This window comes from Ammospiza caudacuta, chromosome 2 (genome assembly GCF_027887145.1).
Source record: "Ammospiza caudacuta isolate bAmmCau1 chromosome 2, bAmmCau1.pri, whole genome shotgun sequence".
NCBI classification, from domain to species: Eukaryota; Metazoa; Chordata; class Aves; order Passeriformes; family Passerellidae; genus Ammospiza; species Ammospiza caudacuta.
The window spans coordinates 37,476,195-37,548,283 of NC_080594.1; the positions used below are offsets into that span (position 1 = coordinate 37,476,195).

General features: G+C 40.7%; 2 protein-coding genes across 5 annotated transcripts; one reads left to right on the forward strand and one right to left on the reverse strand.

Moving 5' to 3' along the window:
- Positions 1 to 24,824: 24,824 nt before the first annotated feature.
- HIKESHI (heat shock protein nuclear import factor hikeshi) lies at positions 24,825 to 34,811 on the forward strand. 4 transcript variants are annotated; one of them, XM_058800018.1, is made up of 6 exons: positions 24,857 to 24,961; positions 25,335 to 25,443; positions 25,699 to 25,936; positions 29,591 to 29,742; positions 32,253 to 32,371; positions 34,128 to 34,811. In XM_058800018.1, exons 3-6 carry the CDS (start codon positions 25,786 to 25,788, stop codon positions 34,180 to 34,182), a joined length of 477 nt encoding a protein of 158 aa, XP_058656001.1. In that variant the 5' UTR covers positions 24,857 to 24,961; positions 25,335 to 25,443; positions 25,699 to 25,785; the 3' UTR covers positions 34,183 to 34,811. The 4 variants fall into 4 exon arrangements, with proteins under 4 accessions (XP_058656003.1, XP_058656001.1, XP_058656000.1 ...); XM_058800019.1 differs by lacking the exon at positions 24,857 to 24,961 and adding an exon at positions 25,191 to 25,244; XM_058800020.1 differs by lacking the exons at positions 24,857 to 24,961; positions 25,335 to 25,443 and adding an exon at positions 24,825 to 24,842.
- A 5,674-nt stretch (positions 34,812 to 40,485) lies between these two features.
- Positions 40,486 to 58,065, reverse strand: EED (embryonic ectoderm development). The gene is made up of 12 exons (XM_058825635.1): positions 57,935 to 58,065; positions 55,037 to 55,189; positions 49,715 to 49,807; positions 48,748 to 48,813; positions 47,937 to 48,062; positions 47,737 to 47,818; positions 46,075 to 46,166; positions 45,074 to 45,207; positions 43,867 to 43,972; positions 42,921 to 43,079; positions 42,307 to 42,380; positions 40,486 to 41,268 (listed from the first exon to the last, which is right to left on the reverse strand). The coding sequence occupies exons 1-12, from the start codon at positions 58,052 to 58,054 to the stop codon at positions 41,142 to 41,144; spliced, it is 1,332 nt and encodes a 443-aa protein (XP_058681618.1). The 5' UTR covers positions 58,055 to 58,065; the 3' UTR covers positions 40,486 to 41,141.
- Between the last annotated feature and the right edge of the window lie 14,024 nt (positions 58,066 to 72,089).

Consider the following 72,089-nt stretch of genomic DNA (forward strand, 5'->3'; position numbering starts at 1 on the left):
TCCCCTAAATCCCCAGAACTATTTCTGTGCCAAAATCTAGGACTTGCAATTATTTGGAGTGAGAGAAAATATTATTTAGAATAACAAATAAGAAACTAGCTAATAGGCAGACCTTAGATTTCCATCAGCTCTAAAGCACAACCAAGCTATGCTCTGCTTTCCTCAGTGGTCACAGTCCAAAGGATCTCTCTGTTACAACTAGAGCTGAAGTCCTTCAAAGAAGGTTTTTGTTTTTGCAGGCATAATGTGAGGTTGCATTTTCACACCTATTAAATATAGGTGTCACTCTGACTGCACCCTTTCCAGCCTGCTAGTAACAAGACCAAAGTAAGCAGCTATAAATTGAGATGGCTCCTTTTCCCTTATACTTAGGGTCTTTTCAGCTTTGGTGACGTTAGAGTAAAACAAATTATTAGATTGTTCAACATTAAATCAGCTCTCTGTATCTTCCCTGAGGTAACTCAGTATTTACCATTCTGTTTGATATCAGACAGAAATACAGCCTTTTTGGACCCCAAAATAAACGTATAATAAGCTTCTAATCATGAAACTGAACTTTAGCTGTGATAATCAAAGTTATTACTTGAAGGAATTCTCCTATGTTTCCTTTAGAGAAAAATTATCTGTACAGAAAAATTACCTTGACTTCTTTTAAAAACATCCCTGGAGTAAATTCTTCTATTCCTGAGGAATACTTCTGGTCCACCACCATGTTCTGGCTTGAAGAACAGATTTTTGAGGCAAGAGACTGTCCTGTCAAAACAAAACAGACCAAAATATTTTTCTCTAGATTATTTCCCTTCTGCTTAAAAACAAATAAAACCTCCAGATCTGAACAGCACAATGCCACCCCCTTGACTTTGCAGAAAATCAAAATTAATCATTTCTACTGCAGCAGAATTCTTTCTGCTACCTGTGTGACAAGAATCCTGATTCCTTCAAGAAAACTTGTGTCTTTTTAAAGGAGTACCCACAAAAACATCAACCTCCCGACATTCCACTCAAAAGAAGATGCTCACTGAAAGGCTGTTATCTATATGCAATATTATGTTAAGAAGGAAGCGTGTTTTGAAATGTCTTGTTGATGATCTCCTCCAAGATCCCTACCTCAGCATGAGAATGAATTCAGATGTGATCTGCAAATGCCTGCCACTTGCTCATACAATATTTACTTCAATAAGAGAAACATTTATGTAGCAGACACCTATTTGGTGTTGCTGTCTGCCCCACGCGTTCACCTGGACTCGAAAATGCCCAAAGCAAAATCCCACTTTAACTTAGTTCTGAAGTCAGGGTTGTAAGGAGAAGCACTGGGTTTCCTTGAACTTCTGCTTTACAGTGTGGACATTCTGGGTGTGCAGCTTTTGCGCAGACACACACCCACAGCCTTCTCTCCATGCCAGTGGGACTAAGCAAGCTGCCTCCAGGCTAAACCAGGGAGCCTAAAAACAAGGGACTGAAGCAAAGGTGAAATGAGTGCAGAGCTCCAGGAGCACCAACCATGTCAGCTCCAAACCTGAGTAACAGAGTAGGAAGTCAACCTGCTTTGAGTTTTGCTGCCATTTCCTTGGTTGCTGTTGGACTCCAAATCAAGCTGGACACACCAGCTCCTATTCAAAAATCTTACATTCATCATAGTCCTTGTCATGTCAAACTAATCACCTAGCTGGTGAATCCATGTTTGTTTACATCTTTCTGGCTTGGCATTCCAGTTGGATGGATACAGGCAGGGCAGAGCCCAGGCCTGTAGGCTGGGGGCAGGTCTGTGTGCCCCCTTCCCACAGCCCTCCACATCCCAAGCTCCCCAGAGAAGCTGCATTCACACAAACAAAAACAGACCAAAAACCCCCATCCACTGTAGCAAGACTAAAGAAAAATTACTCATCTGCCATCGCTATTTTCAGAATCAAAGACATGTCAGATAGTCCTGCATTAAATAGTCTGAGCTGGAACAATTGATGTTTAGTGTCACTGAGTAGTGTTTTTGTTTTCTTCATATATCTCCTTTCATAGACGACCTGTTAATCCACTCTTCTGCAATTAAATTAATGCTCTTCATTTTAATTGTTTTCAATTGTTTTAAATCTGTGTGTTACTAAAGAAGATAAAATGTGGTTATTATTTAAATTATATTTTCTTCACGGACACCTGCTTTGCCTTAAAATAAGCCATTTGAAATTATGAATATATGTACTGAGGTCTAAACCACTATAATCATATTCATTGAAATTAAATGTACTCAGCACTGGTGAGTACACCTCAAATCCTGTGTTCAGTTTTGGGCCCCTCACTAGAAGAATGACACTGAGATGCTGGAGCATGTCCAGAGAAGGGCAGTGGAGCTGAGGAAGGGTCTGGAGCACAAATCTGATGAGGAGCAGCTGAGGGAGCTGAGGGTGTTCAGCCCAGAGCAAAGGAGGCTCAGGAAAAACCTCACTGCTCTCTACAACACCTGTAAGGAGACTGCAATCAGTTAGGGGTTGAGCTTTTCCCTCAGGTAACAAGAACCAGGACAAGAGGAAATAGCCCCAGATTGCACCAGAGGAGATTTAGATTGGATATCAGTAAAACTGTCTTCACATAAAGGTTTGTCAAGCACTGGAACAGGCTGCCCAGGGAAGAGGTTCAGTCTCCATCCCTGGAGGCATTTAAAAGATGTGCAGTTGTGGCACTTGGGGACATGGTTTAGTGATGGGCTTGGCAGTGCTGAGTTAATGGCTGGACTAACTGATCTTAAACATCTTTTCCAATAAAAATTATTCTGATTTTATGACTGTGAAATACATCTTTACTGGTTAAATTTTTATAGAAATGCAAACTATTGAATTGGTTGAAGCTACGGATATCTGACCTGTAACAAGAATTTGCTGAAGTTATAAAACTGGTTTTGGCATTTGGACTCTCTTTTCCAGGTTCAAATATTAATTTTCCAAAGGAAAAAAAAAATCATTTAATCAACTGTCAGTTCAATAACTTTTTTTCTTTTCAAAAAGTAGCATGCTTTTTCTTCTTCTTGTTTAGGAAAATGATACATTCAGAGCAGATTAGATCCAGTTTTAAAATCTTAAAGGGCATGATGACAAGAAATAGCAAGGTTTGCTAAGTAATTAATGGTAATATTTCAAATGTTTATTAAATAATGTTTTGAATGAGATGCTTTTCATTAACTTTTTTCTCTGATATATGTACCACACTGAAGGTAGCTTTATGAAATTAATCATTAAAATGTTTCTGTGCATTTAATTGAATTTTATTGCCATTTAAATATAATTTGACACAAATTACACATAAAACATTAATCATCTAGCAGAAAGGAAATGTATCATTCATCATATTACATAGTGAAAATGTGAGACATAAAGGTCAGAGTAAGAATATGTTAAGCTAGTTATTACTTACTGACACATACCAAACCCTATATATATAAATATACACATATTTTTATAGGTATAGCTGTATGTATTTGTGTCCAAACACATATGGTTTAACAAATGTTGTCTTGGTTAGCAGAAAGATGCCAAATTTATTCTACAAACATATTCTTTCCCAAATCAAGAAGTTTTAATGGTTCTTTGCCAGTAAAGGACTAAGCTATCTTTGGTAAAACAATTATGATCATAAATTGAAAACAAGGTTATAATAGATTATATAAATCAAAGCTTCCCACTTACTGATTTAAATTATTATTAGAACTGACAATTTACATCATTTTTAATTAAACTAATTCAGTCATGCAAGGATATTTTTTGTTCTTAAAGTATTCCAAAAGATTTACAGAAAACTGAATTAGAAGCCTGTCCGCTCAGAAAGTCACAACAAAATAACACAAGTTATTTATAAATAAATATATTTGTAACAAATATTTTCTGTAGAAAAAAAACCACATTTTGCTTCCAGTTAGCATATTCCAGAGCCAGGGTTTGGGGTGCTCCTGAAGACCCCATTTTCTGAGTCCTCCTTTGCCCCATGATGTTTTTGCCTATATGATATTTTCTACTTGACACATTATTTAATGTATATTTTCTGTTAATAGGTGATCTAAGTCAAAATATGGTAATTTAGAAACACATTATAACTTGACTCTTCCCAGACTGCTGTAGAATACAAATATTCAAAATGATTAATTGTGCCTGTACCCAAGATCAGATCTGGGACAATCAGCTGGGACTTCAACATTTAATGACCTTCATTTTCCTATCTTGTTTCAGGAACTTCTCTGGGCAAAATTAAATTCCATGACCAACATGTGACTGCGCTTGGCACAGAGTTGTACAAGAAAGATTTTTCTCTAGGTCTCTACGGGAACAGGAAGGCCTTGGCTCAGCAGCAACTACTTCCTAGGGTAACAAAACTGATCTTGGATGCTGGCCTTCCCCTGCCCCCACAACTGCCATCCCCACCACATCTGGGTTTTCAGCCTCTGTACAATACTATGAGCAAAGAAAACGGCTTGTGGACAATAAGTAGGACATGTTCCATGCTGTTCAGCAAAGGTTGGCCTTTTAGGTCTTGTGGGACTCACCACTGCTAAAGAGCTCAATGAAGGATGGTATTTTCCAATGACACTGTGACACTATGCTGGAAGGAACTGCCAATCCACTGGACAACAGGATTAGTACTGGAAATCACCTTGAAAATTGGTTAAATGTGCTGGGATGGGGAAGTGGGGGAAATTCTGCTGTCAGCAGGGTGAAGCACAGCACTTGGGAAGGAATAATTAACAACATCCACACTAAAGGGCAGCAACCCCTCACAGTGCAGTTTTGGAGAAACAATTTATACATTGTAGTGGACCAGTCAGAAAATAAGCCAGATGTGAGCAAGGGAAAGAGGAGAAGGAGACACAGCAGCAAAATATTCCCTGAAAATACATCCCATGGCAATAGCTCTGGCTGGGCTGTTCTCTCCAGTTTTCACCCTGCACTTCATTTGAACAAAGTGCAGAGAATAGCAATAAAAAGAATCCAAGTTCAGAAAGAGAAAAAGAGTTGAGGGATATTCAGCCTGAAGATAAAGCAGGATGATAACCCATCCACTTCTAAGCCCATTCTGTACTCAGCAGCCAGGAGGTATAGATATGTTGTCTCATCAGTGACACCATTCATTCTGTAACATTTTTCAATTCTAAGCAAACTAGCAAGGTAAGCTTTACCTGATCAAACAGACAATAGAGGGCAAGCACATTGCAGACTCTTGATAAGCAAAGGGAAATTCATTCCAGCCTAAGCAGAGCCCATGTTCGTTCATGAGAAGCATGGACTACACAAGTATTTCAGTAACTATAAGGGCAACCCAGGGTGATGAGCTTGGGTGTAGATATTTATTCAGTAGAGATGAATTCCACTCCAAATTATTTTGGAGAACTACAAAAGATATTCTCTTTAAAACTATAGATTATACAGAATTAAGAGATCATGTCTGTCAAAGAAACTGTTTCTCTGCAATATCTGAAAAGTGCATGTGCAGCTGTGTCTTCACATAAAATATTTCCCCTTTTCAATACAATTAATATGAGCGTCAATTAGCTAAATACAATTAATAAAGAAGAAAGAAATGAGGACTTACTGGGGCTCAGAAAAATACAAGGATGGAGTATGTCATTCACTTTTTATTAAAGAAATATCAGCCAAGTAATATGAGATGTGCTAGAATGAATGTTAGTTTATGAATCTTCCAAGTTAATAAGCTCCAGTGCTTCAGAGCAGAAAAGCCTGGTCTGCAGGGAGTTAAAATGCCAGTGCTTCTTATCTAGGAGACTTATTACTAACTGGAACAAATAAGAAAGAACACAAAAATTCAAAAAGTATTTGAAGACATTGTGGCAATAGCTTGCTACTAAAGAAAATAAAGCATACTATCCTTCAAATCAATAAAATACTGCAGATAGTTTAGTCTTTGGGACCAAAATGTAACTTGCAGAATTCATTTCATCTGGAATATACAAGTCAGCATTCCTTTCAGTCTCTCTTCTTTCTGAGTGACTAATGCAGCCAGATGCACACATGAAAATGTCATGCAAGAACACTTCAGTGAAAATCTGCCTCTGGAGACATCTTTTGAGCATCCCTACTCTCTGAACACAACACAGCCTCACCAGGCTACCACCCAAAAGCAGAGGTTCAGCTAATACTGCTGAACCACCATGGCAGCTCTCCTTCAGACAGCTTTGCAAACATACCCAGTGCTACACACCAGGTGAGCTTTGCAATACAAATTACACTGAGTTATGTTCCTCCAGCAGATGACTATAAAATTATATAGGGCACTCTCCAAAAGGGGCTTAACTTGCCTTCTGCAATGAACACAAGAGTGTGGCATGAATTAGGAGGATGAATATGAAACTGATTGTTAATAGCCTATTGCTTCACGGGGGAGAGATCACATTTGCAGGGGAAAAGGGGCCTGTAAATTTAACACAAAGCTAATGCCTCATAAAGCCTTCACGTAGAACTGAGGAGAGGCTTACTTTCTTCAAACATTATTCCACGTCTTTTGTTCCTAATTTCTGGCCTTTAAGCCAGCCAACTGTTTTCCAAACTCAGAATATATCCAACAGCATTCAAGTTTCTTTCAGGACACAGTTTTATTCTTTGATACAATTTAAAGACAAACCGCTCCAAAATGCAATGTTTCTTCAGCACTACTACTTTTTCTGGATGTCCTCTCAGCCATTTTAGGGAAAACATGGGTACTTCCTTGTCAAGTTTGATTGTGATTCATGGTTACCACCATTTTTTCTGGCCATGGACAGAGCATGACCTCCAGGATTGTGATCATCATTTGAGACCTCTGTTGCCCCTCTCCACAGAGGGCAGGACTGGCCACAGATCAGGAGTGAGGTCACAGCACTGGAGAAGAGTCCACCATCTATCTAGACTGAGGCCTCTCTCTGAAGGTGGCAGCTTCCTGTCTAATCAGGACAAACTACAATGGTTTTCCACATCTTTCTAAGAGTAACTACTACTAAAACCCACAGTATTTTCCCAGAAGGTCAATGGGAGCCAATGTACTGGAACCATTTCCTTGTGTTCCTCTCCCAGTACTGCAACATTAAACATGTTCAGCTTCAGCTTTGCTTTTTCTGTCCACTAAAGGAAATGGTGAGGATCGAGCTTTCCTCCCTTTCAACTACTTCTATTACATACACCTGCACAAATACAAATGCTTGACCTGGTCATCCAGATCATACCCAAACACATCACCCACACAAGCTGGTGCAGAGGAAGAACATAGGAGGCAGGAGAGCCTCCATCTTGTCTCAGCTTCAGCCACCATTGACACATGAAGAGCTGATAGTTCTTTTAAAAGAACTACAGCAGCTTTCTTTCTCTGGAAGCTCTCTTTCTCTGCTTTTGCCAAAGATTTTCACATTTGATGTCCCTGAGTTAAGGGACAGGGACTATGACACCTTGGGAATGAGCAGAACTTTCTACATTGGTGGAAGTGTTTCAGCAATAGCAATAAAAACTTTTCAAAACTTCTTGGAGGAAACTGGCACTGAACACAAATTTTACCTTCGTTCATCTCTTTTTCAACTGCAATTGCTGCAGTTCCAGTTTTCCAAATGGCACAAGGGTGAATATGTTGGCATGAATTTGGCAAATCACAGAAAATTTCCATGTAATCAAGACACATGAGGCACTGTTTCAGATGGTTGAGCGCATAACAGAGTGGGATTTTATGGGAAACATCTGCTGATGATTAAACTACACAACTTCCTTTGTAACTGGAGAGGGGCTGGAGCTTTTCAAAGATTTTTACTACTTGCCACCTCCAACTCGTTTCTTGGTTTCCCAGCTGATTATCTTCTTTGAAGATTCCTGATGATTTAAATTCATGCTCCTCCTTTTTACTTTCACATTCCAGGAGGAACATAAGCATTCTCACAGTATGAGCCCACCATATGGAGAATATTCTCTTTTGCATATTGTGAATGGACTTTATTTTCCATTCATTTCATTTTCTTAAGGTTGTTTCTTCCTGCTTTTGGATTCAGCATGAAAAATCATTTGATCTGCCACTCTGATTTCATTCAGTTGTGTGAAAAGGACACACTTTCCTAAAAGTAAAATTGGTCTTTGCTTATGCACCAGCTCAGGAAGCTCAGAATTAACCCATAAGCTATTTAATCATATTTAAAGAGTCTTTTCTCTCTGTTATAATGTAATAAAAGCCACCACAGCTTTTTTCTGCTACTCTAATTTCTCCGTATACTGGTGGCAAATATATACATTATTGCAATCACTAGAGCTATTGCCTTTGACTGGAGATGGACATAATGGAATTGCACCAGGACTTGATAACGGTCTCAAGAAATGTTCTGGTGAAGCAGCAGCCCTACTTAATCTTTGCCCTGAAGTAAAAAAAAAAAACCCAACTTCAGTTAATTTGCATGTGTACACACCATCACATTTTAGCAGTATCTTTAATTAAATGTAGAAGCCCATAAAAATATGTATAATCCATACTACATCTGGATACAAAGCCTGCATACAAAGGTGACCTCTTCCTTCATTTCAATCATTTCTCCATTAGCTGTATACAGTGATATCTTTCACAATTTTGCTCTATTTCATTGCCTGTGACTAGCAGGTAAGACCTCAGGAAAAACACTGAATTGACTGGAGAATAATCAGATCTACATTCTGTAAAAGAAATGAATACTTAACCATTGCTATTTCCTCAAGGAGATTGTATTCTTTGTAGAGGGAAAATGTTGCAATACACAACTGTAGAGCTTGTAACTCTTGCAAAGTATTATCTTACAAAGGAAACACTCTAGCAGCATTCACAGAGGCAAAGCTTCATTTTTAGGAAGGTCAGTTTGCTCAGGGCAAAGTCACAAAGCACTCCTTTCCAGCTTTTGTGGGATGATCTATCACCATATCAGTCACGCATACAAAATGTACATTTAGGGTTTATGTGATGAGCGGAGATAATCTAGCCAAATCCCCATCAGCAAAACAAAACAAACTAGATAATAACTCCAAATGCTACACAAAGCCTACAAACCTCTCTGCTTTGAAAAGCTTCATAAAATAGATCACAAGATCCTGAGACCAAACACAGAACAAAAATGGGGTATGCATGTATTCCTCTGCCAGAGAAGACCAAGACAAGTATCTGCTGATGCAGCATTTCAATAAGTACTTTCTGGGTGCTGAGGTGGGGGCAGGGGGGACCAACTACAGGAGTTTAAAGACAAAGAAGTACCCGGGTTTTTCTGTATATCAGCCAGAGCTCTGGATGCTGAGATGAGGACACAGGTCCAAAACAAATGGTTTGCATTTTCTTTTTAGCATTATCACTGTCTAGAAGCAATAGGTTTTTCATTTAACCCAAATCTCTCCATCCATAAATTAGGTGCAAACAAATACGTTACTCATGTAGAAAACAATCCCCATCCCTCAAATGGAGACATTAAGCTCACCACAAGATCCTTCAGTAGCTGGGGATCCCCTGCTTCTTGAGGTCCCCAGGAATACCGAGCTCAAATGGCAGACAGCACACAGCGTGTTGCTCTCTCAGCATCGCTGCATTTTGGACAGTAAAGTTAAGAACCACTGACATAAATACTCAGAAAATGGAAAAAAATAAAATAAATAAAATAAAAACTTTGGAAGGCGCCTGAAATACTAGATAAAAGTCAATATTTGCCATGATGTGCATCTAGGCCAGGTTGGGTGTGGCTTTGAGGAGGCTGGTTTGGTGGAAGGTGTGGGTGGAAACAACATGGTCTTTAAGGTCTGTTCCAACCTAAACCATTCTGTGTTCTATGATTATTCCTATATTTTCTGACCAGTTCCCTATTTTTCTGTGGACTCCCATGGCGAGTACAGTGATTAAATTATATGTGTCTATTTGGAGACAGACTTCACATTACTTTGAGGTTTCTTGGAGACAACACTTAATCCTCAGAGCTTTCAAGCCTACCCATGAGAATGCATGTAGTAGTCTTGACATCCTTGATAATGCACTGTGAATATAGTAGGGATGAAATTCAATGGTATCAGTGCCCCTACAGCAAGAAGCTACTCTTAAAAATCTTTTTAGAAATAGACATGAGCATCATGTAAGTCCAACACATTGGTTCTACATATGAAAAGTCCAGGAAAAGGCTTTCCAAAATTGAAATACATAGCCAAGGCACAAACCTCTCCTGAGGCCGTCAGTTTTTGAAACAGACTTTGAGGACTGATAGATACTGAGGCACAGAGACTGTGCTGTGGTTTTCTTAAAGTGTATGTCCTGTCAGTACCCCTGTGTGAGCAGATAGGTTTCCCAGGTAATGTTCCAAGGAGAAGCTGAGATATTTGCTCTCCAAGCCAAGAACATCAAAACCTGTGGTAATGTTCAATTACAGTAGCTTTATTTCCATTATGTCTAAAGTAGATAAATCAATTATATCTTCTGGATATTTATGCATCCAATGGCACAGTTATTGAATAGTTTTATTCTGCTTGGCTCAGAAACTATACCTTGGACATTAAATAGCACCTTTAAAATTCAAAAATTTAAGAAATATTATTCCTACAAGTGCTTCCTAGAATCAGGTACTCCAGATGCCCTTGTAGCACCAGCTCAGATCATGCTACATCTTCCACAGAAAATAATCCTCAGAAGATAACAAATTTCTCCAGATATTTCAGAGATACAATTTACAGCTTGTCAGAAATGCCTCAACAGAGTGGTTTTGTCAGAAAAAGATGAAGCATCAAAATTGAAACTTTTCACAACCACTGACCTGTTTCCAAAAAACTTTTGATCAGAAGAGGTTCCTCAGCTGCATGACTGAAGTTTTAGATAAAGAAAAATCAAAACAACATGTTCTGTCTGCTAAGGAATGTTTTTTTAACTCCGTCAAGAGCTAGGATTTGACCCTGGCTCATGTAAATGCCAATCACAAATATTAGAATGCAGCACAAAACAGGACCAATGCATATTTAGTCACTCACATAGCATTAAGAAACTACTGCTGAAAATACTGAAGAGTAGGTCAGAAGCCAAGAATTCTAAACAACACTTGTTCATTTGTTTCTGAAATGGCAGCCTTAAACCATCAGAGAAGGAATCATTACTATCTTTGTAAGCAGGCAAGGAGTTGAGATAACAAGAATGCCCTGACCTTGTTCTTCACCACTGAGCACATTTTTGCCGAGTTCTTTGCCCCAAAACAGATTCCTTATTTGCACCCAGGCTACAACATGGACTGGAATATCTAATGGGCTCCAGGTTAAATTAATCACCCAAGCACACTGCTTCTCATGAAATGCCTTTTCTTAAGCAACTGAGCAGTCATTCCTGGTAAAGGGACTCAAGAGATGCCAGAGCATCTTGAAACATGATAGGAGTGGCCCTAGGTCTGCCCTGTCCTATCCACCCTTGGTAATGTACTATCAGGCAGAAGAGGTGCCAGAATCTCTTCTAGGAGGCCTTAGGCTACCTATTATAAAGGCAAACAAATATTTACAGCCACTCAGAAATCAGGCAAGCTGCCACCGCAGAAAGCAATACCGGTTTAGGAATCAGGGAGCACAACAGATATTGCATGCAGAAGGAACAGCACAAGTAAAACACAGATGCTCAGTATCACATTTGATGAGGATTGGCTGCAGAAACTCAGTGAAATCCAGCAGGGATGCCACTGATCCCAGCCAACATATTCCATAGTTGTGGACTTCTCCACACTCCTGCTCACACAATGACTTTTTAAGCCTCACTTGCATCCCATACTTTCCAAGTGGTATTCCCACATTCGTACTTCCTCCAGGGGGCAAACACAAGGACAGCACTAAAACTGCACTTGACTGAAAAGAAAAGCTGGTTTTCCTAGACTGGGCAAAATCTGTAAATGTGGTATTCACCACTTCCCCCGCAAAGAGCTGGGATTTGAAAGAGGCAGTCAGAAACTAAACAGGCAGCAGATCTTTCCAATGACACCAGCTATTCTTTCTGAAGTGTTCTCTGCTATTTCTTAGCCATGCTCCAACTGCAGCACTGGGAAGAATGTTGTGTACAGATAAAGTGTTCGAAATTACTCAGAACGAATGTTCGTATTTAAATACATGTTTTCCTTGAATTTAGCCATCCTGAACAGCTTCCAGTCACTTGAAGATGTTGAAAAGCACCACAAATGTAAAGAATTACAGCACTTACTTTAACCATAGAAGCAATTAAGTCTCCAGCAGTGTGGAAAACCGCTTTTGAGCTGTATTTATTGATGCATAGATTTCACTGTAGTGTGATATTTGAAGACAAATTGCTGTGCCCATAATTAAGACTGTTGAGGAATTGGCAAGTGAAATATAATGATGAAAGACCAGCTCAAAGGGCAAGTGAGTTAGATTGGTCAGGATGATACAATCTATATGACCTCAGTGCCCTATTCCTGCTCATTGATTTCCCAATTAAATATAACTTTTTATTCAATCAGTTAGAATATACTGCAAGTTATTGATGCACTGCTGGTAAGAAAAAGCAATGAAGTAAAGATAAAACAGAGAGTGAGCACTGCCTCATTTTAACATTTTATTAACCTTAATGGGGTCATGATGAAGATGATATTATTCACTTGGGTCTTTTGTCCTTATTTTTATTTTAGATTAAAGTGAACTTTTTCAGACCAAACTAGGGCAGCAGCAGCCCAGTCCTGGAAACCATAAGGCCCTTTTGCTTTCCTTTATTTTAACAGAGCTAAATTCCACTGTCAGTACACCTTCATCATCTCAGCTAGATGAGAGACAAACAAGAAAATGCACAGTGGCAATGAGAAATAGGTAGAATAATTTCTGTACACAGAGAAATTGAATAGACTAAGACTTCTGCTTGTAAAAAAATGCCAAATGAATGACAATAGTAATGATAATATTGGTCTATGAAATGAAAAATCACATGTAAAAGGTGAACAATACTGTTTAGGTCTGCTCAGCTTCAGACATCAACAGCAGCAAGGAGCTGAAAGGACTGGAGAAAAAGATTTCCAGAAAGACTGCACCTGCATTTGGGCAAATTTGGCTGTACCTTAATATAAAACCCTCCAAGATGTGTCAGCCAAAGAAAACTCTCTGCCTGGAAAACTGAACAAACTGAAAGGGGTTGTTGCCTTAAGCTGTGTACAACTTATTATGGGAGACATGGGAATAGAGCAGAGACTGCTTGAAGACTGTATAGAATTTATTACAGGACATTTTAAATGAACTGTGGAAAGATACAAAACATACTGTGGGATGTTTAGAGGAAAGATCAAAGGTGGGGAAAGGGAGAGAACAAGTTGCATCTGGGAGGAGCAATTGTGTACAGAGGCAAAGGGGGACAGAAAAGGCCACCTGCATGTTGCTGGTCAGTATTTTCATCCAGCCTCCGCCACAACATCACACTGAACTCTCTCCTTAGTAAGCTGCATAAGCATGATCCCTGTTCCCTCTGTGTGCACAATCCACAGTGAACTTCAATTTTACTGGCCCTAGCTGATGTCTAGAAGCCACAAGAGGCTCTTAGATCTGGATGCCAGCAACTGGAGGAGGTCATGCCCAAAGGGACAGCTACCATGCAGACGGAATGCCTGTACTCAGTGTGTTGTCACTAACCAGGCACTCACTGTCACTGGATTTCAGGACACAGCCTGTCTCTAACAGACCAGAAAGGCAACTCCTGTGAATCCCAACATCCAGATGATCTCTGCCAGCATCATTTCTATACTAGCTTCTCCTTCTGCTCACACTATCACAAATGCCCTGCAGAACAGCCCCTACATGTCAAATCCTTTTGCAGTTGCAGTAGGTTGGCACCAAAGGCATTCAGAAAACCACTGGCTGGGCAACAGGCAGACATGGGGAACCCAGAGGGTGAGAAGACTGCCTGGTTCATGTCCCTGTGCTCTATGAAACTGGATTGCAATTGTATTTGGGATGTTACTACAGCCAGAGACACAAGCAAAAGCACACCAGCTGAAACGAATGCATGTCTCAATATTTTAGCCTGTAGTACAGCTGCATAGAGAACACTGGTGATCTAAACCAGAAGGCAAGGCCTACACAAGTCTGAGTGCAATCTGCCATCTTAATTCACCCTCATGATCTGTGTTACCTTCTGTATGCATTCAGTGAGATTTAGATTTCCTGCACTATTTTCCCAAATATGCCACAGAGTTTATGACATCTTGAGTGGAACATTTGCAGCCTGATACAAAGCTCAGTGCTGCCAATTTTGTGTCTTGCTTTTCCATTTGTAAAATAAAGCTAACAACTTGGATTTATCTGCTCACAGAACTAATTATAGTAATTCTTCACAGAAGAGAATCACATGACAGCATTCTACCAATGCCTTTATTAAACCAATGGGTCTAACCAAGTTATTTTATTGCAAAAAAGCACCCAGCATTGCAGATCCACAAGGACACTAAAGTGAAGCACTGAAGTTAAAATGAATAGCTTAATTACTCCCCATAATTTATTGGACATACACAACTGATTCCATGGCTCTCCAAAATTAATTCATTATGACCTTGAAACAAAGAAATTGTGTGAAGGACTTTCAGGCTCTTTCTTTTCCTCCCCCACACATAAATCTACCAAACTTCCCAGGTTTTGTTAAACATTTTTTGTGATAGAAGAGGACATAATTCTTCTCAGAGCCTCTCAACATCCTGATCTAAAGCACATTTAAGAGGGCATATGGTCCATGATCACACCCTTTTATCCCTCTTTGAGGATTACAATTAAAGGCACATTTATATAAGATGTATTTAAAGACAAGAGAGCTTCAGCCTAATTCACTTAACTGCACATCTCTACAGTTTAGATCTCTATACCTGGGGTAGTCATCCTCAGCTACCTTTGTAACAGGTGGAAACAAACAGGCACTTTATCTTTGTGGGGCATTGCATCCTGTAGCAAGTATCTGGAATAGCTCAGATGAAAGCACACATTTCCTTCCATTAGCTGTAAAGGCAGCCCAGAGTACTGAATCCAGTGACTCAGCAGCTGTCTACATTTGATAGGCAGGATGGAGCCCATGAATTTGCTCCGGGATTCACAGATGTCTCTGTCAGACCTGATAACATACTCAAACCTCCCAGGATCCATTTGGGTAATGCTATCTCATTCCTAACTTCAGAAGAGAAAATGATGCTGACTCCTGTGACACTTGAAGATATCATAACTTCCCTGTTGTAAGAGCTGGGAAATCCAACAGGCAGCAAAATCCCCAGAAGCAACACTATGACAAAGAGAAACCTTATGGTAAGACATTACAGAGATACTTATCTGAAAAATGGGTTCTGGAGTAGACCTAGTCCTTCTGAAAACTTCCTCTGTTTTTCCTATAGTCTGATATCAAAGAGGAATTTTAACTAGCTACTCCTTATTTCAGAGACTGGCAGTATGAGAAAATGATCCAGGAATGTTTTTCTGGACAGGGCAGCCACATAACTAAGGAGGTGGAAAGAAGCAGTGCCACTCCAGCATTTTGTTTCAGAGTTTTCTGATACTCTGTAAATACAGGCTAGCCAAAATACACAGGTGGATAACCGCTCTTCTGCAGTATCTTCCCTTGTGGACTCCTTATTCCAAAATAAAAGTTCCTATTCCTGAAAATTAGCTCTGTCCTGGAAGCAAGCTAAGTGTCTGCAATGAAACAACATTCAGTCTGAAACCAAAGAGATCACCATAGTGATCTAGCTCTTGATTGCCTTAGCAGGAAAACTGCTCTGCTCATGCTCCCCATTCAGCCATTTCCCAATGCATATGTGCTAAAAACCCTCCCCTCTTGAAAGAAAGCTGAACAACGTTCTGTGGTTCCTGTCTAAATCCACTACGATTCTGACAGCAAGGAAAGTGGTCCGTGTTTACATTGGTCACACTTTTCACACTACTGTATTGTCCTCATTGCTTGTGGAGAATGCTGCAAAGGAAACATCTTTCTCAGAGATGCAGCAATCTTCTGATCTGTTAAAGATTTTTTGATAGAGCTTTTCTGATTTCCATCCTTTAAGGATCTTCCTATTTTTATTTTGCATGGACCACTATGCATATGTATTTTGCATAGTGAGGGAATAAGTCTGAAATGAATCAGGATTTTTGCTGTGCTCCAGTGAGATACTTTGAAAATTCCCCTGGCTGTGGGTTCAGAGAGATCTGAGCAGTTTCCCTTGCAGTGGATAAACACTTTTTCAAGGCATCATCTCTCTGAGGACATTCGCTCTTAAATTATTAAAATATCTGGTGGTTCTTGTAGCTTGAATTCATCACAGCTTTTGCATAATAAGCATTCTCTAATTTGAGAGTGTCACATCCATACAGGGACCAGCATGACCATCCATCCTGGACTCCTGCATAATGATCATCTGCTGGAGAAATTTCTTTACTAAGTCCAGCATTCACAGCTCAGCTGCAGCATTGCCTGCAGAGAAGTATAAAATCTTGCTTTAAAGACTTCCATACAAATGATCTATCACAGTCTCTAGCAAGGAACTCCAGTAACTGAACATTAAAAACATGAGCCGTACTTTTAAAAAATGCTTCTTATGTAATGTTTGGCTGCACTGCGTACAGACCATGATCAAGGCACAAATAAATGAGCTCTACACCACTACATGGTGTTCTGATTTTCCCTACAGAAGCTTCCTCATATGAATATCAATTTTTCCCTGAATCCCCTGTATCAGCATTCCTAGAATTGGCTTCGCTTTACATTTCTCTCCCAACCCCTTGCTATAAATAGCTGTGTCTCATATATCATTTAAAGAGAATAAAACATTACTCTTTGCATTCATTTATTTGATTTCACAGCCTTGCTTGTATGTTAATCAAACGCATAAAGTGCTGAGGTGCATAGGTGCCAAGTAAAAGTCAATATTTTACCATGAACCTCATTTATCTGCATTAGCCTGAAACAAGGTAGATCTGTAAATTTGGACATTATTGAATTTAATGACAAAGATCAATTACAGCATCTTTGACAGGACAGGGATTTGTCAGATGAGGGTGAAAAAGCATCACTTCTTCCTAAGGGAGCTTATAAATGCTGGCTGGGTGACACTGCCCATCTCCTCCAGTGGATTGATGCATGCAAATTCTTAAATAACATTGGTTGTATTTGAAATACAGACCCACAGCTTAAAACAGAGCTAAGTTATAGTGAGCTCTGAGGGACTGTTCAGCAGAATTGGCTGGAATACAAGAAAAAAAGAACTACAAAGTAATCAAAGTGTCTTCATGGGAGATATGCACAATTTGGCTGCAAAACTGAAAGCAATACTGAACTCAGGCTGATTCTTTCTGTGTCCAGTGCACAAATACCAGCCAGTTTAATGATCACTGTGGTAGTGCAGATTTTTAATTTACAAAGCTCCCCAGAAGCACAAGCACCAGTTTTTCAAAGGAAACTTGGGAAAACATGGATAATAACCTCCCCTAATGGAAACCACTACATTTCATTGAAGCCAATGCCTACAAATGTGTAATACTTCCTACCCATCCTTCAGCACCATGACCTTTGTCCATCACTGTGTAGGAAGCATTAGTCTGTCCTGTTTGGCTTGTCTGAAATGTAGATAAGGTTTCACAAAGGGAAAACCATTTGAACTATTTCTTGTTTTCCTTGGTGTTTTTCCAGACTCCCATCCAAGGGCTGCTGGGTACCATAATAGCCTTCAAACTTACTAGGAATTGAAGAATTTCAGGGTCTCAGGATTCATCATGTATCTCAGAATGTTTTCCCAAATCCTAGAAGCCAAGGCAAACCACATCTCTAATGCATATTTTTAATTAGCAGATAGGCAGAGATTAGTTACTACAGATCAAGTCTTTAAACATAGAAATCCTGTAACCCTGACAGAACTTCATTAGACTGCTTTCACAAAGAAGGGCTACAGGGTTATATTCTGTATTTTCACTGTTAAGTTCTATGTAATTCAAGAAAGCAAGCTCTCTTAAAAAAAGTTATTTTGGGTTGAATAAAACCCACTACTCATGCTGCATTTCTGCTTACAAAGACTGGAGTACACGTATTGTATAAAGCTGGTTTATTAGCATGATAATGAGAGTAGGTAGCGCTTTTAGTCACATCTGTCCTTCATGGTAGTATTCCAGCCCAGACAAACAGCAAACACAGATCCTGAATCCAAGTGCACTTCAGCTTAAACTGGCACTAATCTCACCCCTATTGTATCTAGTGAGATGTGACTGAACAAAAAGCACTTGGACAGCTCTGAAATGCAATAGGACCTTTCTGGACATGCAGGTTAGCCCCACCAAGAGAGCAGCTGTCTGCAGTCATGAGTGAGAACCAGAAAAACAGTAGTGGGAGGCATGCCAGCAAAGCTGAGGACTCAAAGCACAGCCAAATGACCATGCAGAGAGGTTCTCCATTCTGAACAGGAAAGCAAATAGTCAGCTACGATGCAGAGTTACCCCACTTTCTGAGAGCAGGAGTCAACAATTCATGCAATTAACTACTGCCAAAGCTCAGTCCATTCCACACACAGCAAGCCAGAATGTTAGTATGTGTTAAAGAAGGTTAGTATGTGTTATTTGAGACGTGTAGCTGTCATGGTCTGCCTGACTGCATGCTGCCAAGTGAAACACAAGGAGGTCACCTTCACCTGGGACAGAATGAGTTCAGAAATGCTCAGCTATGATGTCTCAATGTCAAGTTGGAACAGACCAAGACAAGCAGTCAACCACCTGCAGTCCTGTGAATATTCCCCAAGATTAGTTCACACCTCACCTTCCAGTAGCCTTCTTCCAACACCAGCAGTGAACTCAGTCATCGTGGTGTAGAATTTCCTACTTACTTCTTCCAGACTTGAAGAAAAACAGTGCAATTTCGCCCTCAGAATAGCAACACACAAGGTAGAAAGCCCCTTCTACCTAGAGAAACAGATTTTTTCACTGGGAGTGAGCCATGCCTTGCCCATTCTTGATGTATCAGAGGATCTCAGGCACCTAAGATCTTGGGGCTCTTGTGAACACTCTTATGATGGGAATATCATGGATTGGCCATCATCAAAAGCTGAGAAACAGAGTTCAATGAGCAGTAGATGACAGGACAGTGCAAGCAAGAACTAAGGGTGAGGAGCCTCCATATATAATGTAGATCAACACCACCACATGAAGTTGGACTGGCACTTTGTCCTGTGTTTCTTTTACCCACTGTTTCATTCACAATATCCCCAGTTAGCAGATCTAATACCAAATCTGTTTAAACTAATCCAGATTATTACACCAAAAACAGTTTGGAGAACACTTAGCAAGTAACCTGAAGAAGGAAAATACTTTAACAGCAGTGATGAACATTACAGTTAAACAGAAGACACAAAGCCAATGGAGATAGCACAGCTGGATCTAGAAAGCTAAGCTTGGACAATACCTTTTGTTAACATTCATCAATAAAGCCAAGAGAATAAGTGTCTTACTTATATTATAAATCAATTGAAACTTTTTCCTTAAGTAGCTGTATGCTTGTTTCTTTTTATTCATGCACACAAGAAGGAGGTAGATGAACTTTAGACAAAACAGAATTAACCTGATAACTTTAGGGAAGTCAGACTTGTCCGTTTGAAGTGGTTAAAACATGCTTGGAGAAATACTCAAACAGGGTAGGTCTCTAATGATGTGTTACATAACCAAGTAGAAATGCCTTTAAAAACATCCTTACATTGTGATCTATAAAAAAAATATTGTACTGTTAAGTGGATACTAAATTCCAAATGTAGATGGCATTAAAAAAAAATTGGCTTGCTTGTACCCCAAGTCTTGGGGACTCTGTGTGTGGCATGTGGGAGACTGATGGTCCTTGGGATTATTTGGTTTACCTGTTCCATTACTAGTTCTGATCCTGAAAGTATAGTTCACTGCCTGCCAGTTAATAACATAGCATTAATATATTTATGAACTGTTTCATCCTCATTAGGGTTTAAACTGAACAGAGCAGTTTTTCAGCAGAGATACAGCCAGAGCTAATCTCAACTTCTGACAGGAAGAATGGTTTTTGAAAATGCCAAACCCTAGTATTTTATCACCATCTGCTGGTGACAAAGTCTCATTCACTTAAAAAATGTAAATGTCTCAGCATGAACAAAATAATTCTCTGCATGAAGATTCAGATACCTTAAATGTAGCAAAGACTAGTAAGACATCCACAGAACTCAAGTCCCAAAGAGTCATCTGAGGAATAGATTACATGATCTTCCATACTCTACAAATATTTTACCATAGCTAAAGCTCTCACAGAACCATAGCCAGCTGCTGTCAGGTAACACTAACAGAGGCCTCAAGGTCACTGGTAAGTGAAATAAAATTGACAGTAGAGACACTAATTTCCTCTCCACACCGGCAAAGAATAGGTCACGCAAGGTCAATATACCTGGCACTTTTTTTGTGACCAAACCAGTCATCACCTCTTTCAGTTGCCCAGGGGGTTTAAAACTATTTCCCAAATCTCAAAAAATCAGCATTACTGAAGAGTAAACTACATTCTTCCTCCTTCTTGACCTCTGCTGCAACCCATTGCCCTTATGCCTTCCTCCATCTCTGTACCTCCTTTGCTCCCCTGTACCTCCTACCACACCTAAACTGTGAGCTGGAGAAGAGACTGGATTCCTCCCACTTAAATTCCCATGTAACTGAGGCTGAACTGCCAAGTTGTCTTCTCTAATTACTGGCAACACAGATGCTCTTCCCAAGGGCAGTTTCTACCTTAGAGGAGCCACTAAACAACAGAATGAAACTGATTTTAATTTAGGTACTTCCCTCAGGTTGTTTGGCTGGGTAAGAAGTGCTCGATACTCTCTTCTTGGCTTGGTTCTCAACCTAGAGGCAGCTACAGACAAAATTCTGTAGCCCCAGCAAGACTTATTCAGCATGGATGGAACCTGTGGTGCTACATAAGTTTCTCCTGAGCACATACAAACTGGAATTCTCCAAATAGTTCATATCTAAATACAGGTGAGCTTATTTTCACAGCATCTTATTGTTGTCATCTTACTGCAGGGTTTCCATACTGTTGTCTCCTTACCACAAAAGTTTCATACCTTCTTGGTGTTTCTCATGGACAGCTCCTCAGAGCACTCTTTCTTCTTCACAAAGCAGCCACTGACTCCAGTTCCTTCTTAAACAGCCACCCCACTCTTATAGCACTCTTCTTCTCATTGCTTACAGCTGTGGCCTGTTGAAGTCAGGCCTGTTCCTAATCTTTGATAATTGGCCCAGCTGCAACTCCTTAGGGGTGAATTACTTTCTACACTCTCTATTTTCTTATATTCTATCCCCCTACACCTTTTCTGACTCAAGACTACCTGCCAGCAAATTGCAAGTCTCTCCTCTTACAACATAAGGGAATTGGGGCATCTGAAAGAACATGTCATCCAAATTTCAATTTTTTACTTTGAGTAAAACAAGGCATTTTTGACCCATGTCTTGGGAACAACATTCTGGCTGAAACTTTTACACATATAAAAATATTATTTAATGGAAGCACTTACTGAAAAAAACTTTAGTCCTAATAGTTAAAGTTTGGAAAAGTTGAGAAGAAGGTAAGCAAAGGTCATAGTAGTGGAAAATTATAATGCAAATTAAAATCTTTTAATATGAAACAGTGCCACCAATTGCACCTGTGTTCACTGTCTCCAGATTTTGATTGCTTTATGTAGTTATTTAGACACACTCAAAAGCATAACTAGGCTGCAGTTAGGTTGTGCACTTTGGCTCTTTTTTCCAGTCTCCAAGTAAATATTCAGCCTCTGTAGATTTATCTGGTAACTTTTCCCCAATCACTATTTCTGTAAACAAAATGCTCACTGACTTCAAAAGGCAGAAGATTAACACTTATGGGTCAACAGCACTGAGGAAAGCAGCTACACAACAAATACAGGCCACTGCCCAGCACAAAGACAATTAAAATCTCTTTCTGAAGGGACCTTAGAGTCACTGACCCTGAACCACTTGACATGACATTCCTGCATGCTCCATTTAGCCTTGTTCCTCCTCTGTCCCACGAGGCAGCTCCTTCTTCACCATTACATAACCCTGCCCTTCTTATCACACATTCCCACTATCCCAAATGCCCTCAGCCCTACTCCTGGTACCCAACAGCAGCCTCAGCTGTGCTCTCAAGCCCATTAAGGATTTCATCTGGGGGAAATAGACCAAGAAGTGACAAGGACAATCAAGAAACATGGAACAACTTCTGAACAACTAATAACTACATAAGCTACAACTCAGCTGGAAAACACACAAATGACATAAATTCATGAAATCCTTAATGACCTGGAGACTAGACAAACAATAGAAAAATAACTGGCAAACAAAGAGAAGGTGTCCAGAGAAAGAGGCAAGGAGAACAACAAACCCCCCCCCCCCCCCAACCTACCACAGGAATACTTTACAAGCTACTGCTGCTTTTGCAACTGTGACTAATGTGAAAAGATGTTGCCACCTTATAACAAAGTTCCATACCTTCTCAGTGATTTCTCATGGGCAGATCCTTCTAGCACAGACTCCTTCTTCTTCCTCACAGCACAGCCAACAAGATCCAACTCTGTCGTCACCCAGCTAACCCACTCTTTTGTAGCACTCTTCTTCTTATTGGACACAGCCGTGGCCTCTTAAGGACAAGCCTGTTCCTAGTCTTTGGTGATTAGCACAGCTGCAACTCCTCAGGTGTGAGATTACCTTCTGCAGTATCTTCATTATATTACATTCTACCCCTCCACAAAAAGAAGTACAAGAAAATTACTCTTTATTCAGGAAAAAAATTACTTTCCATAGTTCTTGCTGATCCTGCATCCACACCTTGCTGCCCTCATGTTCACACATGTGTAGATGCTTCTGGTCTGTGTGTTCAGCTGGGGTCCCAGCACATATTCCAGCACACCACCCACCACTATATTGGTGAAATTTTGTGTCAGTCTAGACTCAACTAGCCTGAGGTTTCTTCCTCTTTCTCCTGTCTTTGCCTCACCCAGGAACAGAAACTTCTTCTCAGAGGTTCTCTATAAATAACAGTTTTCTGTGTGTCTAGTGCCACTATCTGTCACTATTGAATAGGAAATACCTTCCCTTCCTGCACAGAGAGAATATGCCTACTCTGTATGACCTTCTTTTACCTAAATGGCATTAAGGCATGGATCTTAGTAGGGGTGCAAGTGAACATCTGTGTCACAAGTAAGTTCTAGAGCAATTTCATAAACAGGCTGAGATTAGCTTTTGGCAGGGGGAGCAGCAGTGGCTCTGCTGCTGTCATTGCACAGAAAGCTCCACAAGTTTAGATAAATAGTAAATAATTAGGTTTAAACTGGGAAAAAAAAATCATGCCTAAGCAAGAGTGCATGAGAGCCCTGCTGAGATCAGGCTGCCCTGAGCCTTTCGACACGGTGTAATCTCAGAGGTTTGCAGCAAACTGGCAATCTGAGATGAGCTCTTGCCTAATTAGCAGATTTCTTGTTGTGTCTCAGTGGCTGCACCGCAGAGCTTGGCCACCCTCCACTAATTTGCAATATCTCAAGCTTTAAAATACTTTCTTTCTTTCCAGTTCATTGGGGCCAGCTGGAAAAGCACCTGCCAAGTGAAGAACTCACTTGCAAAGGTTCAAATCCAAAATGAGCCTGGGACTAAGCAGTTCTGCTCTACTGCCTCAATACTTCTTACACCTGGGCTTCTTACTACATGCAAGAGGTGAAACAGGCAGAAACACATATTGCACCATGCCTGTACAAATAACTGTGGGCTAGCATCAGCATTTTTAATAGGTCTTGCTCCCGTAATTCCCTCACATTTTCACACTGCAAAGGACAGGTTGGTTACTCCATCTGGTAGCAGGCACTGGGGTCTTCATTTTGTTTAAGTTTTTAGCATTTGGAAAGGCAGCACAATCCTTAGCTAAAACTTTACTACCACAAAGTGGGCAACAAAAGCTACAGCCTGGGAGCTTCCCCAGTGACAGACCTCTGCCATAAGCCACAGCTGCAGTGCCCAGGGTCTGGGAGGGCAGAGGACAGGAGAAGCTGTCCACCCAATGTGATCCTGGCTGCAGGAAAGATCCTGACATTGCCTACAGAGTTGGGTGAATCTCAGGTCTCACAGTCCATAGCAGCACACTGGCATGGTAAAATGGGACAGGGTTCATAAAGATTTGTGACAGAAATATAAACACGAGTATGATTAAGATTGAAGCATGAATCAAAGTACTCGTGTAAACACCAAATGACACATGAGAGCAAGATTTAAAGAAATGGCTTCTACAGAAAGTGCAGAACACTGTTCTCAGTCAAAGCAAGGAATGATTTGTTTCCATTTGTTTCCTGTGCTCTGACACCCAGGAGACCACAAGCAAGGAAGCACAGGAGCTCCCCTCAGCCCAAAGAACACAGGCGCAGCTTACATTGCACTGACTTGCAAGGGAACCGCCCTGAGAACAGAGACTGAAAACCAATCTTTGTGTCTTGAGCTGAGGGGAACTTTTGTCATAATTTATGGGAGATTTACCAGATGAACTTCTTCTCCTCATCCCCCTGTTCATTTTCTTCCTCTGCTGCCTAATTTCATGCCATGCCTAGACGCCATTATCATGGATCTATGACAGCTCAGCCTAGCTAAAACACAAGGCCAAAAGACTCTGCGGTACTTTTGCTGAGAGCACCCCTGCCCACAGCCCCTGAGGCAGGTGCAGGGCTGGCCCGGGGCAGCGCCACCCATCACGCGCATCAGCGTCGTGACGCGAAGAACTACATCTCCCGTCATGCTTCACTCCGACTCACCCACACCGCCTGGGCGCGGCCGCGCGTTGCACTGCGGGAGTTGTAGTCCGTGTCGGCGGCGCCGCGGAAGTGACTCGGCGGTGCCGGGGTGAGCGGGGGCGTGTTGACTTTCCGGGGACGGCGCTCATGGAGGCTCGGGAGTAGCGAGGCGTCTGAGGGGGTTCGCCGGCCGCCGCCATGTTCGGCTGCCTGGTGGCGGGCAGGCTGGTGAGCGCTGCCCGGGCCCGGGCGGGGCCCTCAACCCGCTCGGGGGCGGGGTGGAGCTGCCGCAGGGCCCTGGGCCCCCCGGCCCCAGGCAGGGGCCCCGCCTGCCCGGCGCTCGGCTGGCTGCTGCCCCGCGTCCCCGCAGGCTGCTGTCTTGTCGAGCGTCCGTGCCGGGAGGCGCTTGCCATCCCCCTGGCAGTGTTGTCTCCTCAGAGACAAGCTGGGAGCTTAAAAGAAGCTTTTTAAGGCTAGATTGTGCCTTGGCTGCAAGGATGTGGCATCTCGGGTAAAGAGGAGGGTATCTTTTGCTCTGGCATTCATTCAGCCATCCTTCTGCTGCCTTTCTCAAGGTCTATTGTATTTCCTATGTGAACAGGTTTCCATGATCCTGGGGTTGTGCCAGCCAGGTGGTCAACAGCCACTTCTTAGTGACTTGGCAACCTCTTCTGCACCCTACTTTCCTCCTACGCACATGGGGAGCGAAGGTATTCTGATCCTGTAGTCCCGGGTGGGATATGTGTTCAGTGCAGGTAGAACAAGACTGTTGTGTCTTTCTGGTAATATTTTTTGCAGTTGTTCTTCTGCTGTGTTTGACTTTTATCTGGCTATTTGCTCTTTAGGCTAGTACTTTCCTCACTTTTTGTTATGTACCACTTTAGGTGTATTTCTGTAAAAGGAAATTCGCAGACAGATGAAGATGAGAAACATGTTAATACTAATAAAGGTTTTGTTCTCTTTAGGTGCAAGCTGCGCCCCAACAAGTGGCTGAAGACAAATTTGTATTTGATTTACCAGACTATGAAAACATCAACCATGTAGTGGTCTTCATGCTGGGAACTATACCTTTTCCAGATGGAATGGGAGGATCTGTCTATTTTTGTTACCCAGACCAGAGTGGGATGGCAGTGTGGCAGCTGCTGGGGTTTGTCACTAATGAGAAGCCAAGTGCCATCTTCAAAATTTCTGGTCTCAAATCCGGTAAGACTGGTAGAACATAGCAGTCGCTGCAACAGATGCGTTCCGGAATGCATAAGGGATAAATGTGTGAAGGTTGCTTTGAACAAAAAGCTACTTAAAAGGGCAGCACACTCTGTGTTTTCAGATAGTGTTGAGCAGATGTACTAAAAGCAGCCTGTCATCTTCATGGAAGTCTGTCTGTGTGTTACTGTTCCTTGTGAAGTTGCTGTCTCATCTTCTCTTGTGTGTGGTGTTGATCTGGAAATTCTTCTAAGCAGACTTGATGCGTTTTTGTCCTCTGCATGGAGGAAAAATTACCTTGTAATTTCCCTGCCATGGTTTTAGGTGTTTGTCTAGACAGGCCAGCAGCATTTTCCATCAGCCTCCTCTGCTAAGTGGTTGTATTCTTTATAGCACAGACAGATTTTGCAGGGAGTGGAGCCTGGCAGTGATTTCTGACAGCTGGCACTACCCAGCCAGGGGCAGTTGCTCTATAGAACTGGCCAATAGAGGGTGTCCCCATTGGAAAGCAGCTTTCCAAATGTTTTAGTACTTTAGGCACACTGAGTAGAGTGTGTGTGTGTGTGTGTGCATGTGCTTTCCTAAGTACGAGGGGTGTGCTGTGTGCATTCTAAAAATGATGAGACATTCCAATGGCACACCTTTGTTGGATGAAAGGGACAGATACATCAGTCAAGCAGCCCAAAGTGTTACAGTGATAAAGTAGTACACAGCTTTTGTAGATTTGGATGTAGTCTACATCTTTAACTCGAATTTCTGTTGAATTTAGTGTTGAGTTTGCTCTGCTAAAATGCATTCATTCATAACATGGCATTCTTTCTTTTGGGTCAGGCCTGGATGGGGCAGTATGGTTGAGATAAGGGCTTTCAAGCTGCAAAGCAAAATGAATTCTGATTATACACATTCCTCAGAAATTTGGGCTTGCTTCAAAAGAGGGAGCACCTTCAGAAGGGTTTGGGGGATGTGGTTTTGTGTATCCCAAAGCTGTGTGGTCAGTGTAACAGTAAAGCATATCACCAGTGCTTTTGGTGTATATTTCTTGTGCTTGAAAGACTCACTGGTGTGTGGTCTGTGACAGCTTTGGAGGAAGATGCATTTTCAGATGCTTTTTGCATGATTAGCTGTAATTTCCTGGTAAGGGCTGCTCTCAAGGAAGAACTCAGTGACATAGCTGAACACATTTGCAGTGCCTTGAGGCACTGCTGTGCTTGATTTGAGCAGCAGAGAGCTCTGCCATTCCCATTGTCTGCAGCTTTGCTCTGACTGTGGACTCAGTCTAAGCTACACAATCTAAGTTTCCATGGTCATAAATTATTCTAAGGTGGAGAAGACTACATAACAGAGAGCTGGAATCATTGAGAGACATTGCTGCTGCTTGAACTCTGCATTTTGGGTTTAATACCAGCTTGAGAGGACCCAGGATGTGTCCCTGTCAGCTCCCTGGGAAGAAGTAGTTGTAGCAGAGTTTCATTTGTTTACATGTAGAGAAGGGACTTAGAAATGCTCCTTGCCTTGGAATTGAAAGGTTTTTATGTTATGAAGGTGTGGTAGAAATAGAAAAAAAACTTTGGGTTTCTATTTTGCACCCTTACTGGGAGTAAGTTCACAAGTGGGGTAAGAGTTACAGCAGAGCCTTTTCCATACAGACTTCTGCTGCCATGCTGTTTATGCTCTAATATCATGTCTGCATTTGAGGGTATACATGGGTAAGGATTTTATTGTGGCTGGGCTGAAAGGTAAAGGGCTCAATCACTGAATTAAGGGTTCAATGAAGGGAAAGAAATGGGTGGAAAAATACTTTTCTGATAGCAGTTTCTCTGCAGTGATGTAATGTGTTGGAGAGTGTAGTGTCTGCATACAAAAAACTGAGCTTGTATTTCAGTAGCGATTAACATTCTCTGCGTTTGTAAGGTTTGGAATGCTAATTGCTAGAGCCAAGCATGGAAAACTTGGAGTGTGTTTCTCCTGGTGTAAGGATGGCAATGGATGCTTTTATTGCACACTTTTAGGCAGACATCTTTCCAAGGCCGTGGTTCTGTGGGAGTTCATGGAAAGTGAATGGAATGGATGTGTTTTATTGTTTGTATCATGACTGTCTAAAGTAATCATACATTGTAACAGAGCCTGTTGCTTGAAGATGGTACATTTTTATTGAAATGTCAGTTTCTCAGGTGAAGATGTTACAAGATGCAAAACTTGTACCAGTTCTGTTGCTGTTGGGATTGTAATAATGAACTTGATACTTGGTTTCTGATAGCTTGTATCAAGCAAGCATCCAACAACAGCAAATGTGAGATGATACGGCAATAAAATGGCGTTTCTCAGAAGAGGTTCTAAATAGCATTTCAGGAGATGAACTCTCTTCTTACTTGGCTTATGTTAAAGTAACATTTTAATAGGAGTGCTTTACTCATAAGGTGGCACTATATTGCAGTTGTAGAATCTGGACCAAGGAGCAACACTTCAATTGAAAAGGGTGCTGAGTTTGTGAGTGCACTTTCTGGAGGGGTTGGCTGTTTGCTTCTTTGTGCCTTGTGTCTCTGCAGAGAAATGGTCGAGTTCCTGAGGTCTTCAGTCCTGATCTCAGTTTAACTTGTCAGGCTGTTTTTGCTGGCTGAGTTTTTGACTGAGATGGTGCTTTTGATCTTCATTAGCTTTTCTGGCAGCTCAAGATAGTGCTGACTGGTGTGCAGGACAGCTCTTGATTAGCTTTGCTTTCTCCTGCTACTAAGAGGCCAGAGAGTGCTGCTGAAACATTGCCTCTGTGTTAAGAGTGTACTTGACTATTGTGTTCCCACAAACACAGGTGCAGTATTAGTGTTTGCTTACTGATAGCACTCTGGTCCCACAGGCCTTTTCCTGCATTTTCCCTTAGAGATGCTGACAGAAGAGTGCATGATTTAAGTGATGCTAAGTGTCTGTCCTTGTTTGCAGAGACCTTGGCAGAAGCTGGGACTGAAAGTATGGGTTGAGAAAGGTCAGAAGTGAGGGCAGAGGGCTGGGATGGTGCCTGTGTTTGTGGCATGCAGTTTGGGGATGGTTCCTTGTTTTCTTTGTGGCACTTGCTAAGTCAGAGACCTCTCTGTTCCATGACTATTTCTTTGACCTTTGCTGCTTTTGGTGGGGTTTAGCAGTTCAGATGAGACCTGGGGCTGCCCAGCCTTCCCTGAGTCAGAGGGGCCATAAACCAGTGCTCGCTACTTTTTCAGAGCAGGTTCAGTAGAATGTGGCTTTAATGAGTGAATCAAACAACTGCAGCAGTGATGCATATTTCTTGTTTATCTGCAATTGCCCAAATGTGATTTAAAAACTTGGTTCCTGTAGAAAAAGGTTCTGCTGTCTTTCACTTGCTGATCATATTCCCTCTTTCCATTTACTTCAGAGGGAGCTGTAAAGTCATGTTTTTTCTGGTTTTTAAAAATTTCCTAATGATCTCTTGTGCTTTTTAAATGTACCAGTCACACTGTTCTATCTGTTGTGCTTGTGTGTACTTTTGCCTGTGCTTGGACTGTGGTTTTTCTGCATTTCCTGGGACAGGGAGATCCCTCTGGTGGGAGCTGGGGAATGCCTTCTACGGGAGAAACACGGTGATTGAAGTTACGCAGCCTTTCCGTGTGTGCCAGACCTAACGTGTGCTGTTCGTGGTGCTTTCAGGGAAGGGAAGTCAACACCCCTTTGGTGCCATGAACCTCCCACAGACACCAACAGTGGCTCAGATTGGAATCTCAGTGGAACTGCTGGAGAACCTGGCCCAGCAGACTCCTGTTGCAAGTGCTGCTGTGTCATCAGTAGATTCATTCACAGAGGTAGCATGGACTTTCGTTTTCAGAAATTCTTTTTCTGTGGAAGTCTCAAGAATTGAGCCTCTGAAGCACTAACTGGGGAGTGGGTAGGGGATGCTGCTGGGGGTGGCAGTAGGATTGTAAGCAACCTAATAATTGTCAAATAATTTGGTTGAGTGCATTGATACTATGAAATTGCTTTTTCTTACACTGAAAAACTGTCTCCTATAAAAGACTGGAATTTTCATCCTCAGTGACATGAGGCCAAGAGATTCACTTGTGTCAGTGTCACTCCACTCCAAAATTATTTATATACTTCTTACAGGAGCAGCTATGACTAAATCCATGTAAGAGACAGTGGATCTTTGGTGAGTTGTAGGTGCTGAAGCTTCAGTACGTAGACTTGCAGGGATAGTCAGAAATTACTCACACGTTAAGGCAAATGTGGCCATGGATGCAGAGAGATATTCAGGTGTTCCATTTTCCCTGGAGAAATCCTTCTGATGTTGCTCTGCAGAACTACAGAAGTATGCCCTTTCCCACACAATGGGGGTTTTTTTGTTTTTCCCCAGTGCCTTCTCTGTGGATCAGGCCTTGGGCTACAATGTGCCATTTTTTTAACCCAGCCTGTCCATTAGTTTGAACCTCTGGAAATCCTCAACCAGCTCTGGCAGTTCGTTGGCAGTCTGAGAGCAGTCCCAGGCAAGCTAGACCTGCATAGTGGGTCTTGATTTCCCTAACACTGATGGCTCTGGCATTTTCTTTTAGCATTTCAGCAGTTGCTGAGGCTTTTCTTCAGGCCTTTTTTACCTTCTCACTTTCCTTCCAGGTGCTTGCTGAGACTGGTAATTGTACAGTAATCCTGATACTGTAGCTGACGTTCTTTGGCAGCTTATACACATTGTAGCTCCAGATAGGTAATGCTTCTTGCAGAAAGTTACCATGACTAGGAGTTGACCAACAGCTGTCTTTGTATAGTACAGTTAATTGAGCTTTTCTGGAGTTGTTAGGTGCTAATAACACCTAAAAAATATTTCTGATTCCACAAATATTTATTATAGCAGTAGTTAAGTTAGGAGGAATAATGTGCCATATCAGGTCATTTGCAAGGTGGCTCATGGATTTTTCTGGCAGTAGTATTTAAAGAAAAAGAACCACCTCCTGATTGCATAACAGTTTTACAAATGTTATTCTCAGTTAAGTGAATTTTTCTGTTGAAAAAGAGCAGCATCTGACTCTGAACATCTTAAGTGAAATTGTAATTGCCTTCAAGGAATGCAGTTGACCCAAAGGGTGAAGTACTACTTACTCCTACAGAGAAAACGTGTGAGGTCAAAGTGGAAGGAAACCTTTGCAGGAGTAGATTGCAGAGGAAGGGCATGTATGACTGGGATCATATTTGTGAATAATGAATAGCTTTCATTTAAGATTTGACATCTGCTCTTTGGAACTGCTACATTATAGCAATAAAAGTGGTTTTTTAATGGCAAAATCGTCTGTTGCTACCCTAAGTTATGAAGTTGATCTCCTATTACATTTTTAGTAAGTTTTATGAAGATTTATGATTGAATATGTCTTTTTTATGTGTATAAATGTATATAAAAAAGAAGTAGGACAAAACCATTTAGTTCTGCAATGAGGGTAGGGTTCTGGGATGTGATTTCTTCTGCTCCTTTTGTCAGAGAGGAGCACAAGACTGCATTTATTAACTCAGGCTCTGTTTTGTTTTCCTGTATCATTTCACTGTCTGTGAAATTTTCTATATGAAAATTCTTTGTTCTCCCATCAAAGCAAAGAATAACTTTTTTTTTCTTTTTTTTTAATAGAGGAAATAAGGACGTACTGTATCTTGTATATTTGTAGGCTGACTGGGAATGTCCTACAGCCTTATCCTCTGCACACAGGGCTTACTGTTCCTTGGCCTCTCTTTCACTCTTTTCTTTCCTAGTCCTACAGTTTAGGAGTGCCCTGTGCATCCTTTAGGTGTTTTCCCCACAAGATCTTGTGATAAAAGATGCCAGAACAGCAGCCCTTCTGTGGGGAATGCTAAAGGAAATTGCCCTGTCACTGGAGTGTGATGTGCTGTAAATAGATTGCAGCCTTTTCCAGTCGTTTAACAAGTGTTTTTCTGGGAGCGAGAATGGCAGCTTTGGCCCAGTCTGGAGTTCTTCTGATTATTCAGTTTGGAGGAGAGGGACAGCTCTTGTCACTGCATCACTTCTTTGTCACACAAACAGAAAATGTTCTTCCCAAAGCTGTTTGTCCAGTTGGATGAAACTGAGCAGGGAGAGGGCAAGTGAAGATTCTTAAAATGATTTCTGGATGCCAGATGGATCTGAGGGCAAGACTGAAGCTTGGGATGTTTTGATCATTGTCTCTGGACCTACTACATCCACTTTCCCACTGTGTTTTAGATGACAGTGATGAAGTAATGACAAAATTACTTCATGTAGGAGCTGTATATCTTAAACTTTTGCACAAAAGTTCAAATTGAAGAACGAACTTCCTTAAAATATCTCTTCTTTTTTTTTCAGTTCACTCAGAAGATGTTGGATAACTTCTATAACTTTGCTTCCTCGTTTGCTGTCACTCAGGCACAGATGACCCCAAATCCTTCTGAAGCTTTCATTCCTGCAAATGTAGTTCTGAAATGGTAATGGCAGTGATCTTTAGTAACAAATGGGGTTTTTTTTCTAGGCATTAGACCATCATTTCTAAGCACTGAACTATTGTAATGCTATTCAGTGAGATGATGCAGAAGTGTTTAAAATTATTGTTTATTTCTAGTATAGAGAGGTCCTGCCCACTGTTTTTATATTTATTTGTCAGCTTTTTTTTGTTAGAAAAGTGCTGTGCAACCAATGAAACTTTTTTTGGTTCTACAAGGGTTGCTTTTAACATATATGCATTTGCCTTGTGTTGCTGATAATGCAAATGCTCTGGAGTTATGGGAAGACAGAGCACACTGATACTCATCAATTTATGCTTATTTGTTTTATTTGGTCTCTTCCTAGACATAGTTCCAGCATAGTTGCCTTACTTAAGAATATGTGAGAGGTGATGAAATCATGTTACTAGTTGACCTGGTTCTGTCACCAAGATCCTTGAGTGTAAATACACCAATGCCTCTGGGAGTTGTTTTCCAGGGACTGGTTTAATAACTGTCTGGGGATAGCCTGTGTAGTCTGGAGATAAATTGTGAACTGCAGGCAATCCTTTAGGTTATCTGAAAATGTCTTTCCTATCAGTTTGGCCTTATTTATTTAGCCTCTGCAGTATTAACCTAAGCCCCTCTTTAATCTCTGTTTGAGATTATCTGAATACAGTTTTATCATTAGTAAGATCTCATGAATATGCAAGCAGTTGATGAGAGCCCTGTGTATTGTTTGGGAGTGTAATTTGATGCAGATGCCTTGTGTTTAGAAGTAACTACTAACTCCATGAACTGTATGTGCGTAGGGTCTCTGATGTGACTGGTGAGTGCCTGGGTGAGGCTGAATTGGTTTTAAACCCTTCAGTCTTTTCTCACTTGAGCTGGGCTATGAACCATGAGGTTTAGGAGAACATTTTGTGGTTTCCTTTGTTTCATTGGCAATATCTTTTGATTCCTTACATTTTGGGTTTGTGAGGATTAAAAGGGGAGTTGTAACTTTTGTGGCTCAAAGCCTATAGGCTTCTCTATTTTTTTTTCTTGTAGAAAGGCACAGAAATTGTATATTTTGTCTGTTTCTTCACTGTGTGTCAACAGTGAATGCTGTTTGTTTATGGTTTGCTTGGTTTTGTGAGTATGAAAATTGAAATTAGGACAGCATGTGTGTGTACATGTTTGCCTTGTATGTTAGAGACTTACGTTTCCCTATTTTGATTTTACTAAAACATTACCATCCAGCCTCAGATTCATACATTCATTCATGATTTCCTAGCCCCAAAATGCTATGCATAAAACAGTCACTTATAATTCATGGACTTGTTTAGGTTGGAACAGACCTTTAAGATGGAGTCCAACCATTCCCCTCCTGCTGCCAAGTGCACCACAAACCCAGGGCTGATAAAACATGTCCACGTGTCTTTTAAACACCACCAAGGATGGTGGCTCCACCACTTCCAGTGCTTGACAACCCCTTCAGTGGAGAAAATTTTCCTCATGTCCAATCTAAATGAACTTACCATTTTACTAAGCTTGAATGAGTCTCCTCTGGGATACTGCTTTAATGAAATTCATCTTGGTGAAATACACAAGTCTAACTGCAAATATTCTAGATATGCAAATGGAATTGTGATTTCCTGGTGTGAAATAGATGTAATTTATCATGTTCTCTGCATAGACTAAATTATTTGTACTCTTTTTTAAAAACACAATTTTATATGCAGGAGCTGTTATTTTTTTGTTGTTTTTTTAATTTTTCTAGGTATGAAAACTTCCAGAGACGTCTGACACAGAACCCTCTCTTCTGGAAAACATAAACTTAAATTCTGTCATTTGGGGTTCTTTCTAAAGTGTTACCTGAAAGATGCATCAAGTAACTACTGAAGATTTTCGTGGAGGAGGAGGGCAAAAACCCAAACAACGATTAGTCTAAATAGACAAACTAGTAACTTTTATATTACTCTTGAACAGTATTTAAAATTAAAATCAATGAAAATGACTAGTCTGCATGTTGGTTTATTTAATTGAAGTGCTTGGCTGCAACAAGAAATCAGTGTTCCATGTAGAAATACTTCTTTGAAACTGCATTTAAAGTGGAAAAAATTACAAGTTGAAAAATGGCAGCACTGTGTCATACTTGTGTGGTGCTTTGGGGTGTTGTACACAAACTGAATGCAGATTTTTCCTTCTTTACCTCATTTGAAGGGTAATCAAGCAACTGTGAATATGCTGATGGTTTTCCTGCTGGTACTTGCACTGTAAGTTCTTCCATTTTGTGGACAACCAATATTCTTGTCCCCAGCTCATATAAATGGTACAGCAGTATTTCCCTCTTTGGCAGTAAGAAACTGTTGAGCTTAATCTTGGAGTACCTGTCTTTAACTTTTCCTGTATGAATATATAATGAAGAGGAATCTTTGGGAACTTTGGCTGTGCTAGAAGAATAAGAGAGTAAAATCTTGTTTCTCTTAGAAACAGATGTGGTGTGTCTGATAAGGCTGTCACATTTGTTCATAAGTCCGTAGGATTTTGGGGTGGTCTGAGTGGTCTCATGACCAGTGCAGTTTCTGCTGGTGCCACACGTGCCCAGGTATCTCATAGGTAAGGTCCAGCTGGCCCTTCTGTTCACTAGATCAGCTTGATCAGAAATACTATTTTGAGCAATAGATCTTGCTTTTGTAAGTTACTTTCTGTAACCAAGGACTAAGACTTGTTCCCAAAGCACTGGCATGAAAATAAAAGTTTTACTGGTTTCATTGACTGGGGAATGAAGCCTTTAAGGAGTCTTTTATCAAGTCAAGTCAGCCTTAGGCACACTTGTCCTGAGAACAGAAACTCAGTCCTGCAAACGTGCCCAGTGACACCCTATGTCATTTCTGCCTCAGCTTAAAATGGACTCTTCCCTTGCATAAAAGCAGAGGGACTCAAGTAATAAAAGGAATGAGCTCAACCTGGGCCCCAGAAGAGGAGGAAAACAGACTGATGAAACCCAGGAAAGCTGTTGCAAGAACAGCTTTTGAAAAGTAGAACTAATTCTCCCCCACATAATTTATGGAACAAAGCTCATTTCCTAAAAGCCATGGCACAGATGCAAGACTGAAAAGTTTGCGTTGCCTGCTTGACTAAAGCCTTAATTTTCTTAAGGACACATTTGTAGGCCAAATGTTTGTAGAGAAACAGCAATGAGGGAACTTAGCAGAGGCCCAGGCTGAACTCCCTCATCAGAATGGGTCATTAGGATCATTGTGTGTGACCTCTCAAATTCTGCTGCAGGATGTGGTAGTTTTGTCACACAGGTGGCAGATACCTCACATAGCTGGTGATAGAAGTGGATCAGACAAGACAAGAGGGACCAAATGGAAGTTAAGAGTGGTCACTGCTCAGCTTCTCACACTTTTAAGGAAGGATCTGGCTGATCTGGCTGGTGTGAAAATAAGTAATTAACACTTCACAAGCCATTGCAAGGCATCAGGACTTAGGGAATATGTGTCTACATGATGTAGCAGACTCATTCCATCAGCACAATTTAATTAACAAAGAAGTGATTTATTTGTAAGAAAAAGAGGTACTAGCTACAACTTCCTCATCTGACCGGCCAGAGTGCCCTCTATGAAATAATCCTCATGTCACTACTTGTTGCAGTTTTCTATGGCCCTCACTGTCATGGTTTGGTGAAGAGCAAGTCATAGAACAAATGGTATTTAAACCCAAGGGCCCTGTTTGGGCACAGGCTGTCACTCTGCTGCTCACTCATCTCTCTGCTAGTTATAGCAAGCCACTTCTGTCCTGACCAAAGCTGCATTCTAGTTATTCCAGATGCTGGTGGGAATGTTGTTTGGGCTTCAGGAGGCCAGACAGGCCAGACTAGACCATGTGGGTGAGGTCACTAAGTCTAGCATGAGTGCTGTGGCTGCTCTTACCCCTGCTCCAGTCATTAGGGCTGTAAATGAAAGTATGTATTTATATGGGGTTTGAATAATTCAATAGTATAGGTTAAGGACTTCTCCCAGTGCTATAGCCCCTGTGGGTTCAGCAGGTGTCTCTGAGCTCACTGAGTGTAGCACATGCTTGAGAGCATCCTTGTAAATTACTTTTATTTCCTGCTGTGATTGAGCTCACAGAATAGAAGCTCACAGAGGGAACAGTCTATCCCCCTTCAGTACCAGTATTTTGCCTTTCACAGCTGCTGTGAAAGTAAGAACTGATTCATTTCTACAGGTTATGTGGATGGCCAGACTGTGCTTCTCAAGCATAAGTGCCTTTTCTTTCTCAGCTTTGAAGCATAGGATTATGGTGGGTGAGTTTCACTAGCTCTGTGAGATCCTATCATATGATCACTAGTTAGGATGCTTGAGGAAACAGGCATTCAGTTTGTCTAAGAAAATTTAATTTAAGAAACTCCAGGGTCTTCTAACCTGTCTCCCAACAACACTTCTTATCTCAACATTGTGGTTTTAAAACCACATGGGAGAACAGGATTATAGGAAAAAGATCTGAGGAGAAACAAAGATACATACATTCATCTATTTTGCCTTTAACATATTTTATATATATATACACATTTTTTCTCCAACATATTTTATATATATATATATATATATATATACACATATACACTTTTTTTTCCTCCACACACAAAACACTAAAATTCCTTTCCCCAGGTATAGCCAGAGGTATAATGCCTGTAATAGTAACAACCTCAATGTAATACAAATTATTTTGTAATGATCCTCCTACATTTAGAGTAATTTTCCCATTCCCAGTTTCTAGATACTAGGGAGTTCAGGTTTTAAAGAAAACCTGTAAAAACAAACTACTTAAAAAAAAAATACTGTCAACTGATTTTTAGGCTTTGAGGCTAAACACACCCTTCCTATGCCAAACTCATAACCATGACAGGGGTATATCTATTTCCCTCAATTTTGGGACTTTTTCCCAATTGTTTTCCTTTTCAAGGCAACAGGAATTGATTGTTAGAGTGGGGATTCTCGTCACAAGGGCCCTACCTGTTTCTACCACCACCATGCCCAGAGAAAAATTTAAAAACACAGGAAGCAACAAAGAGCATATATTACTGCCGGCTTATACAAAAACAGATGCAAAATTCATATCAAGGAGTCAAAATTCTAATTATGCACAGAGTTTTTTAATTTGTTTTCTAGAAGTTGCTTCATTTGTTCATTGTAAATATTTTTCTGACACAGCTCATGGTGACAGCAAAGCATTCTCAGGTGAACCTAACTGTGTCTGTAGCACTTGCAGAGGAAGTTAATTCCTTGACATTTAGCCATGGAACCAGAGCTCCCCAATACAATCAGTGGTGTATCAGTGTAAACAAAAGCATGAAATGCACCAGAGAAAACAAGCACTCCTACCTATACTAGTAAGGGCGATCCATTATTTGCATAAATCTGATCCATAATTTGCTTTTTTTTTTTTTTTTTGGCTTAAAATTAAAAGCCTCAAGAAGAACCTGAATTAAAACTGCATTGTGGTAATGTTCTTTATTCATTCACCGCCAGATGGAGCATCACCCCAGGAAACAGGACCATACTCTGAGAAGAGAGACCTTTTAAGTGAACCACTGATTTAACAATCAGGAACCTGTTTTCTGTTTCTACTTCCAGCTCTGGTGTAAACCTCCTTGCTGTCTGTGGGCAAAGTCTCTGCCTTAAAGTTAGAACTGTAGTGCAAGCCTACCATTTATGCAACTTTTACGTTTCTGAAAGTTGGTGGAATAAGACAGGCTGCCAGGTACCTCTACTCTTCAGCTTTTTTTTTTATCTCTTCAGGGAGATACTCAGTGTGCAATAACTGAGGGAATCAGCAACCTTCAAATTTTAGTATGCTCTTCATGCAGAGTTCATGAAGAAAAGACCTCTATAGCAACACTTGCAGCCTCTGAAAGTTTTCTGACTACTGTAGTTACTCATCAGCCTAACTTTACCTCTCCCTCACTTGTCTTGAGATGGGGAACAGAAGGAATCAATTACAGAATTTGCCAAAGAATGGACCCAAAAACGGCCTGAAGACACTGGAGAAAACCACATCTTCTTTCAGGCTATTTTTGGTAGGTTTCTCCAATACTAGGGTTAAACCACATTTCTATTGTTGAAAAATTTAGGCATGTTTCACAAAAGTATATATTAAAAGGTTAAAAGGTTTTGGAAAATATTAAAATCTTCTTTAAATTCTTTTGCAATGATTAGAACTCTAATAGCTCTGTATCTTCCAGAAGACACACAATAATTTTCATTTTTCTCCTTTTTTTAGTCTAGAACTAGGCAACTGTAGGAAGAAAACACTCTAATGAAATAAACACATAAGTTTTGTATCTATTTGAGCTTTATCAGTCTGCTTGTTGACAGAGACTTTCTCCCCTGTTGTGTATTTTCAAAATATTACTAATTCTACATGCAGATGGGGCTGACTGTTGTAAAGAAGAATTTTTTCTCCCCTTGGCTTGTTACAGCTTTACTTACATAAGTTCTTCCCTTCAATAACACTGTTCATCTGATTTTAGCTCCATCTAGGTTTCTCAGGGCAAAGCTCCTGGAACAATTGTCTGCATTTTAAGAGGACAGTCTTGTGTACATTCCTAAGTTAAAACAGAAGTTAAAGCTGACCCTAACTTTGTTAGGCCTCTTTCCAGTCAAGCACCACCCTTCCTTTTCTTCCTCTCCAACAGAGCAGCTCATTTCTCAGACTGTACCACTTATGTCCCAAAACAACACCCATGGCTGAGAAATCCTTACTGCTTTTGTATCCCAATTCACTCTAAACCCCTGCCATGTGAAAACACAGAAGATGGTGTAATGCCATGCTACTGTAAAGCATTTGCAAAGGCTAAGTGGCACCAGCCTCCAACCCAAGTGTTCCTAGTACAGCTAATTCAATCCAAGCTCTTTCCTTGAGGCTGCAGGAAGCCTGAGCACTCCCACTGCCTTTCTGGAGTGCTCTCCCAACCACACCCCAGCCCCATAATTTTTCAGACTCTGCCAACCCCTCATACTTTCCACAGCATGATCTATGAGGTCTATGGACCACTGCTGTTGGGTAAACACTGGCCAATACTATGCCAGCAGTTCTGTAAGTGCAGGAAGTTTCTTTCTCCAGGCTCCAGTCTCACCTGTCTCCTTCACCTGATCTGTGTTCAACTGTGCAGGAATTTCAGTTTCCTCCCTCCAGTACTCGGGCTTCTACATGGTTCCACCCAACTCTGGTTTTACACTTGGCTTCCTGACCATGTCCTCTTGACCAGACACTCATAGGCACAAGAAAGATCATACTGGCCATGTGGCTTGTGCAAGAATAACAAGGTCCAAAATCCAGCTCAATTAAATACTCGTTTTGGATGGACCTGTGCTACTACTGCACTTCCCCAGTAGTAAGAGCAAGGATTTAAAAGAGGAAAAAAGAAAAACAATTATATACTACAAACTAAAATTTGTCAACTGCTTGTCAGTCAGTTGTTCTGGGCTTCATTTTTTTCAGGTTTCCAAGGACACAAATCAAAACTAGTTTAGTCATATTACTTCCAACTGAACAGGTAGTTTATCTAACTAGAGCATTTACAAGCTTCCCAAACTGTAACAAACAGAAAAAAGCAGTATCTTGAAAAATGAAAAGTCAGATATGCACTTAATAAGTCAGCAGCAGACAGGACTACTTAATCTACTGATCAGAAAGGCACCATAATACTAACAACAACAGTGTAATTGTATTTACATCATAACTCAGAACATTCTTCTCAAGTAATATGCTATGTTAAAGGATAAGGGCAGGGAAAGGGAAAAAAAGTATGTAAATGGTTCAGCCTCAATAAATGTTATTTACTTCCTCATTCAGGTACACATAGCTACTGAGCAATGTCCCAGACCACTTTTTTAACACAGACATGAGCATTTCAGCTACCTGCTGACAAGAGACACACAAGTGCTTTGAACACAGATTATCACTGCTAATAATTTCTGCCACCTTATCTATTTCCCCCTTTCATTTTTATTAACTGTACACACATTTTAATCCTATATGAAATATGATTGATTTTAGAATTCATTATTCCTAAGGCAAGTAAAAACATTGAGGAGGTTATTTGGGAATACTGACAATAGAGGCAATTAAAATATATTTCCAAAAACTAACTTTTAGATAAATGGAGTAACTAGACAGAAATCAACAGAACAATCTGATCCATAAAACAAAGCCAATAGTGTTTTTACCCCACTAGTCATTAACATATATGGTGAGAAGCAAATACCAGTTTGAGATTACAAAAGATTAAATCCATTTCAATCTGCAACTAACTTAAAGAATGAGTTCAAAGTATTTTTAGGAATTGTTTAACAATTGTTTATATTATATTCTTAAGAGTAGCATTTCCTTTGTGTTGTCCCTGAATTAAAGCTTCATTAGGTTTTATAAAGAAAGGCACAAAATACAACTGCAAGCATAAATATACAAAACTTCTTCAAGCAAGTTGACATACATTCATGTGTTAACTCTAACAAGGAAATTTCCTAGGCCATAAGTGAAAGCTTCTTGTGGGAAATAATTAATATGGACAATTCAGAAAACTTTACAAAAATACTTCTTTTTATTAAAAGCAGCAATTTCAAGCAGAACAATACAGAGAATGTAAACATCACTAAGTCCAGCTCCAGCCTGCTGAACCTTCAAGAGAGTCTACACTAAATGCATCTACTGTACTAGCATGTTAACAGACTATATTATAATTTGAAAATATATTTTCTTCTATGAATTAAGAAAAAGTACTTTATCGTAATCTGTCCCAGCGCCAGATACTGGCATCATCACACACAGCTATAAGGATACTGCTGTCCCTGCTAAAACTGGTCTGTCGGATGGCAGCAACACATTTAGGGTGAGTAAGAGTTGTACACCTAGAAAGCAAAGAAAATATTCAGCTGCAGTGTTAAATCTTCCTACTACATTAGGGAGCACTGTTTCAGTAATCCCTTATTTATGTGACCTAGGAAGAATTGAAGGCAACAGGATTATGGCCTTCACGGTGTATTTTGTATTCCAGATGAGGACTTGGGACAGCAGTTTCCTGTTCACCCACAGTTGTTTCTCATCCACCCAATTTTTAGTGAAGCAAAGATTGAAAGCTTATTGAATCACATTATTTAGGACTTCATAATCAGTGTTATTTCACAGGGTTAGGAATGAAAAATCAGAATCATGTGATTAAAGACTGCTGCACTTCCAGGAATTTTATACATTAATGTATTCATTTATACATATTTACATGAATTATATATATAAATACATAAAGATATGTATAATACATCATATAGGGTATATAAAAATAAAATGCATAAAGCATTTATATCCATTTTATATACAACGTTTTTTGGGAGTGGCTTTGTTTGGGGCCTTTTTTTGTGTTCAGGCTTTTTTTGCATTTGTATGTTCACAGACATACATACATACATACCTATATGTATCTAAGAGACATGCTGTGAAATTGCCTGGCAGCACAGCTGAGGAAGTGGAAAGCCACAGTGTTTTCTCCACACTGTGCTCATAGCTCACCTTCACACCCTCCTTTTTTAGTCCAGTCCTGTCACCTATCTCGCCTTTGTCATGTGCTACACCCACCTAGCACATCTTCTCCTAATGGCTTTGCAAAATTTCCACCCAATTAGCGAAAACTCTGTGAGAAATAAATTGCCTTTTACTGTATCTATGCACAATAGGCAGCACAATCCAACTGGGACCTCTTGACATTAATAAAATATAATTTATAAATCAGTGAGATAAAATAAACATTAACCTTCAGGGGCTCACAATGTTTATTTCCTTACTAATTATCATGGAAAGTAAGTAGTACAGTAAAGAACTTCTCTCTAATCAGGAAAGAAAAAAGAAAAGGAGCCCAACTCTCTGTCTTAGCAAAAACAAAATAAAGTACTCACTTGGCTTTATGTGGATCCTCTATTTCTAAATCCCAAACATAAAGTTTGCCAACCTGATTGCCCAGAGCAAGCATCTTAAAAAGAAAGCAGAGGATAAAGAGGTTTTAAAATATTCCCTTAAAGAATAAAGTCAGACATTTATAAAGGCTCTAGGGCTGATAAATTGTGTGTGAACATTTAAACATGAATGACTTAATAAGTTTGTTGGAGGAGTCAAAAAGGCTGTAGAACAATCTCTGCAGACAGGGGATGAAGACATCAGGAAACTTATTTCTGGTGGATAATTAGTATTTCTTTTATGGAGTTTTTTCCCACAGGTAGAACCCAGAATGAAAAATCTGGAGCTGTTTACTTGTAGCAGCTGTAGTAGGAATTTTGCTTTTTAAGTATAAGCTGCTTACCCACACACCCTGGCAGGTGACAAAATTCTCAGCACACTCCCCAAAATCATTTGACACAAGATAGTAATTTAATCTGCAGGTTCATATAATGTCCCTTACAGCAAACCATGATGTTTCTCAAATGTCACATGAACCAAGACCTTTCCTATACCCATAAACATGTAACCAATGAAAAGCTACACACCTTCAAATACAGCAAAGTCAGACACATACCTTTTGCCAGAAATCCATTGAAAATCTCATGTACCATATGTCACACTGGCTATAGTCAAATCTCCCAAGAATGGTCACATTTGACTCACTGGGCTTGATTTTATCTATATCATCTTCCATCTTGCCAGGCTTCCAGCAAACAATGGCATTTTCACAAGACTGGGTGAAACAATGAAAAGAAAAATCACCTAATTTATACTGTAATTTATACTGCAGAATCAGTCCAACTAGAAGCAAACATTTCATCTCACATCTTCCCCAATGACACTATGAAAAGTGTCTGAAAATAGAACTGAAAATCTCACCTCTGCCCTTAGATCACAGCCACATCACCAATAACAGTCACTGTCCATTGCTGGCAACCCGATGCCCTCCCAGCTTTGCCAGGGAATGGGACTGCAGGGGCCCTCCCTCCCGCTTCAGATGGAGAGCCCAGATGGCTCAAACACAATTTCACAAGCAGCCTAAACATCCATTGGTTTGAGGATTGTTTACCCAATCCCTTTGACCAACAGGTTGATGCACTCACCAATTGCTGGCAGCAAGGCAGGAGGACTGCCTGCTTTAATAGCTGCAAGCCAATGTTACAAATGGACACAACACATAAATCAAAGTTACTCCATTATGGCTACTCCTCATCTCACTCTTTAGCAGGATCCCGAAATAGTATCTCGAGATTCCCTTTCCATATGTTCTGTGCAGATCCTGGTTAGCCAGAAACCCTTTACTTGTAACAAAGTACAGCTGTAGTAAGAATTTTGCTTTTTAAGTATAAGCTGCTTACCCACAGATCCTAACAGGTGACAAAATTCCCAGCACACTCCACAAAATCATTTGACACAAGATAGTAATTTAACCTAAGATCCACAAGCTAATAAAATTTCTAAGGTTTAGGATCCTCAGGACCAACAAATAAATGTAACACAGCTGAAAAATGCAGCATTACCTTGGAAAGAATTAGGTCTCCCAGCCACCGTACACAGTCAACATAGTTTCTATGTATGTCTCTTGTAGAAAAGTCAGGAAAGTGAATTTTCTGGGAAACAAAAGGCCTATGGAGAAAATTGCCAAGTGAGGTTCAGAAAAATAAATGCAGAAGCACAAGTGTAATTTTTAATAATCAGTTTTAACATATTTCAATGTTAAAAGAACAAGCCCAGCTTTTTAACAGTTTTATAACAAAGTAGATTTTGTATGCAGCTTGTTTTTCTTTTTAATAGTAATAGAACAGTTCTTGTTTTCATCCTCATTCCTAATGAAATAACTACGTTTCTCATGTAAAAGACTGTGCAGAGATAGTGCTGAGTAAAACTACTCCTTCAGATGCTGAATACAATGCCTGTCACCAAATACTTCAAGAACTAATTAAAGCTCAGTCTTCCTGATGCTGCTGCTGCAACATCCAAATTGTTAAATAGAAATGCACACTTAAAAAAAAAAATCATCATTTTAAGAAAGCACGCTAAAAAGCATCATTTAATATTTGGTAACATTACCAAAAAAAGCCAGAGTATTTTCACAGCTAGTCTCATTGCTGAACATGTTCACTGTGTTTTAGACTCTTCAATTCTCTCAATGGTTTAACTGGAAGTTAAGATCAAAAAGTTGAAGAACTTCATAAAGAAGGATTTATCTATCATATATCTAATTGTTATGTTTACTTGATAATTTACTCATAGCTGAGGTCAAACCAGAGAATGATGAAAATTAAAGTTATTACTATGTAAATGGTTTTTTCCCCACCCCAAAGTAAAATAATACACAATAATTAGCTACTCAATATAAGATTATTTGACACATTTAATTACACAGATTTGATTCCCTTCTAGAAATTTTGAGATGAGATGATATGAAGAAAAAATACTGACATCTTGAAATGCATGAAATACAAGCCTTAAGATAATAATTTTAGATATTTTCTAGTCTAGGAAATAAGAAATAATTGAGATATTTAAAAATAAAAAAAATTGGGACTTTGAATCAGAATTCAATAAAATTCCAGTGAAGCAAACAACAATAAGACACACAATCTAGTGAGATTCAGCATCCACATCACTACCCAAAAACTCCCAACATGGAAAGGAATTAACCTGGACTGTTGATAGGAGTATTCATGTGTTGTAAAGACAGACAAGGAGATGAAGACTACATACCTGTTGGTTTTGTTTGGGTTGTACTCATAAGACTCTTTGATAGCATTAATCATTCTCTTTGAATTAATTCTCCAGAGTTTTAGAGAGTGATCCATCCCACAGGACATGATTTTTTCACCAAGAAGATCGTAATCCTATGTATATAAAATAATTTTGAACATTCCCACTCTACGCTGCATTATGTCAACTCAGATTTTATTCCATCATTTCCATCAAAACAGCATTTTATGCATAGAGCATGCAATAAAACCGAATATTTCAAATAGAAAAACACTAAGAATGTAATCCAGCTCACTGCAAAGCAGCACAGCATCTTAATTATTATATTTAGTCTCTCTCAAGAGAGACATATTCAACAGCACTGAGAGTGAATCTACAGCTAGTTCTCCTCCTTCACTAAGTTCCCTAGGAGCAACTTTGGCAGAATTCCAGGGCTACAACATGGGTGATTAATAAGTGTCAGGTTTCCTCCAGATGCACCCCTCACCTTTCACAACAGGTCAGGTAACAGGAATGGAAAGAGCTCTTAAGAACAGCATATTAAAAATTAACTATTCTAGTTGATGTTTGCTGGGTACCAGTGTCTGTTCACAGCCACTGAAAAACAATTTAACTTGAACAACTTCTTTCCTTCACCACCATGTCTCTCCAGGTTTATTTGCTTATGCTGCTTTGACTTGATGAGAACTCAAGACCTTCAAAAGTGGGACTATCATGAAATGTTTTTACTCTTTCTAGCCCCACTGAGCCCTATTTTGCTCACTTCTAGGCTGCACTGTGAGTAAACCAGCTACTGAAACACACAGATCCTGTCTATAAGAGGTGGCCACATCAACCAAACCACCTGACATTTAAAGCTGTCTATCCCCTTAAAACAGTATTTATGCACTTCCAGGTGGTTATTTTAAAGTAGCTATAATATCTAAACAGTGCACAAAAGGATAGGAAGTGCTTACTACCCTTTGTAAATCTAAATCACTGACCCACAGTCTTCCACTTACTGCACTTAACACCTCATCCCTGTGCCCTTCTACTCCTCCAAATATTGCAACCAGCGTGTCTGTCTGGATGTTCCACAGTCTCAATGCATGATCTATAAAGAACAAATAGAATTACATGCTGCTTTTTATATGCACATTTGAATAATATATTTCATCTTAATCACTTTAAGTAACAGATTTTTAGGTCAAAAATGCACTTAATTCTTTTTTTTTGTTAGAAACAAAAGAACTGCATTAACTGAAATTGCTATTATAACTAACTTACTGTTAAAAGTAATTCTGTAATTGAAAAAGTGTGCCCACCCCCTTCCCTAGGGAAAGTTTCTAGCAAAAACACACTTGGATCTTTAGATCATCCAAAAAGCAAAGGAAAGTCTGATCTGACAAATATGCTTTTAGTCAGTCATAAGAACAATTTTATGTATCAAAAAATGCTAGAATTCCTTTCTGCCATTCTAATCAACTTTCAGAAAAGTTGTGATTTTCCATCCTTTAACTTTTAGGACATTATTCTTGGTGAACCACAGTCAGTAAGGGAGAGAAAAACTGTTTACATACATAATATGTAGTCTAAAGTCAATTAGACTAATCCACTTACTTGAAGAAAGTTTTAACAATTTGTAATGAAGAACCTCTAGCGTATCTCCCATTTGGAAATGGGAACCTCTAGAGTACTTCCCTGTTGGATTCCACAAGTACATTGCATTGAATTACAGCAACACCCAAAATCCCAGCAGGGAAACAGGTGGCCACGCAGTCCCAAATGTTTTCCTCCCTTTTTAATAATCTCTCAGCCAAGCAGTTCTAACAGCCCAAATATTCTCCTGCCATGTGCCTTCTCAGCAATAGCACCTGGTCCAGAGATTGCACATTAAAACTTTTAGTACTATGGCTGATGTCAAAACATTATTACAAAGAGAACCTAAAAAATACACAGCAACTGGATGTTTACAGACCCACAGCACCACATTGACCATTACAAGCATCAGAGAGCTTCCCAACTCCTGTTCTCATATAGCTTCATCAGTAAGTTCAAATATACTAAAGTCAAAAGTCCCCTTAAGTGAATGTTTCCAACTCAAAAATTCCTGAAGGCTATCTCCTTGTGGCAGATCATTCCCTTACTTAACAGAACAGTCAAGATCAGGAAGTTGTGACTGTTAGAATTTTCTGGACAAGCCCATAAGACACTACACCAAAAACTTCCTTGACTAAAATGCTTTTTACACAGAGTCCAATTAAAGTTCCCAAGCAACAGACAATGCAAGTTTTTTCCCCGTGAACAGGATGGTGAATGCTGTTTGCAACGTTAAGAGGTCCCCACTAGATGGCAACGTGATTCAACAACTGAAAAAACTTCAATTAACTGTCAGAAAGTAAAGAGCAAACCCAAGGCTCAGGATTCTTCTTTCCTAAAAAGCAGCACTATTCACAATCCCTTTGCATCATAGCTGGAGTTATGGTTGCAGGCCATGGATTTAGTAGGTATAAAATATATAGCCATGTAAAAGCATGATTTGCTCTCAACTTTCAAAGTGAGCTTGTTCAGTGCTATTCATAAAAAAAAAAAAAAATTCATGGAAGTTTTTGGCCACATTCAAGACCAAACTCCAACCCAAAGTATCCCCATTTATACAAAAAACAACAGAGGTTTTTCCTCACCTTTGCTTACAGATAAAAGAAGATTTGGATCTCTTGGATGGAATTTCAGTTCATTGATTGCATTTCCATGGCCCACATAGTGCTGGGATAGAATTCAGAGACCAAGTTACCATTTCTCCACATGTTTACATGTACTTGGAATAAAAAAGTGTCATACCTTACTAAAATACAAGCTGTATCCTAAAGTTGTGAACACTCACCTTTATGCACTGCATTGTAATGGGATTAATTATCCTAATAATACCCCTGGATCCTGCCACAGCCAGAAGAGGATGGCTTGTATTGCTATCATATGTCCATGCACAGGTATAGAAATTTTCATCTGCCTACAATGCCACAAGTTAAGGATCACAGAACAAACAGGAGATTTTTTTTTACAACATTATATTTTAAACAAACCTGTAGCTATTTTATTTAAGTGCCCAGGAGTCTCTGTGGGATCCAATAAGAAAAAAACACATTCAGTTATACACCTGCAAATACCAGCAACATCACCTTTTCTACAGATGTTCATTTCCTCACTCCTGTTCCATAACATAAAAGGAACACCTTCTCTTTCATAGCATCACCTTTCATTGGGAATAATGAATCATGACCAAGTTCACAAGTTAATGACTTTTGTACTGCAAACGATCAACACAAATTATTAACACTTCAGAGCATGAAACGCAATTGTTATGCTTTAAAGTCAGTTCCAATTCACAGGGAAACACTGTAAAGCAGGGAAATATTATACAAATATTAGTGTTGGGAAGATTAAACTGATGGAGAATCAGTTTTCAAATATTTTAATACAGTCTAATCCCTGAGTCTGCGTTTTTAACATTTTTTCAATAGGAGGGATTCTAGGATGTGGGAAAGAGGCAAGACTTGGACCTAACATAAAGAATGCACCACATGAGCAAAGTATTAAATCACAGACAAAACATTTTCATGTTTTTTCCTCCAAAGCCTCTTGGTTTTTCATAAAGAAACACAGCAAACACATGGGTATTTAACTTAAAAGGATACATCAGCATCCACGTAAGACTGCAACAGACGGATTTCTCCTTGGGAATGACATTCATATAAAGTAACCTGGAGAAAAAATATAAGTAAGTGGAGAGACTGCTGCTTAGTTGTAATATTTCAAAAAGAAATCACATGCACCCAATCCATTGATTGCCTGATGGGGAGAGGGAGAGTGCCTCTATAGTTTAGATTTCATCCATCATCCATTTGTTTACCAGGTGGAAATGGTTTGATAAAAGAATGCCCATGGCAGTTTCATTAAAGCACCATTCCAGGACTTGTCAGCTGTCCTTCCCAGATACTGAAGTCTATTATTTGAATTGCCTTAATAATAAGATAAACTCTTGCTGGAATTAATTATTACAGTTATCTCTAATGTGACTTGGTCTTGTAATGAGTCATTGATACCTTGCTTAAACTTAGTGTTTCTGGTGACTTGCCAGGCAGAACAAAGCTAGAAATGAAACACTTCTTATTTATTCACAACACTTGCATAAAATGCACTTCTCAGGGGTTATTTTCAAGACTGAAATGACATGAAACATTGTTCAGAGGATGTCTATAAATTCCCTCCACACAGGCCATGAATTTAGCTACTGAGCTGGCTGGCATCAGCCAGCCACTGTTGCAGACAGTTCTCATCCTGTATATATGAGTACATTAATTATGAAGAGTAATTTTATTGAGAAGATACATTTAAGCACCTCTCTTCCTTATCCCATATGCATACTACTGTAAGACTTTTCTCTTTATTCCATTGCTTAATTACCAAATAGCTAACATGACTTCATGGAATAATCCAAAGGATGCAGCTCTCCCAGATAACAGATGCTACAGATCTTAGAAATACATCTGTTTATATTAAGTATTGCATGTCCATACCAAACACAGGTAAAGGGATTGCCTGGAAACAGGAATGCATGCAAAACCACACAGAAGGGCGTATGATGAAAAACAGATTACTCACTCTGTTGCTGCCTACAGTGGCAAAAACAAGAGGATCACCTTCTTTACTGTGCCAGTTAAACTGGACTCCAAACAGAGGCTGGCCATGGTCCTCCTATACGTGCAAAGTAAGTTTAGAGATTAAAAACCCAGCAAAACCCACAAGCACATCATTGCTGTGAAATTCAACAGTTTCACTGACAATTTTCCCTCCTCAAAGTAATGGGTTCACAGCCAGTATAATTTTAGACAGTGAACAGTTAACAATCATAGTTTTGTAACGCCACATTTTAACTTGGCTGTCTTAAAGGGAGGTTAAAGGAATACTGACAAACACACACCTCCCTTTTCTTTCTCTACCAACCTTTTAAAAAGTAAATGGGAAGAACTGTTGTCTCAGTCATGCCTACAAGCTGGCAGAACTCCCAAGCTGTACTTGCAGCTCTAGTATTTTGGTTTACAATTTTCAGTAAGGCAAACTCTGCATCTAAGGTAATTTTCTATCATAATTACTTATACACAAGGATTTGCAACTTCACAGAGAAGAATTACCAGGAGAGAGAAGAATTATATTGGTATAAGGATGGAAAACAGCCACATTTCACTATTACATTACAGTTAGGTCTTGTAACTTTGTCACAGACACAAGGAACTCTCTCCAGTGTGTCACAATACTGCTACAAAGTTCATGTCTACAAAATGTTTTCAGATGTTTTACAAATAGTTACCAGAGAAATGCCAAGTATTATTTTTATACAACTTACATCAGTTTGAGAGAAAAAAAAAAGGAGGTATGTTTATGAATTGTGATGAATATGGTGGTGCTTGTTAATAATTGATAACAGTATTTTGGCCTGTCCTGACAGGATGTTTTCAGCAAGAATAATGTTCATTAAAGTGCCTCCCCACAGGGGACTGTCTGGGACAGTGCAGGCAGGAAGGAAGTGTCTCATGATGGCTGTTCAGCAACCTTCAAATGGCAGCACTTCAGAGACAACACCAGAAGTACCAGCCCTGGCAGCTCTGGCCTATCCAAAACCAAGGAATAAATTCGAGGAGGGGGTGTGAGTAGGGAGTCTAACACTCCTTAGTAAAAGAAAAGTAAAGGAAGTCTGGAAAAAATTTAAATAGCATTATTTACTGACAAAGGCAGTATCTGTTATTAACAGAAATAACTAGAAGAGCTAGAAAGAGAGAGCAGAAAATCTTTCAGAGATTAAGGGCCTCCTGCAATTCTTAAGACAGATAACATTCAAAGCTCAATACAGATTAAAAAGAATTGTTCAAAGCTTAACTCAAAGTATTACTGATCATAACACAAAAGCACAAACTAATGGCTTCATGAGATGAGGAATATAGGATATTAAGAAAGGGAAAAGCAGCAGGGCTCTTAGTAACCCCAGGACAGAAGGAAAAAGCAGGAATTCAGTACCTGCAAAGCATTACAGTTGAACTAGAAATGAAGAATGAGGAAAACCATAAGCCATAATATTGCATACACATGGCCACGATTTTTTGGTGTGCAATACATTTATTAATTTTACTTTTTAGCAAGAAATTTATTAATTTTACTTGGTAGCCTAAAATTTTGAGTGTATTTAAGTCTTGTTTGAAGAGAATGGCTGAGAGATCAAACTGGAAATGCTTAATAAAGTTTTTCCACTAATACTAACAACTTGGTTTCAAATTTCTGCCTGAAGGAGTTCCTGCTGCTGAACAGTGAGTGCTTCTGACATATCACATGAAGATAATACAGGTAAAATGCATGGGCTCCCACTGCTTTATTACAGAGATATATTAGCAGGTTTTGCATTTGTTTTTCTGGAACAACCTTGCTCTCTGTTATACACCCTGTTTCTGACAAATTTAACAAAACATGGAAAGTGAAAAGCCGTATGTTTTTCACCCTCAAGACAGGATATTTTTCCAGCATACGTTGCAATAAATTTCTGATTTTCTAGGTAGGACCCAGACTAAGGTGATAAGTAGAGATATATAACAGAGTGCAACACTGTTTCCACATTTTTATACTAGAGTACATACCTAAAGTATTTTGCAAGCTTTTTCAAAGAAAACCTATTTCCCTGGAAAAAATTACTCTGCAAGACAAAGGTCTTTAGTCTACTTACTTCACCCACACTACATTTCTCACACCAAGTGCTACAATCTCCAGGAGCCTGACTGTACATATTGCAGTTCTGCTGGTGTTTGATGGATGAAGCAGCCAGGCAAAGGCTCCTGCAGGAAGATACCAGGGTATCTGCAGAAGCTCTGCTCCTATTTAAACTCCTAACATCCCCAGTGGTCAGAGACAGCACATAGCTATTTTGAAAATACTTGTCTGCTCTAATTTTTATCCCAAGTGCTAAACAATGAAGGAGATTTTCCAAAACATTGTATTCTAGGTGCCGTACATGATGGTTATGCTCAGATGCCAAGTATGTGACACAAATCTGACACTGGTTTGTACCGACAGAAGTGACCCAGATACCCGTCCAAAAGTGAAATTGTGAAATGCCATCTTGTCCCTGCTATGAATAAAGGGCACGAAACCCAAAGTACCCAGGTTCTTCATGCACTAGAGGAAGAAGGCAGAGAAGAAAACAGACCTATTGCTACAAAAGCAAATAAATAAACAATCAATAATGAATTCCAGCCTTACTCACTCAACACCAACTTGGGTTCAATCAAAGAGTAAGACCAGACCTGGTTTTAGACAGAAAGCAGTGAAGTCATTACAATGGCAAAAATAATCACCTGCATGAATGCCTTTTAATCTGTGTCACCCACACTGCCAGTGGGGAACCAACAACCCACACGTGCATTTCCAGTTCCCAGAAGTGGAAGTAAGCCATTGTGGGCAGTGGGTGTAGTGACATTTAGTTTCCATTACACACCAACAAGCTAGAATTCTGCATGGCATTGCATACTGGTTCCCAGCTCAGGGGACAGCAAGGAGAAGCTGAGACAACACCAGGCTGCTTAGAACTTAAGCACACACCCTAAGCAGAAGTAAAGGGTAGGGAAAATAATTGCATTGCTATAAAGGGAGCACAACAAAGCAAAAGTTTTCTGCCAAAAGATCTATCAGCAAGATACAGATGGATATATGAGGATGTGCAACTGTGCTAGCTGTTAGCTGTATATGCTCATTTATAAACCCCATTCCCATTCAGTCCACAGAAAGCAAAGATTTCTCAGTACATTTGACAAGTAACTTAGTACTTCATAAAGTAAAAAGGCATTTTTTTATTTCCTGACATTTTCCAAGATTTTCCATTTTCTCTCCATTATTTTTGTTTTCCTGATGCTTAAATTTCACCCAAAATAACTCCCAAAGTAGTGTTTAAAACACATATTTAGCAAGCACTGAGTTTTTCAGGCTGAGTCATAACCATTTAACACTCAAAGCAGACAGTAATGGCCATATTTGCTTCCCAAAGGAAAAAACTAAAAAACAAAATAAGATGGGAAAACCAAAAGTACAGAAGTGGAAAAACACGTAATTTATACACCCCTAAAGAATCTTTAAATCGTGTTGACCCTTCATTACCTTCAATACCTGCATCTTGCAGCATAGTTCAAAATCATATAAACTAGGGGATATATATGACATGGTACTAAACCCACATACAACATTCAATCATTAGAATTTTCACCAGAATCTCTGCAAAGTTAGTATGGAAGAGCAGGAAAAGGAAGAGAGGTTTCCTCAGTCATGAAGTAAAAAACCAAATTTGGCTGCTACCTAGGTCTTTGACTAACATGCATATATCTTATTATTACCATTACTTTCAGATCAAAGAGAAACAGGGGAAAAAAGCTAATAATAATACCCCACTTAATTGAAATGCTACATTTACTCCCTCACAGCTTGATTCCACTTGCACAGGAATCTGTTTCCAGCCCTGATCCAAACCCAAGGAAGTCAGGGATTGCTTAGTTTCACAGCTTGGTCTTTTGGATCACCCTGCAGTAGGGTCGGGATTGACAGTGGAGTGAGGGAATGTTACCTTTTCCCAGAAGACACTTGGAAAGCAGTAACCCTTTTTGTCTGCAGACAGAAAACAAGCATGAGTAACAAAGCTCAGAACTTGTTAAAAGTTTGGGTGTCCAAAGGCCGGTGTCTGCGTTTGAAGTATGACTTGGAGCTGCAAATAGCACCATCCGCGGGGGCGACTCACAGGAACTGCTGCCTACCTTGGTGAAATGAAACAACTTCCCTTCCTCCTACACCCTCAAAGGCATGGAGGCAATCTTTATACTTCAAGAATACAATAAGATCAATTTGTTTCCCAGACACCTTTGTCAGTGTAACTTCATGTGGCAATTTCTCCAGTGGCAAAGCTCGTTGAGAAGGTTTCCATGCTCCAAACCTTTTATCTCCTCCCACTCAGGTACCCCAGTGTCTCACTACAGTAGCCTGAAGACAAAGCTCAGAAACGGAGCCACATCAGCACAGCTCCACAGTTAAGCATAGGGGGAATGAAAAAATACTCTTAGAGCAATTCTGCAGAAAATATCCACTGCTGAGCTACACAGATCCTCACAGAGCTTGCCATAACTCCCATCTTGCCACATAAATATCCCACACAAAGCAGAGAAATGAGAAAAAGAAGAACATCCTGACAGAGTAAAATAGTCATGAATGAGAAAACTCCTTCAGTTCACCGCAGTCTGTCACCAGTGCAGAGGAAAACAGCACTATGCTAAAAGAGCAGAACAAGGAGTAAAGACCATGAATCCACGTCTCTTAAAACCACCAGGTGTTACATGGGAAGACACATACTGCCTGAATCAGGTGCTAACACATGATCCCAATGCTCACAATAAATGAACCAAATTGCACTATACAGTAGTTATGATATTGCCAGGGGATAGAAAATACCTGATCTGGTTAAGTGTGAGGAAAAAGCTACTTTAAGACTGTTGGGTGGAGTTGTTCTGGTTTTTTTTCAACACATACAGAAATCTGAGCAGGTTCTGTGCTTTGCATGGAGTTGTCACAGGTTTTGTTTTAGTTCAATTTGTTTATCCAACTCCTTATATTTCTCTAGCATCTACAGCTTCAATGAAATACCTAATCATAGCATCGCACAAAGCTTTGCAAACTCTACAAAAACAAGGTTAACTGCAGCATATCTACTATTTCCTATTTCTCAATATCCTTTTTCTTCAAAACTTTGGCTATTCCAAGCAAGAAAGGTAACTGCTTCAAATCAGCAGGAAACATAATTGCTTAAAGATATTTAAAAGTATCTAGCTTGAGGCTGTCTCACAGCCAACATTAACATTGCTGCCAGTAAGTGATGCCCAGCATTCCCTGAAGCTCACGCATACCTACCTTGAGGCTATTTACGCATTTGAAGGAATATTTGCACTTCTTCGACTTCCATTTTCCTTTCCCCCAGCTTTTTCTTCCTGGTGCATTGGGAGTGTTTGTTGGCGTATCAGGGCGCTCGGTGTTAGTACCGCTCTCAATGCTGACAGCATCATCCTGAAAACATTCAGAATCATACAGAATGTCACACAGAGACCATAACTGCTGGATACATTCAACTGATCTTACAGCACTTGGCCTTTTCACTTTTTCTTGTCATTCATATGAACAGATCTCCCAGGACTTGGTGTTATTTAGATTCATGTATTTTAATCTAATGCCAGCATAGTAGCATTCTTCTCTAGAAACAGAACATGAATCACATGAGGACTAATCCAAGAGGGAGAGATATGAACTGTGATCTAGTGATGTTTCTTCAGAATACTGGTAGCTGCTCTCAAGAAAATGTCTAGAGATAAAGCAGCTGCTTCCCCTAGAAAACATCTTTGATCCAGATGAAATGAGTATTTCTGAAGTACTGAAGAAGAGTTGCTTGTGTAAAAACATGAGGCTTGTCCTTACCAAGAACCGAGCCATTCTGAGGCTTCTGTACTCACAGCACGGTTCAGCATCAACAGCAGAAGACAAAGTCCCTCCTCTCCCTCCTACTCTTTTCCACAGACATTTACTTGTTTCCACTAAAAGCTAAATTCTGATCAGCTAACTAATCCAACTGGCCCTCTAACCATTATCATAAGATAAGAATGGGGAAAATTGAAAAAAAAAGAGGATACACAAAACACTCTGTCCAGCCGCTGAGATTTTATATCAGCTTTGGACAATCAGCAGAAACTACAAATTCCTGTGTGGTCTGACTGCAGGGCCCTGGTTAAAAGGACACTTCCCTGCACCACCTATCACAGAGCACTTCACCTTCACCTGCATTGTATCTGCCCACTCTGTGCTTCTGTGTGAGTATGTTCAGCTTGTTAAAAATCAACTTTTCCCATTTTTTCTGATAGTCCATTCACTTTCCTCAGACTAGTGGAGGGAAAACAACTCATCCCAGGCCAGGTAATTTCTAGAGCTGAACTAAGGGAGACAGGCAGACAACAGCCTGTCACTGTAGGGGATTCACAAAGCTGCATTAGGAACTGCACTAGGAATATGGAATGAGGTCAACTACAAACATTAATACACTGCTTCCCACCAAACATTCATTCTTTGTCCCAGTTTCATGTCTCTATTACCAGAAGCCTGAAGAGGTGTACTAGTCTTTGTTTGCCCAACAACTCTGAAAGACAGGACGTTCAGAGGACAAAAAGGAGGAAAGATGCCACACAAGCCCATAAGTGTACTGCCCAAATCTGGAGTCATTCCCTTCACATTGGACCCCTAAAAGAGCCAACCCCTCCACTAATATTCATAACCAATTTTACAGTTTTAAGTTTTCCTGTTTCTTCTCCTTTACCCTAAAAAAATTTCAGAGTTTGCCAAATTCTCATCTCCCAAGCACATTTGCCAGAACTTTAATACTCGACAAGACTGAAGTTTTCTCTGGACTAGACAGATATTGCCCACGTGAGAACACCAGGCAGCTGGTGTGGTGAACTATACCAGGTATCTGCAACTACTGCATAACCAACAAACTTGCACACAGGACACCTGCAGAGCAAAACACACCCTTTCTCCAAATCAACATCATTATGTCAACTTTTAAACAGAATCCCCCATCTTGCAGGAGTAGTGGAGTCCAGTAACAAACTCTTGAAAAAGGAATCCATTCACCATTGAGGCAACACACAGAGAATCAGAGAATTGTATAATCAGAGTGGTTGTCTTGGAAGGGACCTTAAAGATTGTCTAGCCCAACCCACTGCCATGGGCAAGGACACCTTTCACTAGAGCAAGCTGTGTAGAGCCACATCCAGACTGGCCTTAAACATCTCCAGGGATGGGGCAACCTATTCCATGCTCAGTGATAGCCTACAACTGACAACAAATTAAGCCTGAACATCTGTCACCAAATTATACTTGGATCCACGAATGCTGCTAAGCTATTAAAAAAAAAAACAAAGAGTAGCACTGTGGAACATCTCAAACCTGCCTGTCACCTCACAAGCACCACTTCCAAAGGTTGTGGAGAATGTGGTCCATATCCCTCACTTGCTGAAAAAGTGCAGACACTACAAAATACACACGCCGTAACTGCACAACTCTCTCCACACCAGCAACTACATAAAGTGACTGCTCGATACCTTAGTTTAAGTTTACCTTTCAGATATAAAGTTATTCTACATCAATCACATTACCTTTGCTCTGAGCACTAGAATTTCACCTGACTTAGAGACTACGGACCCCATCCCTGCTGCCTTCTGCCGGGAGTAGTTTACGAGCACCATCTCCTACTCCTCATTCACCAAAAGGCTGCACACATAAACTTGTTAGTCTACAGCGTGACAGTGAAGACACGCAATGCAAAACTGCAAGAAAGATGGAAAATGCTGCTGATTTGCAGGGAAATTAAAAAAAAAAAAAAAGTCTTATGGTTTGAAGCAGAGTTAGAGACCGAGCCCGCTCGCAGTCTGGGCCTCAAATCCACCTTCACCCACGTGGAGGCAAAGCGGGAGTCTCTCCCCCGGACCCTCCCCGGTCTCTCCCACCGGGGCCTCCCTCCGGCGGCCCCGAGAGGCGGCCACCGAGCTGAGACCCCTTCTCCCTCTGCCCCCGCTCCCGTCCGGGATACACCCGAGGGGTGTCGGTGGCCGATGTCCCCTCACGGCGGGGTCGGGGGGGGGGGGGGCGGCCCCTCCTCCCTCCGCGCTCCCGCCCGCCCCCGGCGCGAGGCCCCGCGCCCGCCGCGCGCGCGCTCCTGCCGCACCAGCCCCCCACCCGTGCCGCCTCCCCCTCGCCCGGCCTCACGTTCTCGTCGCCGGACAGGTCCCCGGGGTTACTGTTCTCGTCGCTGCTCAGCTTCTGCTTCTTCGCCGGCATCTCTCCCGCCGGTGCCGCCGCCGCCGGGGCTTCTCCCCGCTCAGACATCTTCCCCGCCCCCCACCCACCGCCACGCAGCCGCAAAGCGCGGACGGGGAGGTCGGAACGGCTGTGCCGTAAAGCGAGCGCGCTGGCCGGGCCGGAGCCGGCAGGCCGGTGGAGCAGCGCCTTTCCCGCCGCTGGAAAATCGCCTTTCCCGCCTCTGGAAACGCGCCCTGCCCGCCGCCCCGGGCGCTCGGCGGGCGGCAGGGACCCCGCTCGTCCTGGGGGCTCAGCCGGGAGCGAGGCCGCGTGGTCACAGCGTGGCGGCGCCTGGCCGGCGCTGCCTGCAGCCCGAGCACGCGTGCGGCGGAGACACAAACCCGCTTTCGCCGCGGGTGTCACCCACCTCTCTGTCCTTCTTTTCTCATGCCCAAAGGGTTTGTTGGGGTTGGGGGTTTTTGTGGCTTCCTTTTTTTTTTTTTTTTTTTTTTTTTGTGTTCTCTTGCTCCACAAAAGTCCTTCAGTCTGCAAATAGTGTTTTCGGATAAGAACGGCTCTTCTCTGCTTCCTACTTCTGTAGTCTCCGGCAAGCTCCTTCTGCAGCTATAAATTAAATAACTGCATTTGCAGGTTTTTGTTTGTTCACTTATTTATTGACAAACCACAGGTCCCGGAGTCATAATAGTTATGAAGAGTAAAAAAACAAAACCAAACCCAACCTTCTAACAATGGGGAAAAGTAATCTGCCCACAGGCACAGCATCTTATCTGCTATACTTGTAGAGGCAGAAACAAGTCTTTTCTCCCTGAGGGAGACATTCCAGTGTCAAAAGAGCTTTGAGGGCAGTGAGAGAAGTTAACCATGCCTTGTGTATAAAATATAATCTCACATGAACTTCAGAGATAAAGAGGAAGAAGAGATATGCTTCAAATGGTACATGTTCTATAGCAATAAATTAGCAATAAACAGTCTCAGTTCTGCAGAAGTGTAGGCTCCAATGAAGCTTTACACAACATATAGCAAAAGGTGGTAGTTTACAGGTAAAAGCCCTCCATAGGTCTGTGCTGTCAAGACAGAGGTTTTGTTAGAAGTGTTTGTGGGAAAATATACAGGTTTGTTTCTAAAATACAGCAGGATTTTTTTGGACTGATGTCTTGTAATGAAGACTAAAGCATGACTGTGCTGCAGATTTGTTGAAAGAAGGGCAGGCACCAAGTTTTCAGCAGAGAGAATTTTGAACTTCTCCCTGTGGGTGCCCTGGAGCTACTGGGGAGAAGACAGCTCCCCTTTGCCCTGCAGCTGTCAGCTGACATGCTCCAGACGGCCAGCTGAGCTGCACGTTCGACTCCACCACGTTTCACCAGCTCACCAGGAAAGTGGAAGCCTCAGCCAGCCTGTGTTTCATGGCCAGCATGCAGAAAGGTTCCTCACCCACTCCCAGAGTCAATCAGTTCATATCCCTCACAAACAGCTGTGGCCTGGCAGGTCTGTGTCTTCTATCTTCTAGATGCTGGGGAAAAGGAGATAGCTTCCATCCCAAGGTGATAGCTCTGCTTCCCTCTGGAGACACTTTTTAGTCTTAACTACTTGCTTTTCTTTCACTTTCTTGAAAGACATGAAAGTGTACCAGGGGAGCTCAGTTTCCAAATGTCAGTACATTTCATCTAGCTTCTATTTAAAGAGTTAGTTGTATGGTTAAACATAAGCTTGAAAGTTCAGGGAAATTGCTCCAATTTGTGCTCTGCTGAGATTCTCTTTGGAAAGCCTCCATGCTTTTCTCTGCCTCAGTTTCTCAACAGTGCTATGTGAGAAACATTTCTTATATCCCAGAGGGATACTATGAAAAAATATAGTTCATTATTTGTTTAATTAGTATAATACTGCTATATAAGTACCATACACATATTAACTAAGAAGTAATAGGGCCTTTGATATAGTATATAGAGGAAAACAGGAGAACATTTTTTTTTTTAATCTGCAGTCAGTTTTAAGTAGTGAATTAATGGTATTTTAAAAATACATGGTGGGTACTTGGGAGGCTGGATTTAATATATATGGAAAGACTCTTGCCACATATAAGTTCTCATAGGATTGCAATAATAAATGTCAAAAAAACTTTGGAATGCATCGAAGACATGGGGTCTTAATAGTCTGGTTTTGGATAGTTTTGGGTTTTTTTTAATAGGTACCACAATATTTCTGGATCATTCAGGGACCTTGAAATACTTTTTTATATATATGGATTGAAAGTAGATCAGTCTCACACTTTTCATTCATTCTCTACCAGGCAAGCTTCTTCACAGAATCATGGGATCCTGGAGGTTGGAAGAAACCTCCAAAGCTCATCATCTCCGTGCCCTGCTCAAAGTAGGGACAGTTAAAGCCCGTTCCTCAAGGCCTCCTTGAGTCCAGTTGCAAATTCCTTCAACACAAGATATTTTGCAGCCACTGTGGTCTTCTGTATTCAGTGTTTAATTATGCTCATGGTAATAGTTTTTTAACCTTTTAATTAGTCAGAAATTCACATGCTTCAATTTGTGTCCTTTGCATTTTCCATGTCCTTTGTGACTGTGTCTGCCCTTTGCTCCCTGGAGCACCAGATCTTTATGTTCCTCAGCCTTCCTTTTGTTGCCAGTGTACTACAGAAGCCTCTCCTGACAGCCTTCCCCTCTCTGTCTGGTTTCATCTCCCAGATGAGCTTTGGCTTTTCTGACACTAGTCCTACCCACTGAAGCAATGTCTCTCTATTCTCCTTGGGCAGTCCATCTGTGCTTCCACTTTCCATACACTTCCTTTTTGTGTTGGAGCTCAGCTGGGAATCCCTTATACATCCATGGGGGAATCCCTTATACATCTCCTGCCTCGCTTGCTTGGTTTTCTGCACATTGGAATGGACTGTTCTTTAATTTCTTAGATGAGCTTCTCCTTGGAGATCAACCAGCTGTCCTGAGCCCCATACCAATTGGATCTTGCCAAAAAGATTCCCAAGTAGACCAAAATCTGCTTTCCTGAAGACCAGGGTTGTGATTTTACTACTTGCCTTGCTCATTTCTCTGAGGATTTTCAGCTCTACAGTCTTGTGTTTGCTGCAGCCACATCTTTGACTAGCTCACTTTTGTTTGTGACAGGTCCAGCAAGACATCTCCCCTGTCATCTTTCTTCCTTGATATGTTTCAGGTAGTCTACATACCTTCTGCCTTCTTTTAGTGGCAGACCAGCTGCTCCAGGTAGCTGAGAACTTTTGTTTTTGAGAGTAGGCAGTAGACAATATGTAAGAAAGAATGTAAGAGATAGTAGTGTTCTAAAGAGTCTTAGAATTTGCTCAGGGTTTCTAACTGTGTGGGTAGACCTTAATTTTGCCATCTTAAAGATGAAGGGGCTGTGCTATGCTGGAATGGAGGACATATGGAATAGTGAGCTAGTGGGCAGACATCAAGGAGTAGAGGCCTGGATAACAAGCTTCTTGTTCCCACTGACACAGGCAGCATGGAGAGTTATTTTGCCCAGGCAATACCTGTTTTCTTCCAGCCTCTCTTGTTACTCAGTGAAGCATCTGAGTCTGGCTTTTTAGAGCTTCTACATTAAGAGAGGGGCCCTGGCCTTTGTGCTGCCCTGATACTTTGCTGCCTTAGGTAGCATAGTATTTTACCTCTGTGCAGAGATAGCCCCACAGCTAATTACCTGATCCCAGGATCTGCTTTATAAAAAGTGTTTCTTCTTATTATTACTAACTGGTTTTTATGTGTCTATAGATCAGAACTACTGAATTAACTGGATAAAAGTAATTTTTAAAATTGGATTAGCTCAACAGGAAAACATAGCCATGGCAACTGAGGTGGATTCTGTTCTGCTCCGTGTATTGTCAATAGCCCTGTCAGTCTATCCCCAATTACAGAGGCTATTTTACTGGTATTTTTATTAAGAGTCTGAAAACATGGCTGGATTTTCAGAACACCAGTTGAGTTTTTAAGTCTGACTGCTTACATAGTTTTTGCCTTATGAAAACAGCAACATTAGTAACCAACTGGAAAAGCATCCACACAAAAAACCGTAGCATCTCTTTTGTGTAATGGGAGTGCAACAGCCAGAAAAGGCTGCAGTATTTTTCCTCCTCTCATTTTTGCAAGATTAATGGGTCAAACCTTTGGCTGACTCATACTCTGAAAGCAAGGAACAGCTCACACATTTAAATCTTGCTGCAGAAGTTCAAGATGATAGGGATAAAACTTACATACGTTATCCATCTGCTAGAGCTAACAACCTGCATAAAAATGGAAGATGTATCTGAATCAGAAGACAAGACAGCTGAGTTGATCTGACAGCTCAGTGATACTGAAGGAAGGATATCTCACCCACCCCCCTTTCCAAACCTTCTTCATGTTCCTAATTCTGGTTTTCCACCGCTGCTCTTCCATGGGCTTTGCTTTTCAAAACACTCTCAATGAGCAAGTTCAGCTCACTAACCCAAAAGAAAATTGATCAAGCACAAAGTAACTTGATCCTTTAGCTAATGGGCAAAACCAGACAAACACAAATTCTCTGATGACCACCAGAAAGGAAGCTGCAGCCAGGAGTCAAAGATGACAGAAAAACAAGATCTCAGTAGTGGTGAGCTGCAGCTCAGCAATGTCCTGAAATCTGCCTGTATGCCACTTCAGTCCATGGTTTATCTTCAATGTTGAAAGGGTTTGACCCAAGGTGTAGGATTCTCTATGCTGCTCTAGCAGCTCTGCTGCCATGATGACAGAGGGGCAATGTGCAGTTTTGTGTCAGTAAAGTACCATCTCAGTCTGTGCCTTCATGATCAGCAACAGCATGGCTCAGCCAGTCCCATCCCACCCCATCCGCCTAATTTCTCCTGCTTCCACCTGCCCTTCTATTCTCTGCCAAGGAGTGATTTACATAGCTGTGTAAAGAATCACACAAGTCAAGTGAACTGGCAGAGGAAAACAAGGAGCACATCTCTATTTTGTTGTGTTAGATCAGTTTCCTTGTTTGTTCACAAAGTAGTACACAAACAGCTCTGCTGTCACAGTGCAGGGAGTGGCGCAAGAACAATTGGTGGGAAGAGAGGGAGGTGGCAGGAAAAAAGCCAGAATTACTTAAGCCAGTATTGTCCCCAAATAAATCCTCATAGCCCCACAGCTCATGTGAACAGAGCCTTTAGCCTAGTTTAAAGTGACCTTTTTTACAGAATAGCTTGGTCTGTATGTGAAGGAGCTCCCACTGAACCAGACAGGCACATTACAGTACATGAAGCATATTTGCAAAGGGACTTTGGAGCCCAGTTTATAGAAGAAATGGGGGGACCTACAGTCCCACATACTGGCTGAGTGACAAAATACAATAAAAATTCTCTGATGAAACCTCTGCCATCAACAGGAATTCAGCTGCTGGTGTGGCGTGAAACAGCAGCAGTTAAAAATGTCTTAAATGCTAAGGGCTGCTGTCCATGCAATTGGCTATCCCAGAACTAGTCCATAGAGGTGTGAATATTAAAGCATTAAATCACCATAATACCAAAGAATCTGAAAGGCCGGGATAAGAAACTAACATTCAGCTAAGCTGTATTTCACTTGCCATCTGTATGTGCAGCTACCTCCCTAGGATTTTCTCCCCATCTTCCCAAAAACACTACAAGGATGATCCCCACAATGGATTTTCTTTCAACTTTGGAAAGATACAACACGTCAGGAGCATCCAGGGAAGCCTCATGCTTCCATTACCACTTGGAGCCCCTTTGGCAGGCAGTTCTTGGCTTGGGTGTCTCCTTAATACCAGGGAATACCCTTAGAGAAGCCACCCTGCCACACAGCCAGTTTATAGGGAAGATAGTACAGACTCAGGTCTTGTGCCACATTGTCTGTTCTGTAACAGCATCACTCACCAAAGGAGCAGCTAATGCAAAAAATATTTGGATAAATTAATAAAATTTTCAAAAATGCAGCTTCTGCCTTTGCCTGTAACTTTTGCCTTTTTTCCCATGCCACACCCTAGTTTTTCTATGTAGTTCACCATGGCAATACACTTTCCCTTAAATATTTTTCTATTGAAATAGCCATGCACAAGGCTTAGCCCAAGTGTTTTCCACTGAAATGCACACAGTCGTGATGACCTTGTTGACATCATCTTCAGAAGCTACTCACAATGCTAAAACTTCAGTGCATCAAAATGTGATGATTTAGAAATGCCTTAGAGACAGTTATGCATTGTAATTCGGGCTTTCTTTAGCTGCATGCTGCAGGAGTTATTTGCTGGGGAAAATGGTCCAACACCTATGGTTAATCTGTATTTAAATGAATGCTTTATTCTCTCAGCTCATATTTCAGTTTCATTTTCCAGTAGTTGTACTGGAAAAACTCCAGAGTAACTGTGAAACCTCATAACAGGGTGCAGGCAGATTTGCCAGCAGTGCTTAACAGGGCAGCAGTCCACACCAGCAGCTGCTGGAACAGCTCCCATGTCCTATCACCTCATCACTTTTCTCTTGTGCCTTCTTTTCCCAAGAACTCTGCTGCCCAGGATCTGCCTGTCTCTGTGGTGACAGGCAGCTTTCAGTATCAGAGCCATTCTTCTGCTCATGCCAGTTCATGTAAACTTGTCTCTCTACAAAGAGGAAAGTCCTGGGTATTAATAGTTATTCCTTTCCACTTAGAGTACATTTTCACTCTATTCCAGTGCAATGCAGCTGCCATTCCACTGTCACTTTCTGTCTTGCCTCAGCCATGTGTTCCCTCCCCTCCATTGCACAGGATGGCTAACCCATCAGCTAAACCCATTCTTTTAAACTGCATGGAGCTGCACTCTTCCCTGCACGATGCTGCAGACTGCTATAGGAGGTGGTGTTGCTAGAGCAAGGGGGCTGCCAGGGGATTCCTCCTTACAAGCCTTTCCTTCAATGCACCCAGGGTGTGGTGACAAGTTCACAAGCACATATATTTATTAATGGGGCTCAAAGCTGAGGGCATGTATTGAAACTGAGAGTGAAAAAAATATCTAGAGAGATTGAGAAAAAGAAAGGAAAGGCAAAGCTCTTCTACATGGACTGTTGAAAAAAAATGGGGAGAGGGTCCTCAGAGAGCATCCTCTCCTGGACTTCTCTCCAGGCTGCCCTGAAGTGCTCTTACCATAGCGATGATTTAATGGTTATTGGGACCCACTCAAATGCTATTTGTTGAAACCACTTGTATGTAGGTGGCACATGCTGGGTGGTTGTTAAGCTTTGTGCCCCCTGAAATGTAAACCAGAAGCAAAGGGAGGGAAAAGAGGGGTGATTCCCACGCTGGTGGCAATCACTTCCCATGGGAACCTGCTGAGAACACTATCAGGGACTTGCAGGTGCAAGGTCATTAGAATAACAAGATGAGAACAACAGAATAACAGCATGAGAACAACAGCATGAGAAAAACAAGGGAAAGATAGTGCCCCAGGAGCTCTGGGGAACATTGCCAAGGCAGCCAGGGTGAGAGACCCAGCTCTGGGAGGCAGGATTGGAGTTGCAGATGGAAGGCCCTTGGCAATACAGAAGGCTGAGGTGCCTAAGGCATGGATGCAGCAGCCCAGAACACACTGCTGGTGCTTGCTGTGCCCTTTTGTCAGTCACAGCCTCACACTGAGCTGGTGGAAGGCACAGTAAAGAAAATGCTTCTGGGCCAAAACAGCACTTGCTTGATGAGAGCCAGTAATGAAACTACATTTTCAGGAGTTCAGGATCCTCTCTCCTATGTCTAATGCCTGTCTTGTGGTCAGCCAGATCAGGGATCCAACCAAAATCAAAAATAATGGAGCCAAAAAGAACAGAATATTTTGAAATATTAGAGCCTGCATCAGAGAGAAAGCAAGGGTAGAGAGGTACATGGATAATTTCTCCAAGCAGCAACAAGGGTTGAGTCTTTCTTAAAACCATTGTGAGCCTACACTTCCAGCCATGCTTTCCTGTCCCTTTCCTTGTATGGGCACAACCTCCACTGTGACCTGGTTCAGAGCAGGCATCTATCCATGAGCTAGGCATCTCCTCTTTCTAATGTCTTAGTTTTCCCCCACAGCCTGGTTTACCACAAAGGCTGTGCAGGGTACATGTGCCAAAGGGAAGGCAGGAAACAGAAAACATAAACTTTTGCTGCTTTAAAACATAACAGGTTAAACTATGGCCCAAAATGTCTTTGCATCACTTTTCTACTTGAAGACCTTAAAAGGTTGGAGAAGAACAATTTGGTGTATCTCTGTTCTGGGTATTACCAGACTAGGACAGTGCTGTCACAACTGCATTGCACTGTTCCTTGCTGCCATCCTTTATTAGTGCAGCAGCATTACCAAGTGGAGCTTTCCCTCGTTAAGTCTTTTTCAATTTATTCAATAATAGTTTAGCTGCTGGAATGGAAAATGAGCACATTCCACATGGAAATAACAAAGAGGTGGGAGGGGACTGAAGAAACACTGAGGTATAGGATTAGAATTCCATACGCTTTTGACATATTTATAGAAGGGTCTGAAAATAGCTTTTTAATGGAGGTAAATTTGAGACACTGCACTTGGGCAGAAATGTTCAACTGCACAAGCATGAGGTAGACAACATAAAAGTAAAGACCAGGCCTCAAGAAGGAGGCTGAGGGGATTACAACATAAAGGCCCAAATAATGTCAGCTACTGCAGCTAAGGTCTTGTCTGTATATCCAGGTCCAGGCATTACACTTCAAGAATAATTTGGCTCTGTTGGAGAGTGTCCAGAGAAGAACCAGCAGGAATGATGATAGGTTTGAAACCATGACCTGCAATGGAAAAACAGAACAAACTGGAACTTCTTACCCTTAATAACAGAAAACTGGAAGAGAGGTGATAACAGACAAGAAAAAAAGGAAATATCATTGAGGAAATAAATTCTTTTCTTCGGGAGAAGAAGCAATAAGCTTTAATTGCAGTAAAGAGGATTGAGATTATATTTAGGGAAAATATACTAATAGATAATTAATAGGAAGAGGCTGTTGTGAAGGCTAGTATATGGAAATTTCAAGGTTAGAGAAATGTCAGTTATTAATATTTTAAGCATAACTGATCCTATATAAGGCCAGCGAGGCAATGGCCTCTCGAATTCTTTTCTATATAGGCATGTTCCAGATGCAGGGCGGACAAGGAGGAAACACAGAATTAACAGGGATTAATAGAGAACAAAATACTCTAACAGATTACATTGCAGCAGAATCAGGGGAAAGTCTTGCTGGCCTGTTTCCTTCACCCTTAGTGCCAAGGTAAGACTTGGGCTCAGGGTAGCTACATATTTCTGATAATCTTTGAGAAAGTGAAGAGGTAATATTTCTACATTGTGCATGTTGGCTTTTTTCTGGAAAGGGGTTTCTAAAGTTGGCTGGTAGGAAAGAAAGTTACTATGAAAACTCTGAAGCCTTCAAGTTCCTTTCTGTGTACCATGGCCTGTGCTTGTCTATATGGTGTGACTCTTTAATGGGTGACAACAAAGTTGTAATATTATAAAACATTGATTTTAGTTCATCCTCAGACTGAGGGCTTGCTTTTAAGTGCACAGACAGTCCAAGACTGTAAAAGCTAACTGTTCCCAATCATGAATCCATGTAAATATGTGAGTGGCGCTCAGGCACCAGCTCTGTGCATGCAGAGCAGCTGTGCAGTTGTGTGCTGAATTTCAGGCTGAGCAGCAGTCACTTTGCAACTACTCCTCTCCCACCTGTTGTATCTCTCATTTGCCATTGGGATGCACGTTACCCACACTACTGGCTATGGATTGGCTCTGAACATCTTAACTACATCTGAAGAACATGAGAAATGGTTGGAAATGTCACTCCAGAGGGTACCAGAAATGCCTGCAGCTTTCGCTATACATTATCTGTTGTATGACTGTATTTGACGGAAATCATCAGATCCCTTAGCCCACTTCCTTCAGGATTATTATCAAGACAGCCACAGAAAAACCCTTTAGGAAAATACTTTTGGTTTCTTGCAATAAAATACAGATGTGTGTATACTTCTAATCTTGTTGGACACTTTTCTGAAATACAGACAGCAGGATCACCCTCACTAGTTTTCTGACTATCTATGAACTACTTTTCATTTCCATCTATCAATCTGAAGCAAATAATAATGATGATTTCCTCACTAATGGACTTTGGGCCCTATTGAGGAAAAGCTCACTTTTAAGTATTGTTTTATCACTTTCAGGAGGAAAAAAACCCCAGCCTTTTTAGTGACTTTAGAGATGAGTTGCTGAGAAAATTGCAGATTTAAGACTGCATGAAAAAATTGTTACTCAGATTTCATTCACATGTAGCATCTGTTGTATCTAACTAAATTAGCTTTTTTCTATTTACCTTTCATGTGGTACTAAGCATGCTTCTTTTTCCAATATTATTGCGCTTCTGTTTTTATGTAACACAACTTGAACTAGACACAAAGAACATTGAATTGGAGATAGGCATAGCTGAAGGGCTTCAGACAGAGACAGGCTGACCTCAGAGGAGGGTTAAGCAGGAGCAAGATGCTGTCCTGGACACCAGAGGCTGCAATATTCCAGCCAAAACATTGCCACTGACATGGGAAGCATAGGAATGTGTTCCCTAACCAGTTCCATAGTGGAGTTCAATAGCTGTTTCATTTACACTTCATTGATTTTTAAGAGTAGAAAGGGTATTATATGATCCAGCTTGACCTCCTGTTTAATAAGCACAACTGGGTTTTACTGAATTAGTTAGTGTTGGGCCCAAAATCTCATGTTTATTTAAAGTATTTTCCACAAAGGCATCCAGTCCTGAGCTGAAGACTTGAAGAAATGGAAAATCTGTTGCTTCCCATGGTAGTCTGTTCCAGTGATTAATCACTCTCACAGTTGAACAATTGTGCCTTATTTCTCCTGTGAAATGTTCCTGGCCCCAGCTGTTAGTGACATTAAGTAGCACCTGGTATTTCTTCCCTGTAAGAATAAGTTTTGTTATCAAGCCACTTCCTAATTTATCTTTGTTTTTTTATGGGGATTGTTTTGTTTTGTTGGGGAGGGGGGGTGCATTTTTTTGATTTTTCAAAGCTAAAACAGAGTTTTTTAAGTGTAGAAACCAGCATACCTATGGTAAACAGCCATGACCTCAAGCATACTTGCTGCCAGTATCCTGTGTGCCCAGCCCACCACACCTCTTGCCATGTTTCTCCTCTGGAGCTGCCTGTCTCTTTCTGCTGTCAGACCCGTCTCCCAGCCTGTTTAACGCACAAATAGTTTGGTTTCTTAATTATTTTAATGGGAAGTGTCCTGGCTCACTGGGCAGCTTTGCAAGCAGATGTCAGGCAGCAGCACCTTGTGTTGGGAGGAGGAGTTGGAAGCAGCAGCAAACACTGCTGAGCACAGCAAGGATCTCCATCCACAGGTGTGGTTGCCCATCTTTGGTCACAATCAGGTGACAATTTTAACCAGCCTGATTAGTCCCTGCCCATATCATCCCATCTTGTTCCTAGTACCAGCTCTCCTATTTATATGACTCCCGAGGACCCCACTCCAAGGCAATAAATCCACAGAAAACTTTCACTTATTTCACTGAAGTACTTTCCTGGCACCTTGGTGCCCAGAACCAGCTCATCAAGGGACTGGACAAATTCCAGTGTCAGTGCAATGAAAGACATTGAAATCTGTGTTCATGTTATAGGTGTCAGCCCCTGCAGACATTTTTCATCTGCCGGTGCCCATGAGTCACAGCCCAAAGCTTCTCTGACCTCATAGCAAAATGCCACAGTTAACACCATCCTCACAACTCATCTGTAGACCTAAAACCACCTTAAAGCTGACAATCTTATGTATAAAGTCAAGTTCAAAACAATACAGACACATGGGAGAGGTGATATTAGGCATGCATTTTCAAATTGTCATTGCAATAAGCCTGCCTACATCTTGGACTACAGACCACAAAGAAAGCTGGAGATCAGCTTATTTTCAAGCTCCCTGAAGATACTCACTAGAATGCAGTCACTGTGTTAAATACCTTACAGGAGACTAGATGTTTAGGGAGAAGGTCTCAGTCAGCAACCTTGATTAAATCTTCAGCTGCTGCACATCAGGATAATGTATAGGCTTCTTCAGAACAGCATTATTTTACCCTTGGCTCAACAATGAGATGTTTAAATGCTCAAAAAGAAAAGAAAGACTGCCTTGTTTTTGTTGAAGAGTGGTTACAATGGCAATCACTTAGTCTAGCCTTTGTTTTGTTTTGCCCAGGGACACATTTAAAGAAAATGTAATATCTTAATGATACTCATGCTCATACATAGATTCCCACAACAGCTAAACAGGCATTGGCCATCACACTGCTGGTTATGATCATCTGTCTTCCTTTTGTACATGTTCATTTCATATTCACTGTAGTTCTGATTCATTGCAATTTGTAGAGTAATAAATTCCTTACGAAAAGCTGGTGTCACATTTCCAGAAGGAGAAGTCTCGAAAGGTGTTGACTAAAAAAAAAAAAAAAAAAAAGCATATTTCTATTTTTTAATCTAATCTCAAGAATTATTATAGCTCATATTGGCATAGCTTTATTTTTTAAATAGATGTTGGAATACAGGCAGCTGCCACAAAAAATCAAAAGAGTTACTTACCTTGTTTCAGTTTCACTTATAGTTTGGTTGCATTAATGCCATGGAATTTTAGAGTTTAAATCTCTTCCATACCACAGTTTCATTGCTATTCCTTTAAATGAGAATGTTTCCATTTTTCATGAAAATAGACAGAAAATACAAATTAAAAAATAAAAAATTCTCTTTTAAGAACAGCTAGTCTCTCACTCTAGTACCTTGTAAGTCAGTGGGGGTTGTACAGTGTTTGAAATAATATTTCCCTCTTTCCTTTCATGTTCACTGCTATTCTCTTTCTGTGAATGGTGTTCTGTGAAAAGAACATGAATGAAAGAATCCCAATGTGCCTCTTTTAAGTGTTCATTTCATGCAATTCATCATAGTCTCTCCTCATTGTCCTGCTACTAAAATTAAGTTTTAATATTTTTCCTTTAATACCCATGGTTTTCCATTCTTATATGAGTCTTACTGCTCATCTCTCAACCTTTTTTCTTTTAACTATATTTTTTATTAGACCCAGTGGCCAAGCTGAGCACATTATTTCAGAATATTCCTTCAAAAACTCTCTGCTCTGTCTCCAAGTCTTTCTCTCCTGAAATAATACTGACTAGTCTGCAGGTTTTGCCTTCCTGCTTCTCACCTCTTTCCAGATCAGAAATGAACATTCATAAATATATCCATGGTCACCACTTCAAACAAGGAATATAATATGAGTAGCCCCTAGATGGCAATTTTACAGAAAATAATACAAGTTCTTTTTTTTATTACATAGCAAGAGTTTAGTTTGGGTAGGTTTTTTTTTGTTTTTTTTTGGTTTTTTTTGCATTGACATGTGTTCTGTTATGCTCTTCCTTTGGAAGAGTCGTGGTAAGTAATAAGAGCATTTGTTCTCTCCTTTAATTCTTCTCCCCAGAACAGATCTGGGGATATATAGCATTGCCTCTGGCATTTGTGACAGAATAGGCAACACTGTCCCTACCATCACTGCCAAGTCTATATAACATGATTTCAGGGGAAATGCTGTAGGACACCAAGCTGCCAGGACTGGAGTGTTGCCTGCTATTTGGTATTGCCATGCTGAGTGTTGCAGTTACTACTCCAAACTTTTGGCTACTCTGTGTTAACTTCTGGCTATGATGAACATGGGTGGAGTAATTACTGTTTTTTTTCATCTCTGGCCTCTGGTGCTATTTTACTTCTCTTGGATGGCTTAACTATTCAAAGGCTTATTCAAGTCCAACTTTCTGTCTCCTGATTCTTCCCCATTCATTTTATTGATGGATTTAGAGTACTATCATGCTGAGAAATAAATTTCCTTTTCAAAAGATGTCTAAGGGTTTGTCATATTGGTATCATCTTTCTAGGGTGTCATTCCATTTTGCATTGTAGCTTAACCAGTATCCCAGACACCAAAGCACACTTTGACTATTAGCTGTGTACATCAGCCCTTTCTGGGTGGCACAGTTTCAGTCTGTGAGCTGACACCTTCTCTAGATTCAGCTGTGACACTGGAAGAAGTTAT

Bases quoted from the DNA above. Each gene is read 5' to 3' on its own strand.
- HIKESHI (XM_058800017.1), top strand. From the start codon at position 24,932: ATGTTCGGCTGCCTGGTGGCGGGCAGGCTG. The intron at 25,937-29,590 runs GTAAGACTGGTA...TGGTGCTTTCAG, and splicing joins AATTTCTGGTCTCAAATCCG to GGAAGGGAAGTCAACACCCC. The intron at 29,743-32,252 runs GTAGCATGGACT...TTTTTTTTTCAG, and splicing joins CAGTAGATTCATTCACAGAG to TTCACTCAGAAGATGTTGGA.
- EED (XM_058825635.1), bottom strand. From the start codon at position 58,054: ATGTCTGAGCGGGGAGAAGCCCCGGCGGCGGCGGCACCGGCGGGAGAG. The intron at 55,190-57,934 runs GTGAGGCCGGGC...GAATGTTTTCAG, and splicing joins ACCTGTCCGGCGACGAGAAC to GATGATGCTGTCAGCATTGA. The intron at 41,269-42,306 runs GTGAGTACTTTA...TTTGCTTTCTAG, and splicing joins GAGGATCCACATAAAGCCAA to GTGTACAACTCTTACTCACC.